Here is a 69,549-nt window from a genome sequence, read left to right as displayed (position 1 = left end):
GATCAGTGAAAACGGAAGGGACTTTAGATATGGAGCATAGCAGTATGATTGGCATCAGATTCGGGCAGTGAGGAAGGAGGGTAGGGACTGACGTGGTTTCTCTAGATTTAGTGAATGTATTTGGCTCAGTAGCACATAATCTCTTATAGAAGGCATTTGGGTTCTTCCAGGTACTGGATAGGATTAAAGATACTGAGTGAAGATATTCAGTTCAGTTTTAATGTAGTAGAGTATGTTTTGTCCTGACCTAAATGCCTGGCACAATGCCTGATTGTACTATTTCACCGTTAGTGTTCATGATGGTGATGGAGGTGATATATAGGGCATCTGAGTGGGTTGTAGTTGGGGAGAGACTTCAGCATGGTACTCTGCTCCCTCCAATCAGAACAAACATGTACCCGCAGTTGCTAGAGAAGATAAATGATAATCTTAGGTGGGCAAGAATGATGGTTGAACCTCATAAGTCTAAACGTCTGTCAACTGTTAAAGGAAAACTTGCACAGGATAGAAGGAGAACTGATAACTTCTGTACTGGAGAAACCAGTTAAGAGTTTAGGTAGATGGAACAATGCAGCGTTAAAGAACAAATGGTGGGTTTGAAGAGGGAGATGACGAAGGTTATTAATAGCACTAAGAAGGGAAACTCAAACTGATGTGAGAAAGAAAGAAAGTTCAGCTCCCACAGTGGCCTTGTAATCTAAATGTAAATAGATGGTTTACATTATAGAGTTAACATTTCCAAACTTTTGAGATAGGTGAGACAAGTAGAGACAAGTGAGACAGGTAGAGATACATGAAACAAGTCGTGATAGGTGCTAGGTGTTTTGTGGTTAAGTTTGCAACATCCATGTTTGTGCCATAAACTAAGCCTAGGAATTATGGGAAGTAGCTGAAAGGGCGAGTCAGTGGTAATGGATGAAGTCTGGATTTTATGGTTTAGGAAGTGAGTTGGGTAAATAAAGGTGATTAACTCAGTGTGTTCTACAGGTGTAGCATGTGAGCACACACTAACAATGTCAGTGGGACTGGGCACGACCTTAGTCAGCAGGGACTTCAATCTGGGTTTACATCTAAAGACGTTTGTAAGCTTGGAGGGGATGGGGCTGGGATGTCAATCCTCACTGTTGAGCCTTCTGGAGGTGTCGTGGGCTTAGTTCACCTAAACACAGATGAAGAGAGGTGCATACCTGATGACCCTGAGAAGACCTGGTCATGTTGCTGGTGTGTAGTGAGTGGACTGGACCCTATGTGACACTCTAATGCTGTGACAGGACACCTGACATCTTATAATGTGTATAATTACAATCCACACTGTTCCTCCATAAGTTCCTCTATACTGTTCCTTCATACTATTTCTCCTTACTGATAAAGAGCTCAGAAAACAAAACAAAACAAAACACTAAACTAAACTAAACAGAAGTATAACTGTCATATTTTAGTATAATTGACTTTAGAAATATTAGAAATAATATTAGAAATAATTGATTTTGACTTCAAGTTAAATATCTGGCATTCTTCCTAAGGAAGGTGTGGTAGGAGAACAACAAACGCTGGTGTAGTTCTGCTTCTCGTGTTCCTGTAGTCCTAATCTCTGTATTCGTATCACTGCACTGTAGATTTGTCTGGCAAACAGGAGTGATTAATGCTGGTAATTTATCTCGTGCTTTATCAGGACTGTTCTTCAACAGTAAAAGTGAATCGCTGAATCCATAAAGGCCTAATTTTTCTACTGCGGTATGAGACATAAAGTCGTTTGCTGTCGAAGTCTACAGCTCCAGACGTGTTGGAGTAAATGTTCTTTGGCATGAGACCCAGTTCTTCTTTGTACCAGTTCACATCTCAGTAAACTTCAGCTCTGATTAACTTCAGGCTGAACACAACACAGCCATTTGCATCTCTTGGTCTTGACGTCTCTTACACTCTGCCTGTACGTACCATTTGGTAGGTGTGACATTTGATCACGTGTATAATGGATCTATATTAATCCTAATCAAGTGTTTTATTACAATCTGTTAGGAGTCAGCCTGAACAAAAGCTGTGTTAAATATATAAAGCTCCATTCATTAAACCATGTTCAGTATGCTCAGTGCACTTGGTTATGGCTCACCTGGTGCGGTATACATTATGACCCCTCATATACATGTCATAGCATTTTCAATAGGAGAACATAAGACAAAATCCTTGTGAGTAAAACTGGAACCACATGTGTTTCAGTGTCCGTGCACTTCCCTCTCAAATATGTTTAACTGGTTGATATTTAGCACATCCAAGCCCTGTGAAGTAAATACGGACTGTGAGCTGAGCACACAGACACAAGATGGAAACATGAATAAGATTTATGCAGGTGCAGAAGCCAGCTGAGAGTTTTTAGGAGTGTGTAAACGTATGACTGGGTCATAAAGCAGGGGACTGAGGATGGCCTCACTGGCCTCACTGTCTTTTCAGGTTATTCAGATGATACACACTCACACACACACAAATACTGGGACTCTGGCCTTGCACAAATGGGGTTTGTCCCTCATGCTTTGAACTATAGGTTGTGTTTTCATATTTTCAACCAGATCTGAAGAGGCTTGTACTAAAGTTCTCCTGAATGGTCTAGCAAGCCAAGCCACCAGAGGAGAGCTCCTTATACCCCAGTAAACCCCCAACCCCATACAGACACGTCTGTGTTGAACATGTCCAATGCAAAGGCAGAGGTTAAGCACGAGCTAAGACACCCGTGTACTGCTTATACTGTAGTGTAAACGGAACTGTCTTCTCTTAATCCTGTTCATCTTTTTTTCAGGATTAAATACACCATTTAGCAACATTTCTGCCTGTTCCCCAAACAAAATATATTGATGACATATGAAAAGCAAAGCAGCTGGTTCCCATCGTTGGAAAAATGGAAGTCGTTAATGGTCCATCTATCCAGCGCCTGCTCAAGGGACTGGGACGAGGAACACGTGGAAGTGAGAATAAGTCCAGAGCAGAGACAACCATCCAGCAGAGTCCAGCACCAGGGCAGATACTGCTCAGAGAACACGTGGTCATTTGTGCAAGAAGGCTGGAGTGATTTAAGACCCCCCCCAGGACCCTGCAAATCTGGCTAAGTGATGTAGGCTTGCCAAGGCTTGCCTCATGAAATACCAGCAGAGTCTGAGTGTGGCTCTGCTGAAACATGGCTGCTGACCCAGTGTGCAGTGCTCATCATTCAAGCATGATTTGTTTTTGCTTTGTGCTTTTTTTTCAGCTCTGATGAGACTTTTGATTTGGGCTGAAACAGGTCTTGGCCATTGACCACTGATAGTTTAACGTATCCAACATAAATCCCATGAATGTGGCAGAAACAGAGATGGCAAGGAAAGGCAGAAAGGGGGAATTTCATGTTCTCAAGAACAGATTACCTTTAACTGACTGTCTAAACAATACCCAGCAACAGATCTGTCATTCATGAGAGCTAAAACAAATGGCCAGCCTATTCAGGCCGGAGCAGTGAGAAGATTTACTGCCTCTGCTAGAGGACAATTGCTGCATGTCAGGTTTTCAGGAGGGTCCTGAAGACATAGACTGTGACTGGAGATGTCATGCATTAAAACATTCTACAGCATGATGGTTTTCAGCAGCACAACCCATTAAAGATGCCCGTGTTTGTTAGGGCTGTCAGTGAGTTTTTGACGAGCACACCCTAATACTTCCACTGGTGAGAAATTTCTCTTTGTACAATTACATTTGCTGAGGCCCAGTTTGAAATCTGAACTGAAAACCACTATGAAACCACAATAAGTCTCATCATTTAAATGCCTGTCATATGTTTTTATTTTCCTTTAGTGAATGTAATTCAGACCATTCAGACCCCTGATTTCTCAGAACTGGAGAGCAAACATTTCCATGTTCTCAATCCAACTATGAGTAGAAGAGATACATGAAACAATGTGCAAGATATCTCTCTCTCTCTCTCTCTCTCTCTCTCTCTCTCTCTCTCTCTCTCTCTCTCTCTCTCTCTCTCTCTCTCCTGCTTCAAACACAATGGTCTAGTGTTTTTCAGAATGAGGGGGAGGGACACCCTAAAACCAAGCATGTCATCATTTAGGGACAAATTCATGATGAAAACACATAAGAATTCAGTTATTTGTCTGAGGTAGGGAGGGGCTAAGACAATGCCACAGAACTCATCCTCCTGCTAATAGCAGCTCAGTATTAACACACACGCAGAACTCATCCTCCTGCTAATAGCAGCTCAGTATTAACACAAACACAGAACTCATCCTCCTGCTAATAGCAGCTCAGTATTAACACAAACGCAGAACTCATCCTCCTGCTAATAGCAGCTCAGTATTAACACAAATGCAGAACTCATCCTCCTGCTAATAGCAGCTCAGTATTAACACACACGCAGAACTCATCCTCCTGCTAATAGCAGCTCAGTATTAACACAAACGCAGAACTCATCCTCCTGCTAATAACAGCTCAGTATTAACACAAACGCAGAACTCATCCTCCTGCTAATAGCAGCTCAGTATTAACACAAACGCAGAACTCATCCTCCTGCTAATAGCAGCTCAGTATTAACACACATGCAGAACTCATCCTCCTGCTAATAGCAGCTCAGTATTAACACAAACGCAGAACTCATCCTCCTGCTAATAGCAACTCAGTATTAACACACATGCAGAACTCATCCTCCTGCTAATAGCAGCTCAGTATTAACACAAACGCAGAACTCATCCTCCTGCTAATAGCAGCTCAGTATTAACACACATGCAGAACTCATCCTCCTGCTAATAGCAGCTCAGTATTAACACAAACGCAGAACTCATCCTCCTGCTAATAGCAGCTCAGTATTAACACACATGCAGAACTCATCCTCCTGCTAATAGCAGCTCAGTATTAACACAAACGCAGAACTCATCCTCCTTCTAATAGCAGCTCAGTATTAACACAAATGCAGAACTCATCCTCCTGCTAATAGCAGGTCAGTATTAACACAAACGCAGAACTCATCCTCCTGCTAATAGCAGCTCAGTATTAACACACATGCAGAACTCATCCTCCTGCTAATAGCAGCTCAGTATTAACACAAACGCAGAACTCATCCTCCTGCGAATAGCAGCTCAGTATTAACACAAACGCAGAACTCATCCTCCTGCTAATAGCAGCTCAGTATTAACACAAACGCAGAACTCATCCTCCTGCTAATAGCAGCTCAGTATTAACACAAACACAGAACTCATCCTCCTGCTAATAGCAGCTCAGTATTAACACAAACGCAGAACTCATCCTCCTGCTAATAGCAGCTCAGTATTAACACAAACGCAGAACTCATCCTCCTGCTAATAGCAGCTCAGTATTAACACAAACGCAGAACTCATCCTCCTGCTAATAGCAGCTCAGTATTAACACAAACGCAGAACTCATCCTCCTGCTAATAGCAGCTCAGTATTAACACAAACGCAGAACTCATCATCCTGCTAATAGCAGCTCAGTATTAACACACATGCAGAACTCATCCTCCTGCTAATAGCAGCTCAGTATTAACACAAACGCAGAACTCATCCTCCTGCTAATAGCAGCTCAGTATTAACACAAACGCAGAACTCATCCTCCTGCTAATAGCAGCTCAGTATTAACACAAACGCAGAACTCATCCTCCTGCTAATAGCCTCCTTGATTGTCTCCATCCTGCTTTTCATTCACATTCTCATTCTTCCCTTCAGCTAAATGGCTTCAGTGGATTTGTCATCTTCCACAGTATCACTATGGTATCTCCACTGAGGTCAGAGGTCACCCTGGGACAACCCTGCACCTCTCCACATATGACCAGTCCTCAGGTTGGGAACATCCTCAGGTCTTAATATCTTGCCATAAACCTGAACACTATCAAACGTGAACCTTTCACCAATTTCCACCCAGAATATGAAATATCGCTCAACGATATTTGGATATATAGACTCTTGGATATATAGACCAGTTTCCATCCAGAGGAAGCAGAAGTGATTCTGTTGTGTTCATGTGTCTATATCTCTCTCCTCTACTTTTGTACTATTTCTTGGTGTGTAATCTGTTTCACTCTCAGAAAATTATGGTTTTTATGTTACTTTTCTTTGTTGTTCAGTGGTAAATATTTACTACTACTGTACAGACGCAGGTGATCTCTAGTGAGCTCAGTGATGTCTCAGGGAGAAGCGTGTGGATGTTTCCTGTGTCCTTACTCTTCTCTGTGTCTACACATGTCTCTCCGCAGTAGTAATACAGTTAAACACGAGTACCCATATGTGGGAGCCTGTTGAACTATGACCTACAGCTGATACAACCTCAGGATATAGGCATTAACAAAAGTTCATATATAAAAATAAATAAATGAAGGACAGAAAGGACAAAGCCAATCCATATACCAGACCACAATACCACAGACAGACATATAATGCCAGTAGTTCCCATTTGCTTCTTTTCCACGCAGACCCTCTAATACCCTGTACTGCCAATGGTCAGACAACTCCATGCTGTACTCCTGCACTAAGAACAGTGCAGATGAAGACTAGGACAGAGGACCCCCCGGCCCACAAACACCCACTCTAGTGGTCTCTACACATGGTCCTGGGTCAGGTCTCGATCACCTCATCCCACCACCGGGACTGTCCTCGAGAAATGACACAGGGGTAACTGCAGGCTGCTGAGTCTCTACACAGTGTCTTCAGAGGCATTTAAATTCCTGCTTCTCCTAAATTACACCAGTTTAAAACCAAGTTTCCTTCTCAGTCTTCACAGGCCTTGGCAAACACCTTACCCCTAGCTGTGAGTCATTCAAGTATTTCCTATAGAAATATATAGTCTGGTTAAAATACACATATACTGCTATAAATAATTATAATGAATATTATTACTTGGAAACTGGCTGTTCGTATTATGAAGATATCTTTTATGCGACAGAAAGAAGTTACATGCACAAGAAAAACAGATGTTGAAATAAGCTGACCTAGTTCTACATTCTGTGCAACACTCAACACATTATGTATGTAAAATGATCTTGCAGTTGTACTTTGTTTAACAGTGTGCTTTGGTCTAGGTTGATTTTTAAAAATGATACAAGGTCTACTATGTGACAACAAGTTATTTTCTCATGGCCAAAAGCATCCCAGTCTATCCATCAAATCTTTGAAAGAAGTACATTTTCCCATGAAAACTTCCTCAATGGGAGGGAGGGGTGAAAACATACATTTTTCAAAATTGACATTTTTATCAGAGAATGTGTTATGTCTACTAGAGTGTGTTGTATCTGCTAGAGTGTGTGTTGTGTCTACCATGGAGAATAAATGGATTAATCAAACTCACACAATTACACCATGTGTTAACACTCAGCTGGCTCAGACCAGCATTCTCAGTGTGAGTGTTTCAGAGAGACAGTAATACGTATATGGAGATAATGGACCAGATTCATTCAACCTAATGGCAAAAACGTGGTAAACGTGGTATGGTATTTAAATCCTATACAATAAGTTACCATGGCAATAATTAGTCAAGCACAATCCCTAAATCACAGCAAAACTGTCTCTCCTCAGTCTGTATTTATTTACAGTTTCTTCCTCTTGAACACCTGAACGTTCATGGCATTCTGAGATCCTGTTCACACAGGTCACCTTCCTGTTCCCTTACATCTACTGTTACAGCATGCTCACTCCAAACACACCAAGCATCAATATTATTATTATTATTATTATTATTATTATTATTATTGTCAATTAGCTAAATTGGTGTGTGAATTTTGTTGATGACTTGTATGTTCTTCTTCCCAGGACATGTGTATCAGACAGGTTCAGGTGGTGTTTTATGGTATTCTAGCCCTAACCCATGTTTATGGGTGGTATTCCATTACGAGTCACTAACGTCATATGCAAATGAGGATAACATGCAGTAGCAGCAGTAAAATACAGCAGAAATCCATTTTATGGAGGGGGAAGTGTTGCCATGGTGTTATTTGCTGTTTAATATCACATTAATTTTGATAGTAGGTTTTATGAATTTGGCCCAGTGTGTTTGTATAGGGCTGTCTGTATACCATAGGCGTGATCACTGATTGGCTGAGCCTGCCCTAACTGCTCTAGGGTTAGGGTTTAGGGTTGAGGTTAAGTGTGTTAACTTTAAGGGTGTTAGTTTGTTTAGGGCTGTCCGTTTACTCTAGGAGTGATCACTGAGGGGCTGATCCTTCACTAACTGCTCTACACTGTCTGATAATAAACCAAACTTGAAACTTGAAACTTGAAACTTCATAGAAACGTAGAGTAGGAATTACCCTGTGCAACATTCTTAAAGCACAGGTTTATGATTTAGAGATAGGGTTAGAGATAGAGGTTAGGGTTAGGGGTTAGGGTTGAGGTTAGGGTTAGGGTTAGTCACCCGGCTACCACGCCTACCCCTAAGACTTGAGAGCAGGCTGATGTGAGGTTAAAGGTCTTCTGGCAAACAGATGAGACATTTGTCCAAACTCAAACAGGTGAGACTTTTGTCCAAACTCACACAGGTGAGACGTCTGTCCATACTCACACAGGTAAGACGTCTGTCCAAACTCACGCAGGTGAGATGTCTGTCCAAACTTAAACTTGTATCTTGGTCCATATCTTTCCCTTTACTACAGCAGCAGAAAACCTGAACAAGGTTCTGAACACTAAATGCTGTCTGAGTGTTTTAGTTCAGCTATGAGGTTGGGAGGGACGATTTGAGCTGTGATAAATAGTGACAGTTACTTTCCCCTAGAGTATGTGTACCCGATACCTTCTCCTCCAGTAAATTGCCTTACAGGGTTTAAATGGCTTTCACTTGGGCGTCACTAAATTTATGTCATCAAATTTGACTATGCTGTGTTTACTACTCAGTATTGCTTTCAGAAACATGATTCATATCAACAGTAAGTGTCATGGATGTTTATCAGCTGCGAAAACAATTGAGGGTGTGAAGCTCATTACAAGAGAATGAGCACCCAGTAGGTGTCTGTTTGCAGAGGTACGATTTCTGGCGACACGCATCAACACACTCATTTAAAACCCCTTTGCCTGATTCCTAAATGAGGTGCAAATGGTTGTGTAAATTGTGTGATTCTCTGAAATGGGACCCACTTCCTAGAGTGTCAGTAACACATGGCTCTTTGAAGCACAAGCTCAGCAGTATGTCTATCCATCTAGTTATTGTGAAGAAGACCAGAGAGCACCATACTGCTGCAACGGTTTTCAAAAACTATGAACTCGTACATCTTTAAGTAGCATGCTTCCATGCCATGTGTCCATGTACCCAGGACTTCACTGGCCAGATATCTGCCAATCTGTCCTCTCTCTAAGAACCAATGGAAAGATTGAGCAGGTCAGTGGGCTTTGTGCAGGAGATACAAAATTCTTTCCGATCCTGTCAAAACCTGGACCGAAACAGTGGCAGGTCATAACTTGTAATCTGACAGTATGCTGCGTATCTTTAGTGCATCTCCATCAGCTCACCGCAGAACGCAGGGCAGGCCAAGCTGTGCATGACAGAAACCTGCAACCGCCTACAAGAAACATAAATGATGGTTTTAATCTGAACCGCTGAGCCTCGGAACAATGGAGGGCTGCACCGGTAAGTAACTGGATATTTGGCTCTTCTTAGATCCCCCATCAGACATCATTGCAAATCTCACACACACACACTACACAGACCATCCCACTCTAGCGGCACACCAGCACGCATGGATCGAGTGTTAAGAGTGAGTGATATCTGACGATAACTGCTGATGATATTTCAAGTTTTCCCAAGGCTCATAACATCAAAATTTAGCATTTGAATAGGACTGTGCATGTGAAAATTTCCAGGGTTACTTCTCAATATTTCTCACGATATTTCTCGCAATACAGACATGCCACCGCACGTCTGGGGCCTTCAAACACATCCATAAATAACCTCTCATTCCTATAACACAGTCAGTGAGGGTGTAACAGACCTCTCAGCCATATAGCACAGTTAGTGAGGGTGTGACTGACCTCTCAACCCTATAGCGCAGTCAGTGAGGGAGTGACTTTATGGACAGTCCTGTAATCCACTTGCCAATAATAATAAGACTAATTTTAGAATAAAACTCAGTATGTGGGTGGTCTCAAAACAGATAAAAATTAATAGAAGATTTTATTGTTTCAGACTGTAACCTTGATGGAGCAGCAAATTAAAATTATGAACATTCAACAAGACATTTTAATGAGGTTTACTGCAATTTGTCTTACAGATGAACAAGCCAATCACATTTAGACCCTGTAAGCAGCATGCCAAGGGCCACATCAGTACCAGAGTGGCAGTAACTCACAGTTGGGGAGTGTTTCTGTGCAAGTTACACTCAGTGGAACAGCGTGGTGTTATTTACAGATCCCTCTGGCATCTCAGGCAGCAGTGACATCAACTCCGATGCACTTTGTTCCTTTGTAATGATATTAAAGTTGGAACATCCAGTATATCAGCTGCTCTCTTACCTCAGCTGCCCTGAGACAGCTCAGCTGGGTGAACGGGGAGAGTTACATCTAACAGCCTGAGAGAGAAAGATGAGCAACAATCACCAACAAAAAACAAACTGTTGTTTACCAGCCTGAACAATATATTGGAGAACTCTGTCATTCAGCTAAACTAAATTTATTTGAAAGAAAAAGAGTCAACAAAATTTAGCAGATGTATTCAGTCATCAGAACACACACATAACACTGTGTTCTTTACCATGGAGATGTGTTCTTTACCATGGAGATGTGTTCTTTAACATGGAGATGTGTTGTTTACCATGGAGATGTGTTCTTTACCATCTCTCCTGTCCTTGTATCCATGCTTGTCAGGTTTATCTTTTCAAAACATTGCCAATATGTAAAATAGCTTTGTTAGAGACATATATGTGTCTTATGCCATTCTGGACACCAAGAGCAGTGTCATGTGGGGTGTTTTTTATTCATAATTATTTTCCTAGCTCCTCATTTGTGTTTTAAATCTTGTTTGGTTCAGTTCTAGCCAGCTTGTTCATTCATTATGAATCATAGACCTGCACATGTTGATTCTGACCACGTCTGAGTTCTGCTATCTGATACAGTCCTGGTTCTTGGATACACCCAGGGAAAACTCATCAGTGCTGATACTAAGCTCAAGGCTACAGAGACGTGGCTCTCAAACGTTTGTGAAAGCACTGAAAGGTTCAATAGCTTAGATCAGAGAGAGGGTACACAGAGAACCAAATCCAGGCCTGCCATTAACTTATGTCTTTTCAGAAAAATGTGTTTTTCTGAAGGATTAAAATTTTCTGCTGCATATATAAAGCACTTATACACAATATAATAAAGAACAATTTAATCAGTTTTATCCAGGATGGTTTGTATATTTACAGAGGCTGGCAGCAATTATGGAGTGTAAAATCGAAAAAATACTTTCTCCCCTGCTTTGGAGAACAATTGTATAAACTTTCCCTCAATAGTCTATTGTTTATAAGATAAAGTAATGTAGTACTTCTTCCAGAAAACTAAGAAATAAGAGTCCAGCCCCAAGACCTAAGATGCATACGAGCAAGTGAGATCGTCAGAACACAGAGTACAAGCCCCAGGGCAGTAGAACACGGAGGACAAGCAGTTAAACACACACCCACTCTCAGAACACAACACTTCCTAAATGGCATAGTAATCATACTATTTCATATTTTCTTAAAACTATGTAAGTAGATGAATCCTACTTATATTAGCAATCACCTGGCTTTACTGTTCACAAGAGTTTCACAAGGTATACAGTTGCCGTGCTCAGACACAACATGTACAGTCACAGTGTTCATTTACAGCATTTAGCTGACACCTTTATTCAAATCAACTTACAGTTATGACTGAGTACAACTTGAGGGTTATGGGTCTTGCTCAGGGGCCCAACAGTGACAACTTGGCAGTGGTGGGGTTTGAGCCAACAACCTTCCGATTAGAAGTTAACTACCTGAACCACTGAGTTACCACTGCCCATGTGTGTTCAGACACAGGGTGTACAGTTGCAGTGTACAGAATGCTCTCTGATATAAACCACACTTTTCTTTCCACTTCAGGACTGCTTTAACTCTGTATTTCATTTCTGATCTTCACTCTGTATCATTCTAGAGTCAGTAAGGGGCTTGTCTCCGCTGGCCAGCACCTCATCTGGTGACTGAAGGAATGAAATAACATGTTATCGTCTCCACTCACAAATGGACACCAGTGCGTCCCCCCTAAAGAGGCCTCAGCTAACACCAGCTCCGCAGGCCAGTACAATTCTCAGACTACTCATACATTCTCTCAATACGTTTATGGGTGTGTCAATGTTAGTTTGGGATAAATTACACAAACTTACCACAGCATTAATTTTATGAAAACAACCAGTACACAATTTAAGTCTTAAAAGACAGAGATACAGTATATAATGAGACAGACACAGGACATAATGAGACAGATACAGTATATGACATCATTGTTGAATTGGTCCGTGTCCTCACTGTGTCAGACAGTGAAGAATTGGGCTTCTTCAGTGTTCCTTGTGAATAATTAATGCATGGCTCATAACAAGTGAAGGATTATACAACCCATTAGGCCTTTTCCAAATGAAACCATGCTACCAGCTTCTGACACTCACTCAGAGGCAGCAGTCTTAACATTTTAGGTGACTTTTATACATCCACTCCACACCAACAGTGAACAAGTGAAGTTTACTGAGTTCATACCAAGTTCAGCATCTGATTGATGTAACAAATGTAATGTGGATAATAGTAAAGCTGATCGGAATGTCGGCACGCAGCTTCAGGGAACTTGGACCTGATCGTCTTCCTGTGAGCTGCTCTGGTGTAATCGCTGTCCTCTGGTGTAACGGTTGTCTTAGATGCAGATCCAAGTGCCTCAAGAAGAGGAAACTGCTACACCAGCTTCCAAGGAGATGCTGGTTATTAATCATAATTATTAATTATTAAGTTGTTAAATTAAATGTGTATTATGATGTGCTAATTTTCTGCAATGTACTGTACACAATACTACTAGTGTATCCAATACCTAAAAAAGGTACTACAGTGTATCTGATACCTAAAAGAGGTACTACAGTGTATTCGATACCTAAAAGAGGTACTACAGTGTATCCAATACCTAAAAGAGTTACTACAGTGTATCTGATACCTAAAAGAGTTACTACAGTGTATCCAATACCTAAATGTTACTACAATGTATGCGATACCTAAAAGAGGTACTAGAGTGTATCTGGTACCTAAAGGTATTATCATTCTCAATATCACTTACATGCCACATAAATCCTAATTTTTAATTATTTATTTACACTATCATTATTTCATTAATCACAGTTAATGAAAATCTTTGTGAAACAACCTTATAATAATAATAATAATAATAATAATAATAATAATAGTTTAATTTATATAGTGCATTTTTCACAGTCAAGCTTGACAATCAGGAAAGTTTTAAACCACTTCAGTTGACTGGAGAGCAGCTGTAGCATATTTCATCAGTGAGCCATGACTTTCTACTTTAGGAATATCTCTTATGATCAGAGTTTCACCGATTGTGTCTGAATTAAACTTATTTCGTTTATTTTTTCTTCAAAAACTTCAAATTGTGTCTGTTATCAGAGTGTACTTTTTCCTTTATGAGATCATTTTTAATATATTCACTAACTGATAAACATATATATCTTTAAAGATTCAAAGGCGGTTGCACTAGCTCCTACATGTAATGTTGGCCCAAGTGCCGCAGGGCACGGAACAGGACACACAGACTCCCTCAATTTAGTGAGATGACATAGAACATTGATGACACTTGCGGCACATAACACATATCAATGAACAGTGTAGACAGGAATAAGGACATATCACGCTAATGATGACTACACACAATAACACTAACACTAACGATAACAATATCAGTAACAGTAACAATGACCAACAATGAGGCACACACAGGCAGGGGTTTAAATAGACAGACAAACACTTAACAACCCCTGCACAGGTGTGTGCCATCACGGAGGGTGTGGGTACAAACTATTGTGAAACCCCCCTGCACGCGGCAGGCCATACAATGTGACTGATGGGGGGGCGTTCCATGACACTACCACCCATGCCTGCACTGCCCATTGCTCTTCCGTCTATTAGCAGCGGAGGTGTAATGGAATTATCTCGTGTAGCTCAACAAGAACAACCTTTAATATTTACAAGCACATCAGCTATAATAATATCAGGGGTCATAGTGTCAAATTCACTGTGATTCACAACAGTTCAATACAGCACTTACTGTCAGATAAGTGCAGAGGTCAAAGGGGGCAATAAGGACTTATGTTACTGAATTTGGCCAGAATTAATTTAGGTATCTTGTCTTGATGGTCATTGCTAGAATATTTTACTTCACCTGGCACTGCAGGAAAAGGTAAAAGATATTTCCCCCTCTCACTTTGAAGAAAGACATACACCCCTTTTGGAGCCAAATGAAACAATATATATCAGAAAACAGATCTTAGACATGAAACGTTTTTGACAGCTTTTGGTATTTAACTTGAAGATCATGATGTCATATTTCAAGTATTCAGACAACTATAGAGAACATGATCACCTTACAAAATTTTTAAGCTGTAAGTGCATATTGGTTTACTGGGAAAATCAGACCATACCAAGTTTCTCTATAATTGTCTGACCACTAGTTTTAACACTGTAAATCACTCTGAAAAGAACTCAGCAGAGTAACTCATAACAGAAGCGTAGGGCATCCTCCAGAGAAAGGTCTGGGTTAGGAATAGTCTGGGTTAGGACCAGTCTGGGTTAGGGACAGTCTGAGTTAGGAACAGATGGGGTCTGTCAGTGTTTACAGTGGCATGCTGAGAAGCAGGTGTTTGTGTGTGTGTGTGTGTGTGTGTGTGTACAGTATGTATGCATGCATTTCCAAGTTTCCACCGTGTATGTCTGTAGAGCTTGATTAGTCTAATAGGTTATTTGGGGTCAGGTGGTGAGTGTGTTTGCACACCCTGCCACAGCGACGCGTGATATGCAGCCTTTCTCTCCAGCAGACAACGGCGGTCCCAGTCTCCAGATCATGGAGCGTTCCTGGCACCAGTACCACACAGATGTTAAATAAGTGGAGCTGAGTTCTGACCTGACCTCTGACTGATCATTCTTCATGACACACTGTAGCAATCCACCAAGATGAAGCTTTTAGTTCCATCAGTTAATAGGCTACAGTGATGTGCTCTGTGAGCACCTTCAAGGTCTTGCCAAGCAACACACACAGGAATCTGAAGAGTCCGTGTGATCTGCCTAGCTTGGGAAAAGATTCAAGGACACCAGCTCCCACACACCCTCCTTCCACAGCTTCTCATTGTGGGTATGGTGTTACCAAAGGAAGTATCACTGCAGAGCTCCTGTGAGGACAGAGCCTGGGCAATGTCCATGTAAACAGTCAATGGAGGCTCTGGAGTCTGGAGGAGTTTATAGCTGTGCTGGGAGCTTGGCTTCTGGCAGCATCCACAGACATAAAGGCAGGAAGTGTTGAGGTGGAGGCTCATAACTAGCATAATATGAAGAGTTTTTGGAATATTGGCTGCCAAAATATCTGCCAGTGGGACTGAGATTCTCAAAATGACATGTAATTGAAAGCAGACATCTGAAAAGTGTTACACTCAAAATAACGATATCTACAAGAAATTAACAACCTTGTATGACTGTACCATGATGTTAAGAGGTCTGTACTCATTAACTACAACATCTCACACATCATGCCTAATCCTGGTACTTAATACATCTCCATTGCAGAAATACCTTTTGTGGGTGGATTTAAACACAGTACCAAACTGGATCTATGCTTGTCTACCTGAGTATATGCTTTAATGCACATTCTTCTGGACAGAAGACAGAGGGCACTTTGTGACATCAGAGGGTATTTAGTGAGCCACCACCCCACACTATGACATCTAAAACAAATGACTCAGCCACAGAAGGGAGATCCCTGTTCACAGGCCGTTTAGCTCACAGGCGATGCAGTTACTTGGCAGAATGAAAGGCCATTACTCTTCGATTCATTACAACCTATCGCTCATCATCAGAGCTTTACTGGCTGTTAGTGTTGTATACAGTGAACACTGACATCACTGCAGGTAATGGGGTGTGTCTGTACCATAAGAGCAGGGATACTGGTGTGAGTCACAATGCTCTAACTCAAAAAAACCTGAGACAAGCGCCGAAGGCTCTGAAACATGTAGCATGGAAGAAAGGTGCAGGAACAACTGAACCCAAGGCTCACCAGCACAGAACATCCAGTGAGTATAATTATGAAGTTCTGGATACACAGTAAAGTGTATGCAGTCCTCGAGACAACGTATGGACCTCTGCACCTCACACGTCTCACCTGCACCTCACATGTCTCATCTGCACCTCACATGTCTCACCTGCACCTCACGTCTCACCTAACATGTCTCACCTGCACCTCATGTCTCACCTGCACCTCACACATCTCATTTGCACCTTGCACATATCAGCTGCACCTCACACATCTCATCTGCACCTCACACGTCTCACCTGTACCTCGCATGTCTCACCTCACACCTCACGTCTCACCTCATACATCTCACTTCACACATCTTACCTGCACCTCACACATCTCATCTACACCTCACACATCTCACCTTCACCTCACACCTCTGGATGTTCAGCAGTGCCTCCATCCACAGGGTTTATATCTGACTGGAGGCTATTCCTATTTCAGCACAGGCCAAGTAATCAATATCAATATTAAGGACAAATTCCAGGTTCAGAGAGTAACTATAATGTCTCCCACTTTTAGGACACCTCACATAAACCATCTCACACTTCAAGATAAAGAAATAGAAGGTACAGATCATAAACACCTGGCTAAATCTTGGATCATAAAACACCTGGCAGTCTTGGAACATAAACACCTGGTGAAGTCTTGGATCATACACACCTGGCAAAGTCTTGGAACATAAACACCTGGCAAAATCTTGGAAAATAAACACTTGGTGAAGTCTTGGAACATACATACCTGGCAAAGACTTGGATCATGTAATTTTTCAACAACCATCAGAATAAACAAATTGTAATACATATGTTACTTTCACCACCCTTCAACAACAGTTAAGTATATAGTAGATTTAACGTTAGAGAATAGAACCCAACTACACTTTATTTAACTCTTCAGATTGGATTGAGTTTTTTGGCTGGTATCTGATTGCTGTTGGCCACTCTCATACAAGGGGAACACATCCTACCACACCACAATCATTTCCTGTGTCAATGCTGCTGTGGGAATGGCCCCACATCCAGTCAGGTCATCTGAGGTCCTGTGGTCAGAAAGTAGCCAGTGCTAAGTAGGGTAGGGTATATACCCCTCTAAGTAGGGTAGAGGGAGGTTGGCTGGCCTGAATTGCTCATGGTGACAGACAACCTCCAGTCATAAAACACACACGAGATGTGTGTTAATAACATGGCCAGTAAGTGTAGATACATGTATGTTCTTCTCTCTCCTCTCCTCCCTTCCTCTCCTTCTGGCCAGTGTGGAAGGGCTGTAGGTCTCAGTGTCACACACCAGTTCTCACCTCTGTTGTCCTCATTGTTTAAAACACATGCCACAGTCATATTAGCAGCCATATTTTACACCATGTGCCCACACATTCAACACCATCCATCAGTCTGACACTTTCAGCCTTATCAAGGAGGACATATCAGTGTCTATAGCTCAGGGCTTTCGGGGAAACAGCTGTTCTGAGATAAAGACACAACACCAATGAATGTAACAAAACCTTAATTTATCAGCTGATGGATGTCTGTGTCAGTGAGAAACAGCAGACCAGCACAGCTACACCATACAGCTGCCATTCCACACGTAAACCACCCTCCCCCCACACACCGTCTGCCATTCCACACGTAAACCACCCTCCCCCACACACCGTCCGCCATTCCACACGTAAACCACCCTCCCCCACACACCGTCCGCCATTCCACACGTAAACCACACTCTCCCCACACACCATCCGCTATTCCACACGTAAACCACCCTGCCCCCACACACCGTCTGCCATTCCACACGTAAACCCAAACACACACAGCCAAACACACAGCCAAGTTCAAGTTCAAGTTTGGTTTATTTGTCACATATATAGTCATACACGGTATAACTCGCAGTGAAATGGTTTGAGTGCTCTGTCCAAACTGAGGAAAAGAAAACAGGGGTGTAAAAGGAAATATATATATATATACACAAAAATATATACATAACAGCCAGACACACATATTAATAAACATATGGGGAATGTGGACCCTATGGACCACATACCCTCACCCTGTGATCTCTTATGAGACCTATGTGATCTCCTTTCACTGGTGACAGAAGAGCCACTGGTCTTTGTGTGTGTGTGCGTGTGTGTGTGCGCGCGTGTGTGTGTGCATGTGTCTGTGTGTGACTGAGTTGTAGCTGCAGACGTTTAACAGTTATAAAGATCCTGGAGAAAAAGAGGTTGCCAGATCATGCCACATGAAATCCCCATCTACCAGCTAAGAGCCCCTTGGTACCTCTCTTTCACTTTCCACAGAGATGTGGTCAGAGAAAATATTTATCCAGTGAAATAAGATATTTAAAATGCTCTTTAGCCGAAATGTGGAGGCCGGTATGTTCTGTTACTGAACGTTCATCTGAAGTAGTTTCTACCTTGGTTTAGGTCCATCTGGATTTACTTTCTAACTTTGGCAAGCAACAGGACTTATGGTGGGTGAAAGTGAGTTTACTGATTAATTATTGGCAGGGTACCAATAACATTCTGAACCAGATGAATTGTCCAATATAACACATTTATGACTCATTTTTAGGGATTTTGTAATTGATCTTGATGGAATCAATATGTTGCCAACTTTTTCTAATATGATTTAAGAAATAAAATAATCAAAAACTAATTGCTAGTAAACATTTTACAAATTAAAAGAATGATTTCTCAAGTTTTGGACCTTTGAAAGCAAAGGAAACATTACACAAGAAGAAAGAGAAAATTTCCACCTTCTGAATCAAACACAACCTTTCATCAACCTTTTATCAATCAAGCACACAGCGACATCTTAGATCAGAAGGATCTGACATCCAGAACATCTAATAACCTTTGACCAGCTAAGTTTGATCCTGCAGTTCAGAGCCTTATTAAAGGTTTTTAGGGTTCACATCAGCATTTACAGAGAGGCTCTGTTCACGCTAATGGAGGCTCTGCTCTAGAGCGCAGGATAATTACCCAGACTACCAGTGAACGTGCGCACAAGAGCTCCGTGCCATGAGGAAACCGAGTGGGACTTATTGTGTTTGACTCGCTTCCAACAGACTGTCTCCGTATGACCTCCCTACTCCTGCTTCTTGGAGCGAAGGCCCTCCAGCATCCCCTACCTGACCAGTACATGAGTTCACTGGTTTTAACTGGCTGGGATTTTCACACTCTGTGACCCACCGACTGATGGATCTGTGTTTGGTGCATCAGGACTTGCACGTATTTGCTGCAAAATTTAACTTTCCCCTAAAATAAATGAATCTCTGTATGATTGATAATCAAAGCTGAGGTTTGTTGAGCTAAGTCTGCTGGCGAACGCCAAAAACCCAGACGCCCGAGACACAGTAGACTCCTGCCAGTCCGACCTCTACAGAATCAACTTTCACTGAATTGCTGTCAGTGGAATTACCTAATGGCAAATCTATGTTGAGCTCTTTGTTAAAGTGAGTAATTAAACGTTAAACAGGAAGTTCTGCCTTCTCCTGGCATCCTGCTGGATCTGGCCCCACTGCAGATCCGCTACATGGAATCCAAAACATGGAAAACTCTGAAATCCCTGAAACACGGAAAACTCTGAAACATGCAGGCTGCCCTGGCCGGGGCCTCCAGGAGCTAAGCCCAGTCCAACAGTATGCTTGTCCATTCCCCAACCCCAGCCGTGCCTCTGGACAGGGGCATACAGGAAACACCCTCTAAACGAGACTGAAGTGTTTAATAAAATAATGACTGGAAGCATTGTGTGTGTGTGTGTGTGTGTGTGTGTGTGTGTGTGTGTGTGTGTGTGTGTGTGTGTGTGTGTGTGTGTGTGTGTGCATGTGTGCGTGCATGCGTGTGTGTGTGTTGAAGGTTATGTGCAGGCCACAGCCACAACAGTCACGTTGAGAAATGGAAAGGGCGGCTCAGTGGTACTTCAGATTGAAGTGGAAAGTTGGTCATTCATTAGCAGAAACCCAAGCGCACAGTTCTGAGCTCCAACTTGATGAACAGCGCTAACTGCACTCTGAAGTTCAGCCTCGCTGCAGTACGCAGCTGCAGCAGCATGTGGACTTTGGCACTTCTGGAAACCTGCCAACATATCATAGCAGAATTAATGTGGGTGACTGAAAGGCACTTTCTTAAAGACATGAGAAGACATGTCTGTGTCCATGAGAAGACATGTCTATGTGTCCATGAGAAGACATGTCTATGTGTCCATGAGAAAATATCTCCATGAGAAAACATGTCCACAACAAATCCTGTCCAATCCAAGACAAAACATGTTCCTGAGAAAGTTTATGCCCCGAGGCTGGGCGTTGGGGGTTGGTAGCCCTGCAGCTGACAAACTCTTCAGTTTTACAATACCTGTACAAACATACAAAATTACAGTCATATAAAAGATTATAAAACTAGAGCAGATTGGTAATAAATTATGAAACAGATATAATTCAGCCTGTGTTCAAAGCCCTTTTGTTGTGTGTGATGTCTGAATTCAGAGTCACACTGCAGCGCAGGAACAGATGCATTTGTTGGCCTTGTTCACACGATTACATCATGATCGACCTCCTGTCTGTCTATTGTTAGTTCTGTCTGTCTACCTGCTCATGTCTCATCATTGTCCTACCACATGTGTGGAGCAGACTGCTTCCACACAGCTGACAGCATCTCTCAATGTGATGTCAACATTCAGTCTAAATTTCTGGCATCTTCCATCACAGACTTTTTTTTCCACAGTCATTTACATTTGTCCATTACAGACCTTGATAGCATAACATGGGTCCTACTCTGAGTGACTAGAAAATGAGTTGATTGGTTACCAAGTGACTTTCAAGGAGTCTGATTTGAACTCTTCACAGCCCGGAATTAATCTGTGCAAATTTTTGCTACATTTATGTAATATTTAAGTTATTGTGTGATTAACTAAAAAGGTTAAATAAAGATATGGATCTTTTTCAAACAATCTGAATGGGAAATATGTCCACCAACTTTAGTGGTACAACCAAAGCCAAAACCTGAATTTGGTAGAGGTTACTTCAGTGTAGAGAGTGAATTATCTGAATTTGTCATAAATTACTTTAGTAGAGAGAGGACTATCTTCAAACGCTATGAGCTCAACTTTTGAACAAACTGTTCCAATCTTATGTTCTCAAACTCTTGCCAGTTGTTCTACCTCTAAATAATGTTGTTCTTGTCCAGCTAGCAGTGAGACGAATTCTCACTCCTCATGGAGCTCTCAGTACTGAATACCTCAGTCTCCATCCAGCTCCATCTGCTTCCCAGAGTGGCCTTAAGGCTACGTGTACAGAGGGATCCTGCTTCCTTAAATACTCAATAATGAAGGCTGTCAAACATGATTTGATTTCTTAAATTTATTTTGTGTTTAGTTGTTATCAGTGTGTGTAACTAGAATTGGTTCAAATATATGCGACAACGCAGTTATATTTTCTAAAGATTTACAATGGTGGTGAAAGATGTTCAGTTTTAATTCATATGGGAGGGAGATTACAAGAATATATTGTTCCTTTCTTTAGCAAAGACAAGCATGGAGACTATTCTCTGTCCTGTCTCCCAGGTGGTGGAATGAACTTCCACTAGCTGTACGGACAGCAGAGTCCCTTGCAGTCTTCAAACGCAGACTGAAGACCTGTCTGTTTGTGGAATATTTAAATGACAACTCAGCCTGCTTCCATATTGACTGACTACATTAGTACTGATTGTAGGGTATTGTTTATTACACTCTTGTTGTTTAACTCTAGTACTTATTGTTTATTACACTTATCATTGTTTGAGAGACCGTATGTATTTTGTACTTCTAGGTATCAGCAGTGATCCCTGTATTTCTACAGTATTCTAGATCATTGGTATATTGGACTCTAATCTACTGTACTGTACTAGGATGTATTCTATGAATAAATGACAAAGCACTTTTGCAAGTCGCTCTGGATAAGAGCGTCTGCTAAATGCCATAAATGTAAATGTAATTTTTTAATTATTCTTCTTCACATTGTGAAACAGCCATTATACTGACACCTAGTGGCCTGGATGTTTCAGATATTAGTGTCTGTTGTGGGTCAGAGGAGGCTGGGCCCACCTTTGAGTCTTGGTTGCTCTCAAGGTTTCTTCCTCGCGCTCTAGGGAGTTTTCCCTTGCCACTGCCGCCCTTGGCTTGCTCACTGGGGCCTTGGACTCAGACATGTGTAAAGCTGCTTTATGACAACAGCTATTGTGAAAGGCACTATATTAATACATTTGCATTTGACTTTGACTTTAGATATTCTGTACTGATATATACAGATATTCTGTATATTCTGTAAGTCTGTCTTAAACAAGACCTGCTCTGTGGAGCATAAACTGGTTCATTTGAGGACTACAGTCTGATTCTTCATCTCAAGTTAGCTGCACTTATTAAAAAAATTAAAAACAATAAGTAATCACTTTCATAAATATCATTTGCTACTTTTTGGTGGTAAAAATGACTCCTTACTCCTTTAAGCCTAATTTGTTGAGAATGTTTTCCTGTTCTTTGGAATAAGGCTTCACGTTTTGCGTCGTGTTTCTCTCCTGCTCTATAGCACAAGGCCCTTAGTCTCCTGTTGGTTCCCAGTGGAACTCACTGTGCAGTATCATTATATTATCTGAACATTTTCCACCCACCACCAAGGGGAGGGAGCCTGACATGTAAGATTAAAACCTTTCTGAGGGCACCATTACCACAGCTACGTAGCATCACTGTACAGACAATATGGAGCTCTGATCAGCAAGGCATGAGTGTTCAGTGGATGGACTCCATCTGTACGTTACGCCTATGTCAGGAATCTGCTAGTTGGCAAAGACCAGCGGGTCTTCAAGTGCAGCCTCAAGATGCCACTCAAAGCAAGTGAGTACAGAATCCACGCTTGTGTCCCGCCAAGGAACGGACTGAGGTCTAGATGACTTAAGAGCATTCTCACTACATTACTCCATGTATGAGAACGTTTCTGTATTGATCTCTTTTTCTGAATAAACAAGTCTTGGAGAACAGGGGCATTTTAACAGGATGACCTCAGCCTTCCCGAGATCAGTAGAGTCTGTTTGACAACAGTAACCTGTGACAGATGTGTGAGCTACAGAACGTCTGAAACTCAACGAGGGAGGAATTACAGGGCTGTGCAGAGTAAGGGCTCTGACTGGATGTGTAAACACATCTGACATCCCTCATTGTGATGTATTGTGGTTCAGGAAATCTGTGCCATGTCAAGATACCGAGAGTGGATGCTATGTTCGGCATGCTAGCACTTCCTAGCGCCTGGTCTGATCTGAGCTTGTTACAGGCGGTGCGGCCAGCGCCCAAATGTGAAGTTTCCTTTCAGGTCACTGATGATGACACCTGTGATTATTTAGGGCTCCTAAATATCCAGATAATAAAAATATAAAAAATTAAATGCCAGTGAAGGATCAGCATGTGCATGTTTCGACCAATCAGAGGTGAGCAATGAGATGCTCGCTGTTTCAGCCAGTCAGGGGTAAGTAAGGAGATGCTCGCTGCTTTAGCCAATCAGAGGCTACTAGGCTGTCCTGTGACAGCAGTGTCCGACTCCCAACAGGCAGCAGGGTGTGTTTATGTACTGCGTAATAAGTCCATGCTGTATTAAACTATGAAGGTGATGTGTACAGTGACCATACGTAGCCTTGCTTAGAAAAGGCCACAATTGCCCTTTTTTGACTTTCCTGTTCCTGTAGTTGTGTGACAGAACGCTGTGTTCTCTTGCCCCCCCCCTTATCACATCCTGCTGTCTGTGAGTGAGAGGGTTGGCTCACAGCGCCTGTCCATCCCCTGGATGTCCTCTGGACGTGGGATTCCTTCTCCAGCCTGTCGGTGGCCCAAACACTAAGGGCTCAAAGATGCCAGTGAGGACCTCATTCTCATGGCTGCTGCTCGAAGGCCTCGAGGATGTGGTTTCTTTAATGGGACAGAGTTTGAGGGGCCCATAATACCAGCTATTCCTGGACCCGACCTGTGGATTCAACCTGTGACCCATGTACTCAATCTGAAACTGCTTAAGAAGTTCTCAAATAAAATCTATTTTACAGTGGCACATTCTTCAGTCACTGTGGTATGGCAGTGCAGATCTACTAGGCCATGTTCCTTAGGTTAGCCACTGGACCTTTAAAAGTGAAGACAGTATCAGCAATCATTCCATTATTTGTACGTTATGTTACAAACACAGACACTATGAACGTGTCGCAAGTCTTGCACATGCCAGTTATCAGGAAGATAACTGCTATTTAGTTTTTCATGTCTCATGTAACCTTTTGTTCATTAGTTCTAATCAGCGTTAACTTCCTTTAAATCCTCAGAGACATCTGCTACACACAGAACTCACTGTGAGAACAGAAGGACCCACATCTAGTAAAGCAGGTTGGAGAAATCTGTAAAAAAAAAAAAAACAAAAAAAAAAAAAAAAAAAAACCCTGCAGTCTCTGCACAGAACAATATGAGTGAAATCATAACAGTTCCCTCTCAGATTGGTGAAGAAACACACAACTCTTTATATCCAGCACCAAATATATCATCAGTGTTAATGAGAGCCAAATGACTCTGAGAACTGCAGCTCATTAAGCTGGGCACTACACAGCCAGAGCAGCGCAGCGTAGCCTCCAACATGCCAGCGTAGCCTCCATCATGCCTTCTAATGTGGCACACAATGGGCAGAGTTTGGATGATAAGCTCTGAACAGCTAGCGAGGGTAGAAGTCATTCGCTTTAGGCTTTGCAGAAATCACAGAAATGATCACGTGAGGAAATGTCTCTGGACAACCAATGCTGCGTTCCTGTCTGAAAGACGCATGACAGTCCCTCAGTAATCCAGAGTCTGGGTCATTTTCCCACATCCCCGGCCCTGTTTTGTTAAGAGCCGATAATGGCCATCAAGAGCAGGGCATGCCAAGGAAAACAGCAGAGAGATCAAACACGCAGCACCCAGCTGCCAAAGGGACGAAGGTCCACGCAGAACACACGAGAGGACAGAGACCTTTAAAAACAGCCTGCAGCTCACGCTGACAGAGATGGCCGCCCTGTTTGTTTCCTGCTGCTGACTGCTGAGGACACACATGAGGACAGACATTACCCTGCTGACTACAGAGGAGACACATGAGGACAGATGTTACCCTGCTGACTATTGAGGAGACACGTGTGGAGAGATGTTACCCAGATGACTACTGAGGACACAGGTGAGGACAGACATTACCCTGCTGAATACTGAGGAGACACATGAGGTCAGACGTTACTCTGCTGACTATTGAGGAGACACGTGAGGACAGACGTTACCCAGCTGACTACTGAGGAGACACGTGAGGACAAACGTTACCCTGCTGACTACTGAGGAGACACGTGAGGACAGACGTTACCCTGCTGACTATTGAGGAGACACGTGTGGAGAGATGTTACCCAGATGACTACTGAGGACACAGGTGAGGACAAACATTACCCTGCTGAATACTGAGGAGACACATGAGGTCAGACGTTACTCTGCTGACTACTGAGGAGACACGTGAAGACAGAACTACCTCTCCTCCACGCCGCAGAAGGAACAGGCCGTGCTGGAATGAAACTAATTTGATCACATTCAGGTTCTAGTGAAATGTGAGAAACTTCTGCCTAAAAACTGCTCAACTCTTCAGTCTCAATAGGTGCCTTGTTGCTTCAATTTGGACTGAAATGACAAAAATGAGATATTCTGAGAAGACTTTGGGATGCACTGCAGAAGGACTGGCTCATTATGTTGGTGATAAAGCCAGTGCATTTAGAGAACAGACTCTACAGGTCCTGTGAGCCAACCTTAACACATGGGACCACACGAGACACATTCCCAGTTGCTTATGATGATGGTCATGGAAACATGAATTCCAAACTCTGGTTAAGAAAAATTAATTAGATACATCAATCTGCAAAATTAGGTTCATAAGTAATAATCTGACAAAAGCTGACCCCTAGTCATATTACTTGCAGTCAGTTAAGTATGTAGGCCTGGTACTTATCAGACTTGGCAGATTAGTCCCTGATACATTTTCTTGGTGCAGTATGTCATTATTTTTAATTTTTCAGTATAAAATAAGGAAGGTTTATCACTGGAGGGCTGGAGGCAAACCCCTGTAGCAGGGTCTGAGAGGGACTGGATGTCATCCTGACAGCTGCTTGTAATGCTGGTCGCTTGTACTGACATTAAACAAGGCCACACATGTGACGTTCCCTTCTGTTTATCTACCACAAGGCTTGTTTGTGTAATGGGAGGTTAACCATCGCATGTGGTTTGACCTTGTCTCTCAGACACCACACAGGTGGGATATTACTGCCCTGCTACCTGCTAGACACCTGCTAGACAGAAATCCTGTACTATTAGTACCATATTATTCCCACTCACATAAACAGCTAATGAGACAGATGTAAAAGCAAAGCAGAAAGGCCATTAAAGCAACTCAACAGGAAAAGGATGAATCACTGCAGTCTGGCAAAACTATTTCCAGGTGGAAATGAAATATCTGTTGTTGAAGAAAACTTTGGCGACACACTTGTCTGCTCTGACAGAACCGCAGAGTGATGCTGTGTCTGCAGGAACACCGGTATGTTTACGTCCCCTTTAGGTCAGCAGGTGTGCACACATCACCATCAGGATGCAGAAAGCCTTCCTTTCACTAGCACCTCGGTTCTGCTCAGCCCTCCGGGAGAGCCAGTCGCTGGCAGGGGCCGAGCTCAGACGTTCAGGAATTCCATTTTTCTCTGTGGGGGAATGGATCAGATGGGATTAGGTCTGGTGCTGCCGTGTTTTCCCAGAAGAACCTTGCCAAGGAAAGCTCAGAGCTGAGGCATCCACGCAGCCCAATCAGGGATACTTCCTCCCGTCTGCGGAATTAACAGCTGACCGAGACAGATTCCAATACTCAAAGGAAAAATGTTTGCGTGAAAACACTCAGCACTCTCAGTGTGCCTGAGTTCATGGATGATGTAGTCTGACTGGAGGGAGGCCGGGTCTCTCTCGTCTGTGCCAGTGGAGATCAGCAGTCTGTCTGTCTGTCTGGACAACATTCACACTTCAACAGATATTACAGACAGGTATCTGCACCAACAGAGGTTATAGGTGCCCCGGAGAAATGTCTCAACCCTGGGGATCAATACATTCCTACTATTCAAATGCATCCCCTGTATGAAAATGCAACAAAAATATCTATAGGATTATTGAAAAAAAAACTTGATAATACCAATCTAAGCATTTTTGCTAAAGTTATTCATCTATTTTACACAAACATTAGGGGCATGCATATTCTGCTAATGTAAGTGAAAACATTTCCATATTTGCTTCACAAAAGAATCTCTTGGTAAGAAGTCATGTGATGCCTTCAACTGTAATTTATGTTTTGGGATTAAAATAAATCCCATAGAGTCTTGCTGAATTCCAATAGTAGCTAGAATTCCCAGAGTGGCTAGAATTGCTCCATCTTCTGATCAGACTCTTCTCTGTCCTGCACATGACACATTACTCTCTCTCTCTCTCTCTCTTATTTTCTCCACTCTTTTATCTCCACTGATTCATTGCCCTCATCATTGACCTGTTATCCATCACCACTGACCTATGAGGTAAAGGCAGAGATGCAGACGTACTGGATTACCAGTAAACCCAGCAGGATGAAGCACCTGGCCAGTCTCGCCATGTGATCTGGGTCCTAAGCTCACCAGTGGTGATTATGTGATAAATCTTGGTGACAGAACAGAAGGGCAACCGTGATGTTGTCCTACACACGTCTTCACAAACAGGAATTTTAGTGCATTGTAAGATGGTGATTTGTAGCATGGGGTCTGTGTTACGTTACTTCTTTACACATAATTGGTTCTCTTAGACACACCAGTATTCCCAGTATTATCAGTATTCCCAGTATTACTAGTATTTTCAGGACGTTCTCCATTCAGAAGTGTTTACATCATATTTTGACCAACAAGGCTGTCCAGTGCTTTGATGTGATTCTCTATTACTATGAATTGAGTAATACACACAGCAACAGCCACTTACAAATTAAATCACTGTTTTCTGAAATTCTGCAGTTTCATCTAACTGAACCCGTCTGAACTGAATATGGAAACCACTTTACATACACCTCTACTGAAAGTACGTCTACCACGTTTGTCACTACAAAACACACACACAGCACTGCACATGTAAGACACGTCTTATCCAGGCCATCCGCTTATCCCCTGTTCCAATAAGAGTTTTCTACTCATAGCAACCAAACCTCAGATCGTAAATGAAAATAAACGGTCTGTGTGAGGTAGCGAACAGTGGCGCACTCTGCAGTAACCTACAATGACCACAAGGAGGCAGATGTGAGTTAGTGTTTGATATGCACGTTTCTGGCATGCTAATCAATTCCGTTGCTTATACTGAGCATTGAAGGTCATGCTGTCAAATTAACAACGTATCTGAAGAAGTTTCCGTTTCGAACCACTTAGGAAGTTATTTATTAACCGCCCCCGCCAATTAAATTAGTACATGAAAATCCAAGCCTGGAACGTCCCACTGTGGTAATTACTTAATGCGCGTGATGAACCGTTTGTATGTTACACCGGCGCACAGACAAGCAGAGAGGCGCAATCGTACATCCCATTATTGAATGACCTTTACTGTCAATAAAAAATACTTCAGGAAAGAATGCAACATGTTCTTTAACGGAGCGGATCGACATGCCCAGCTGTGTTGCGCGCGCCTCCCGTGCCAGCGCCTAGAATAAAGCCTCCACCTCCACGCGCCAAGAATTACAAACGGCTGGAATGCCTGCACTGAACAAGCCTTTCTCGCGCCTTTCCTCGCGGAGAGACCATAAAAGGCCGAGAAGGACCGTTTCAGAGACGCACGCGGCGGGTCTTCAGTGGTAATGCAACAGATGGCTGTAGAGGATCATTCACGCATGTACGCGGAGTGTTAGCACGCAGACTCCACAGTAAACACCACACATGGAGATACCTGCAATCGCTACGTGCTTCTCAAGGGGTGCGGCTCGATTTTGAGATATTGGTGGAAGACGTGGAGATCGGTCTCTATGAAGCATTGTTCGTGTTAGCACTTGACTTAAACAGTGTTCGCTAGAAGTAGTAAGAAGTAAGTTGTTTTTTCTCGGTGTAGAAAATAAAAACATGAATTCTGCAGCACTGAGCGCGATGCTCGAGCGTAAGGGTCCTGGGCGTAGTCCATGTAGACGGCATGATTATGTCTCAACTGATCTGAGCTGCTTCGCTCTCGGTAGCGTTAAGTTCCTTGGCTCACACCGTGGAGAAATTCCTTTATTTCCATCACTTTTTAGGTAATCGACCTTAATGTATAAATCTGTATTTTATACTAAGCTACTATTTCTCCTGTCGTGTCCTACCAAGGTGTTTTATGGTAACTATAGACTGCACACAGTTCACAAGACACACCATTACACAACACTAGTGAGCGCTTGGTGGATTCTTATTGGTCTGCTGTCCCGTTTTACTGAGACGATAGCGCCCCCTGTGTGCGGATGGTTTAATTTTCAGAAATATTTGCAGGGAGATGTTTCACCCTACAAGGGATATTTAAATGAGCCACAGGTTATTCTACAACACACAAGAAGCAGGAGCAGTTTTTCAAATTTGAAGAATCAACGTTCTCATTAGGTGGGTGTAAAGTGTATACACTTATACAGCACTAGTGCCGTGGGTGTAAACAACATACATTAATAATTTGGTAGTAGGACATTTCAGTCCTGGACTGTGTTGACGGACAGATTGTGTGGCAGTAGGACTCCATCTAAGTTAGAAACCTCAAAAAGTTTTTACGCACATCCCACAGAGACTCTGATATCTCTGGAGAAGAGGCGAAGCCTTCTGTTTTGACCATGCTGTCATCAGACAAATCCCAGTGCTGCTGATGGTTTTGGTTTCATGGTCTTGCTATGTCAGAGACAGTGAAACTACCTCCACCTGGGGCTGAAATAGGCGGGGCCACACTGCTGTTGTCTATGGAGAAGCTTGGACGGATGCCTTCCTGTCTGCTGAAGGCTGTACTCGCACATTCGCTGTTTTCAGGGACAAACAAAATGGCAGGATCTGGGGAAATACACTGGAATAAAAGATGACACACACACACTGAACTACCTGACACACACACTGAACTAACTGACACACTGAACTTGCTGACACACACACTGAACTAACTGAGGAGCTGGAGGGGACAGACTTGATTTCATTTGCATATTGTCACACTCCCCATAAGCCCTAATGTTGACCCCTCATATGCCTTGGACTCTTATTTCCCAGCATTCCCCTGTGAACAGGTCATCAATCACCCACCCCGATCCACCAATTGCAGCCATCTTCCCATCCCACTCTCTCCGATTCCTAACTGTACTCTCCTCTTCTCATTTCCTATATAGTCTGTTTGCCTCTGTGTTCTTTGTGAAGTGTTTGTTTAATCTATTCATGCTGTGTTTACCTTGTGTTCTTTGTGAAGTGTTTGTCTAGTCTATGCATGCTGAGTGTTTGCCTGTGTTCTTTGTGAAGTGTTTGTCTAGTCTATGCATTCTGAGTGTTTGCCTGTGTACTTTAAGAAGTGTTTGTCTAGGCTATGCATGCTGAGTGTTTGTTTACCTGTTTGTTTATCTGTGTCTTGATTTCACATTAGTGTTTCTATCCATAACTGGTTTGTTTGATCTCTTGGACTGCCCTGAATGTACTGGTTCTCTGCACTCTTGTTCGACCCTTACCTGGTTACCGACAGCAACCCTGGAACGTCCCACTGTGAATAAACCTAACGTGTTGTAGCATCTATCAGTTGTATTGCACATATTGTTTTTAGTAAAGGAATTTACATTTACATTTATGGCACTTAGCAGAGATTCTTATCCAGAGTGACTTAGTCTTCTACTCAGAAACATGTCCTTAGTACAAATGGCTTAGAGTCCAAGAACAGCTAAGTCACTGCCAGAACAAAGTGTGTTATATAATGCTAGTTATTGTTATTCTCATTAAGTATTTATTTCTGATTTATTAACATTTTAACTCTTCTGTTTGGATTATTGGGAGTGCACCCATTCACACTCCCCAAGCCTCTGACAGATGTTTAGTAGTGTCTCTCTATTATTTAGTTATCAAAACAAAAGCAAAATAAATAAATAGCTACCAAATGTTATTAACAATTGTTTTCTATATATTGGAAATTATTGTGATTTTTTATCAGCCACCATAGTATTACAAAGTGTCTTGAAGCATGTTTGGTTTTAATCTGCCCAAAGTGATTTGACAGTGTCTCAGTATTTATTGGATTTTGCTTGCTCGTTTCTCTAAAGTGACACAGTAAATTCCTGCGTAAGGTTAGCGGGTCGCGGTCCAGCAGCGGTGGGCAGGGTCGTCGTGTTCATTTAGTGTGTGCATCAACCCTGACAATGCAGAGCAGTGGTGTGTAATGACATGACGTTTGGCACCAAGTTACCGCACAGCAAAGCCTGATGAAAAAAACTAATGCATTCACTGTACCAGGCTGAACCGATGCAATGTAAAAATATTCCCTGGACGCAAATAAAATGGACATTCATAATTCCTAAATTCTATAATTTCCTATTACATAAATTATGTGAGTTACTCACTAATCCACATGAGGGCACTGTCGGCTCTCTTTACATAGCAAAAACCTCTAGTAATAATAATAATAATAATAATAATAATAATAATAATAATAATAATAATAATAATAGCTACCATAAATCCCATTAACAAAACAAAGAATTATTATTATTATTTGTTTTGTTCCTAATTTGAATGAATTTTATGTTAGTTTTGCGTCTGTCAGATAGTATTAAAAGAAGTTGATTCTAGTGGAATCAGATTAACGTTCAAATCTTAAATTATTCTTCTTTTTACGTTTTAATCTTCTTCCTAGTTCAATGCAAAACTATTTTCTTATTTTCATTTTGTTGTGGATTCTATCCTGGTGCTGCCCTCTATTGCCCTCTACTGGCTCCTACTGCCCTCTACTGGCCGAAGTGCGCTTGACTCCCTCGCAGTTATTCCTGGCAGTGGAAAATGGCGTCTGGGGTCCTTCTCCGCCTTAGCGGCCTTGCTCGGGCTGACATGTTGACAGGACTTGCTGCCACTTTCATCAGGTCTGAACATTTTATCTGCTGTTATCTTTTTGTGATCGTAGGGGCAGGGCTTTCTTACAGCTAAGCGTTTACACCCCAATGCACAGGTGTTTCAAATGTCTAGCTCGGTTTAAAGGGTAAGTAAATATCTCACTGGTTATTGAAGATACTGAAGCCCAGCGCAGCTCACGGAAAGCATTTAAATGATTACAGTCTCCACCAGACTCGACTGGCCGAAGTCCTTCAGATTTGAATATCTCCATTATATCTGTGTCTTGATATTACCACTGATATTAAGATTCGTGATGTCTACGAGGTGTGAGATCACGTCTCATTTCTGCGAGCATCTTGTGCGCGTTATTGTGCTCCATTACTGATAAATGATATTAATGAATTAATAATATTAGTTAACGGATGATCTTAATTTATTGTGCACGGTTCTAAACTGCGTGTCATGGCTGTTTATCGCACACGCCGTAATCACGCCGCAGCAGTGCGCGTCCACCGGTTCTATTCACATCACTTCAGAGAAACAGGCTGTGCACTGTTCGGAATGCCAGCTTGAGTTTATTTTTCGCAGTTCTATCTTTGATTTGGTCACACTTTAAACAGTACATAAATGAACGTTTGGGTTAGTTACAGTTTTATTTCTAAAGTGTAATATATGTAACGTTCTGTTTCAGGAGCTTTTCAGCGTCTAGTAACAGGAACGGAGAGGACAGCTGGTTTAAATCTCTGTTTGTGCGTAAAGTTGACCCAAGAAAGGATGCCCATTCTCATCTACTTGCCAAGAAAGAGGAGAGTAACCTTTATAAGATCCAGTGTAAGTCACAGTAGCGGCGGTTCTCGGTTCTCTCTCGCACGTTCTCATTTTGTTTAGTGTTCAAGTTGTTAATAACTACAGTTCTCCTTTTATTTCAGTTCATAATGTGAAACCCGAGTGTTTGGATGCTTACAACAAACTCTGGTAAGAATCCACTTATTTACCATTTACATGTTAAGTGTTTTTAGCGATTAACAGTGCACACGCGTCCGTCTTCTCCTGCCCTGTGGGGATTCAGACCTTACCAACATTACGAGATTTCTTCACAGTGATGGGATTTTTAAAAAACGTTATAGAATAGTGTTCATTCGCCACAGGGAGACTTTACTCTAGACTATAAGCTTGGGCGGGCATGACTGGGTGTGGCTGAGCATAGCTGGGTGTGGTTAAGCATGGTTTGGCGTGGCTGGGTGTGGGTGGGCGTGGCTGGGTATGGTTAAGCTTGGGTGGGCGTGGCTGGGCGTAAAGTAACGGGAAAAAGCTGCTGAACACATCAGCTCACTGGCACCACACACGGTGTGTAGTTCTCATTCCCTAAAGACACTCGCACACTGAACATGGAGCCGCTCTTGAAGGGTGGTTATGCTGTTATGTAGTCACCATGCTCTCATACAACTCAGGTTAAAGGAAATAAATAACTACCATTTATCCAGAGACGCACAGCTGAAGGTGTTGATCAGATCTCTGAATCTTCTGCAGTGAGGATGTGCTTCCTTCTATCCACACCAATGAGTACTACCCATGTGAGCTGGTGGGAACATGGAACACCTGGTATGGGGAGCAGGACCAGGCTGGTAGGCCCTCTCCCAGTACACCACCTCATTCCCCCAGTACACCACCTCATTCCCCAAGTACACCACCTCACTCCCCCAGGACACCACCTCATTCTCCCAGTACACCACCTCACTCCCCCAGTACACCACCTCATTCTCCCAGTACACCACCTCATTCCCCCAGTACACCACCTCATTCTCCCAGTACACCACCTCATTCTCCCAGTACACCACCTCACTCCCCCAGTACACCACCTCATTCTCCCAGTACACCACCTCACTCCCCCAGTACACCACCTCATTCTCCCAGTACACCACCTCATTCTCCCAGTACACCACCTCATTCCCCCAGTACACCACCTCATTCCCCCAGTACACCACCTCACTCCCCCAGTACACCACCTCATTCTCCCAGTACACCACCTCATTCTCCCAGTACACCACCTCATTCTCCCAGTACACCACCTCATTCTCCCAGTACACCACCTCATTCCCCCAGTACACCACCTCACTCCCCCAGTACACCACCTCACTCTCCAAGTCGACACATGTCCTTTTCCTCTTGCTCTGTGGGGATTCAGACCTTGGCACATTATCATATTATTACATGATTTCTGCACAGTGATGTTTCCTGAGTGTGATCTTTAAACCTATTGTAGAATAGTGTTCATATTCAGCAGAGAGACTTGCTGAACATTATAGATCAGTGTTCAGGGAGAGAGACCTGCCGAACTGCATTGTAACCAGCATTTGCATCTGTGTTCAGTGCACCTGTGGCGGTACAGAGGTGGGTACCCTGCCCTGACCGAAGTCATGAACAAGCTGAAAAATAATAAGGTATGAGACACCTTGTTTACTTGTGCTCTGCATGTTTCATATGTGCATGTGGAAGCCCAGTGCTGAGATCTGAAATCTAAGCAAAGTGTTCAGTCTGAACCAACTGCTAATATGCTGTGTTCTTACCAGCATAACAGTTACGATGTTGCTGTGTAATGCGGTGAAACCTAAAGTGAACCCTAATCAGTTATCCATTACAGGTAAATGATCTGTGTTAACTTATAAGTTTAGTCCTTATAAGTTTAGTAACTTTCCAAATTGACTTCCTGCAGGTGAGTTACACTGTAACATCACAGTGCGTGTAGAGGTGAGTTACGCTGTAACAGCATGGTGCGTGTGCAGGTGAGTCATGCTGTAACACCACAGTGTGTGTGCCCCATGCAGGAGTTTCTGGAGTACAGGAAGGAGCGTGGGAGGATGTTGTTGTCGCGCCGTAATCAGCTGCTCCTGGAGTTCAGCTTCTGGAACGAGCCTGTTCCTCGAGAGGGACCAAACATCTACGAGCTCAGGTCCTACCAGCTAAGAGTGAGCACACAGTACTTTACACACTTCCCCTCAGTACTGAAGGCAGCTGATCCATAACTGAATAACAGCTCATTTTGTTAATTTGAAGATGGATGTTCAAGATGCATGAATATCAAAGAGAACGTTGTTTAAAATAAAGTACCGAGTGTGTGACCTTGTCTAGCTGTAATGTCCTGAGCGTGTTTCGTGTTTGCATTTGAACACTTAGGATGCTGTATTTTTGTCATGCACTGTTGCCTGATTTAAATGTGATCTCTGTCTCTGCAGCCAGGGACCATGATTGAGTGGGGAAATTACTGGTACGTCGGCCTTCATATAATTAATGACCCTTATTTTTGTTGTTATATAATGATCGTATGTCCTTTATTTTACTTTGTGAAATTGCTGAAATTACAGGAACCAATCACAAACATTGTCAAAGACTTTTGTGCATGTGGGCAAATATCTGTGGTCCTTTTCACAGTTCTGGTGTCATATCACTGATGTGGTTATTATGGGCTGTCCAGTTCTGGTGTCGTATCACTGACGTGGTTATTATGGGCCGTCCAGGGCTCGTGCTATTTCCTATCGGCAGCAGAACCGTGAGGCCGTTGGCGGGTTCTTCTCTCAGATAGGACACCTCTATATGGTCCATCACCTGTGGGGTAAAGGAAGTGTTCTGTGCACACACTGCATGTGTCCTGTCCTCCAGGGAGCTGGAGACTGGACACATGGATTATGTTCCATTTCTTGCAGCTTATAAAAACCTACAGCTGCGCGAGGACACCAGGAACGCTGTCTGGCAGCATGAAGGGTGGAACGAAGTCGTCTACTACACAGGTAAACCCCCCCCCCCCCCCCCGCCGCCACACTCAACACTACACCATGTAGTAACTTCGCTTCATGTAAAGAAAACTGCTCACTGAACCTGTTTTCCTTGTCCAAGTGCCTCTTATTCAGCACATGGACTCCAGGATTATGATTCCAATGAAAACATCACCACTGCAGTAACTTTCGACGGTCCCACACACTGAAGGACAGGGGCCTCTGATGTCTCTCTGCTGTTTTAATGTTCTCATGACTCATCCATTAAAAAAAATCTGTTTTCTGACCATAAAACCACCTTCAAAACCAGGAAACCAAAAAAAAAACAGGTACTCTAGTGATGCGTTTATGTGATGTTGGAAGCCTCACTGGTCAGCATATATAAACATCCCTGACAATCATCACATGCTCTCCAGCACAAATGTGTTTAGCAAATCAGAACAAACCACTGCCGTGTTCCAGTATAGTTCACAGCGGGTCTTGTTCAATCAGACCAGCAGGTAGGAAATGGCAGTTATTGGAGCCATTGACCTTTAACAAGGACACAGGAGCAGGGAAGATGAACCTTCTGCCCTCACTCAGCATGCCTGTCTAGAAGATTCCTTCATTTCTGCATTTATCAGACATAGGCAACACTGAGAAATTAAACATGAACTACACCATGGTTCAGACTCTGAAGACGTTAACACAGGGAACAGCGGCGTGGAAAAGGTGTGGTGGTACCAAATTTGTTCATGCACTTACACACCAGTGCCCACAAATGTCTTTGACTTTGTAGTCCTGAATGTACCTGATGTTACCAGTAGGTTGTTCATTTCTCATTTATTTGTTGTAAATATCCACATTTGTAATGTGACTGGAACATGTTCAGACATATTTCAAATAGTTTTGTGTATTGCTCTACTGTTTACTTAAGTTATGAAAAATTACTTCAGATGATTCTAGATCTATGACTCTGTGTAAAACAAACCTGGCTGATAAACCATTTCATGACCATTTTAACAGGACATTTTTCAGGTTTGATACTGTTGCACACACGAGTGCTGTTCACGTTCGTATGACTTTAATAACCTGAGCTTTGTTTTGTTCTCCCTCAGATGCCCTCTGCTCCATACTGGTTATGCACATGTACTGTTTCTTTATAACATCTCAGTTCAGTTGCATTTGTTTGATTAGCACAGCACAAACTGTACACCAAGATCTGCAAGTGAAGCTGTATAATAAGCCATGTGTTCCACACTGTACATGAGTGTGACATGCTACAAAGACGCATTAAACCTGAATAACTCAATAGATATTTTAATATTTCTACAGTGGGTATGAAAAGCAAAGTGTCAGAGATACCCAAATTGCAAATATTTGATAAAATAGCCTTATAATTGTTTTTAAAAAACCTTTTAATAACTTTAACAAAGATTAGAGCCATATCATTAATGTTAAACCAGAAAGCCACAGATAATGAGTGTGTGGCTTCAGTTCTCTCACATTAGTTACTTTGATCAGTTATTGAATAGCATCCCATCATGTGTGTAAACACTACTTGGATGTCATATGACAATCCTTTAATGCAGTTTGAAAAATGTACAACAAAAATTAGCCCAAAGTGAAACATTTTCCAGGAGTGCACATTCACAAACCACCATGTTCTAAATCTTCTCAAGCTCTTTAAGCAGTTCCCCAAAACTTGTGACGTACCACGAGGAGTTTTCCTTCACTTGCTGCCGGACCACATTGCCACCGAAGCCAATGAAAGCGCTCTGAAAGGAGACGACAATCAAATTAACCTAAAAAAACACCAGACTGTCCCCTCACTCGATGGTATTACAGAACTACTGCTCTGGGATCTTCAGCCAAAAAATACTGATAGTTTCTCCATGCTGGGTGCAGGGCAGCAGAACGGCATATGCACTCACAGCAGGGGGACAGGCCTCGAGGTCAGTGGCACCATCACCAATCATCACAATTTTTTTGAAGCCATACTTCTCCTTCAGCAGATGCATCACTCTGCCTTTGCCTCCAGACTCCACTGTAGGTTGTGTTTCATCAAACCCTGCATACTCTCCTGAGGGCAGGACAAAGCAACATCAGGCACAAACACCTGGCCAACCGCGATGCCAAGCTGGCAAGGCCCTCGCGCACGCTCTTACCGTTGAAGTAAAACTTGAGGCGATTAGCGTACACGTGATCCAGAGGAATGCAGAGCTGTGTGGCCACGTGCTCCACGATACAGCGGAATCCTCCGGAAATGAGGAAGACTTCCACGCCGCGCTGATGCAACCTTTCCACAAGCTCCCTGGAAACAAACGTTTGTGGTCAACACGCTTTCCTTCTGAAATGCACGTGGTGAGCATAGCTGGGTTCCTGGATCAAAGCAGTCATAGAGGTCAACATCAACTTACTTAACTCCCGGAGTCAGCTGAGGAGGGTGGTCCGTTATCAGTTTGTTTACCTGCTCCCTGGAGCACTTTATTATCGACAGGCGCTCTGTCAGGGCCGTCTTAAAGTTCACAGATCCTCCCATGGCCTTGCGAGTCCTGCGAACAACAGACATCACCGCCAGACGAGATCACGGCCGGATCAGTGTCTGATGAAAATGAAGTGGTAAGGAATACTCACATTTCTGTGACAGCATCACCAACGCCGCAGAATTTGGCGAGCTCGTCGATACCTTCCTCCCTGATCACCGTGCTGTCAACATCAAAGCAAACCGCGTCTGCAGAGCGAAACACCGCCCTTGTCTCCGCCGACGTCGGCATTCCGCGCAGTCCTGCGAAGCGTGTTAAAGAAGAGCAGGAAGAGCACGGGTGAAATCAGACACCGAGATAAATGTATCAGAGGCATTAGGTGGTAAATTCAGTGTAAACCAGTCAAGCCGGTTTCCTAAATACCAAGTTACAAGAAAGTAAACAAAGGTCTCGCGACAGGCTCGGACCAACCCAGTCATTCGTCTACCACGGAACACGAGCTATGAAATGTCACCTGCTCCACGAGTCATCGCGCACACAGACCGTCTGTAGCGTTTTGCTGTCGGTTAAAGAGACTTGTGCGGCTGTTAACCTGCAGCCCTATCCTCGAGAAGCGCTCGCGCCACAGGCCCGGTCATTGAGTCACCCTCACGAGGGCAAGAGCAGACCGGTTTTCAGTACGGTTCTAGCTCTGAACAAGCCACGCTAACCCTACAGCGGGAAGACCCCGCAGACTGACCGGTGTAACAGCAACGCTCGCCTTCCGCGCGCCTCTATAGTAGAGTCACAGCGAGAAGAGGTAACAGCCCGGGGTAGTAGAGTCACAGCGAGAAGAGGTAACAGCCCGACCGGGGTAGTCGTCACTGCGATCACGGGGTTATCCGGTCTGACGTCTCGTGAGGTGGAGCGTCCGGAAGTTGGAGGTCCGTAGGAAGCTCGTGGATTAACGAAAGTTCTCGGTTGTCTTAGTTCTGTATGTGTCTGTTTGTATTTGTACGTTGCCGGTTGTCATGGTTGTGCCGTTTCTGATGATAGTAGAATAATTTGGATAGGTAACATTGCTTGGAGGTGTGGATGGTGATGAATTTAGGATTTATACTATTAAATAGTCAAAGTACACACACACACACACACACACACACAGTATACAGTGCCTCGCCAAAAAAAAAGTCACCACATGCATTTAACTAAGCAAATAGGTAAGAGCCTGACATTGGATAATTACTGCATGGGTGATTGTTTCAGCTGGCAACAAGTTATTTAACCCTAACTGATGCAGTAAGTAGCTTCTCATTTGTTAAACAACCATGACACATCCTGTGGTCATGGAAAAGATGTTAATCTGTTTCAGAAGGGTCGAATTATTGGCATGCATCAAGCAGACAAAACATCTAAGGAGATTGCTGAAACTACTAAAATTGGGTTAAGAATGCATTATTAAAAAGTGGAAGGACAGTGGGGAAACATCTTCGAGGTAGGAATGTGGTTGGAAAGAAATCTTGAATGATCATGATCGGCGATCACTTAAACGTGGTGAAATCAAATCGTAGAAAAATAACAGTAGAACTCAGGGATATGTTTAACAGTGAAAGTAAGAGCATTTCCACACGCACAATGCAAAGGCAACTCAAGCTGTGTAGCCTTAAGAAAACCACTTGTCAGTAAGGCTAACCGGCAAAAACGGCTTCAATTTGCTAGGGAGCATAAAGATTGGACTCTGGAGCAATGGAGGGTGGTCATGATGAGTCCAAATTTACCCTGTTCCAGAGTGATGGGCGCATCAGGGCGCATGCCTAGTGCCTACCGTACAAGCCTGTGGGGGCAGTGCTATGATCTGGGGTTGCTGCAGTTGGTCAGGTCTAGGTTCAGCAATGTTATGTGCCCAAAGAATGAGGTCAGCTGACTACTACCTGAATATACTGAATGATCAGGTTATTCCATCAATTAATTTTTTCTTCCCTGATGGTACGGGCATATTCCAAAATGACTAATGCCAAGATTCATCAGGCTCAAATTGTGAAAGAGTGGTTCAGAGAGCATGAGACATCATTTTCACACATGGATTAGCCACCACAGAGTCCAGATCTGAACCCCATTGAGAATCTTTGGGATGTCCTGGAGAAGACTGTGCAGTGGTCCAAATCTCTCATTATCAATACAAGATCTTGGGGAAAGAGTAATGCAACTCTGGACAAAAATAAATGTTTTGACATTGCAGAAGCTTGTGGAAATGATGCAACAGTGAATGCGTGCTGTAAATCAAAGCTAAAGGCAATCCAATAAAATATTAATGTGTGACCTTTTTTTTGGCCAGGCAGTGTATCTTGCTAGTACTTAGTTCATCCCCCTTCTGCCTTCAGAACTGCTTTAATTCTTCATTGCAGATTCAACAAGGTATTGGAAACGTTCCTCAGAGGTTTCAGTCCACGTTGACATGACATCACAGAGTACCTGCAGATTTATTAGCCATGATGTGAATCTCCTGTTCCTCCACCAACTCACAAGGGAGATCTGGTGACTGTGGGGGTCATTTGAGTCCAATGAACACCTCATCATGATCCAGTTTGAGTATATATAATGTGTGTGTGTGTGTATACACACACACACACACACACGTGTGCACACAGAAAAAGAAAGTGTTAGAACTTTCAAATCTATGAAGGAAACACTTGCTGTAGAAACATGTTAATTTAAATTTGGAAATACATTTTAATTTAAATAAAGCCAATCATACAGCAACCAAATATCTGTAACTGAAATATCAAAAAAAAGTCCACAAAATTGCAAATGTAAATGGAATTATTGATTGAATTTTAATTTTATTTTTGAGTTCAAACTTGCATGTTTGAGTGGAATATTTCAGTTCAAGGTTAGGGTTACATTGCCATATTGCACATTATTTTAACTTGGTACTGATATGCTTCCATAAGAACTAAGGTCTCTCTCTTTACTTTGAAATTAATTACAATAAAATTATTGCACATTAAAAATAAATTATAAAAAAAAGAGGTTTTAATGAAGGACTTTAACATACCTACACATGCTATTATAGAAGGGGCAGCTGGCTCCACTACAGTGTCTAGTAAATGCCTGGCTCTCTCTCTCTCTCTCTCTCTCTCTCCCTCCCTCCCTCCCTAGCGTCCTCTACCACGTCCTCTGCGACCCATCGTCAGCCTCAGCGGCGAGTGAGAGTAGAATGGCCTTTGGGCTATTCTCGAACAGTGCAGCTCTGTTCTGCGTCTGGCCCTTCTTCACCCAGTGGCCGTAGATCTTGAAGGCGCAGGCGTCGATCAGCTTGCGGATGGGCTTCACTGCATATGGGTCACTCTTCACTACCTCCTTGGTGACAGGCTTCGCCCGCCGATAGTTGCAGTAAATGCGCATTGCAGCGACAACCGTCACACAGAGCACCTGGGAACCAGTTACTGAAGCTGAAAATCACTCACACACGGACAGATGAGTCTGTTCAGGCAAAAGAACCCCAACATCCTGACTGAAGTTCCCTTCTCTCACACAGTGAATATTCTCTTATCATGGTGGGCAATATTACAGTTTCTTTACCACTGAATGTTTATAAGTGTTGCAGCCAAAAAAACTAGCTGGAAACTATGAATTTTCAACCTTTGAACATGTCTGGCATGGTGCCCCCTGTAGGGTGAGGAAGGTATAGCAGGGACAATGTGCATTCTGCTACCTACCCTTCAGTCATAAACGCTTTGTTTATTTATTTGGTCTGTGTGTACCACAGTGCAGACAGAGTCGTGTGTTTTAATGCACTGTGCAAAATAAATAAACTAGTTCAAATAATGAAGGATGTGGTGTTTGCCCTGGGAGCTGGGGCGTGGTGTTTGGGGTTTATGTGAGTGGACTGCGCCGCACCTTGAACCTCTTGTATGGGCTGAAGTGGCGAACTTCAGCGATGACGTACTGCTGGAAGAACGGATGGTTCAGTGCCTCGACTGCAGTACAGCGATGCTCAGGATTCACCACTAGCATCCTGGAGATCTGAACACAAGAGAAACGGCTTTCACCTGCTTCAAAGAAAACTAGTGAATAAGGTAAATTCTGTGAATGGCCAGTAAAAGTCCATGTTTCCTGTCCAGGTCGTGTGTCTGTACCGGGTCCAGGTCATATATCTGTGCCTGGTCCAGGTCGTGCGTCTGTACCGGGTCCAGGTCGTGCGTCTGTACCGGGTCGTGCATCTGTGCTGGGTCCAGGTCGTGTGTCTGTACCGGCTCGTGCGGCTGTGCCGGGTCCAGGGCGTGTGTCCGTGCCGGGTCCAGGTTGTGCGGCGTACCTGGTCGTGCATCTGCGCCGGGTCCAGGTCGTGTGTCGTACCTGGTCGTGCGTCTGTACCGGGTCCAGGTCGTGCGTCGTACCTGGTCGTGCGTCTGTGCCGGGTCCAGGTCGTGTGTCATACCTGGTCGTGTGTCTGTGCCTGGTCCAGGTCGTGCGTCTGTGCCGGGTCCAGGTCATGCGGCGTACCTGGTTGTGCATCTGAGCCGGGTCCAGGTCATGTGTCATACCTGGTCATGCGCCGTACCGGGTCCAGGTCGTATGTCTGTACTGGGTCCAGGTCGTGTGTCGTACCTGGTCGTGCGTCTGTACCAGGTCCAGGTCGTATGTCTGTACTGGGTCCAGGTCGTGTGTCGTACCTGGTCGTGCGTCTGTACCAGGTCCAGGTCGTGTGGCATACCTGGTCGTGCGTCTGTGCCGGGTCCAGGTCGTGTGGTGTACCTGGTCGTGCGTCTGTGCCGGGTCCAGATCCTGTGTCGTACCTGGTCGTGCGTCTGTGCCGGGTCCAGGTCCTGTGTCGTACCTGGTCGTGCATCATACCTGGTTGTGCATCTGGGCCAGGTCCAGGTCGTGTGTCATACCTGGTCGTGCGTCTGTACCGGGTCCAGGTCGTGTGTCTGTACCGGGTCCAGGTCGTGTGTCTGTACCGGGTCCAGGTCGTGTGTCTGTACCGGGTTGTGTGTCGTACCAGGTCTTTGACGGTGTCGGAGCGGTCATCCCACTCTGGGGACATGAACTGGTAGTTCCCAGCCAGGATCATGCGAAGCATGAGCATTTGTTTTCTGTGCCAGAAGGGAGGAGATCCAGCCAGCAGGGTGTACATGATGACGCCTGCACTCCAGCTGTGGGCCAGCACATCACTTCACACTCACCCACGTACCCAGGCAGCGTCTGTTTGCCAGTCCCTACAGCTTCTCAACATCACACTCTCACAGATGCATGTGAAAGTCTGGGAACCTTTGGCCAAATTAAACATCCTAACACACAGTTACTCTCCTTCATAACAAAAAGTCTACATCAATGTGGCTTGTACAAAAGTTTGGACACCAAAGCAGTACAAGGGGTCAGAGGTCAGGATCAATGTCTCTGAACTTCACAATTGTAAGTTCAGCTGAATCATATTCATGCTTTATAAGTTCTCTGACTCTTCAGACCTTGTGCCAACACTCAGAAGCAGTGGGGCCAAAGTGTTTGGGCCCCACAGTCCCCTGACCTGAGAGACCTCAAACATCACATGCATGCACAATGACCCCAGAATACCTCAGAACTTAGAGACCTTCTGCAAAGAAGACTTTGGGAAATCCAACTACAAGAACAGGAGGACTTATCTGGCTACAAAAGACTTTTGCAAGCTGTGATTTCTGTCACATTTGACTCTGTAAAGTACCCAAACATTTGCACATGCCACATCAAAAACTTATGTTACTGAAATAATAAAATGATTGTTCTTTTATGATTTTGTTTCATATTCTAGTTTGTGTATGATAGCATTACTAAAGTAGCCTGTAATCTCAGTGTAATGGCCTCTGTAGGTTTACCATGGTCTATTCATCCAGCGAGATACTTTTATAATTTAATAACTCCACTAAGGGCATCTGAGGACAAGAAGCCGATTATTCTGGTTTAATCCTGTACTGAGCACAAAGTGATACATAAAATATACTCATCAGTTTAGGGGAGGGCAAATTACATCTTTTTTTAAAAAAGGGAAAATGTCCTCTGAGATACAAATGGTGTCAAACTTCAATTTACACAAAGACTGAATAATTAATATTTTGGATATAATGGTGGTAATTTCAAAGATTGGAGGGACAATTACGCCATCCCTCTGAAACCTGAATAAAAAGTGGACTGTGTGTGTGTAAACCAGTCATTCTTTGGAAAGCCTCAAACGCAGGTTATCTTTAACCTGCACTAAAGAACAGGAGCAGATGTTCTCATCTACTAACTCAAGTCTGTGTCTTTATTTCTTATTGGATTTAAAATTACAATACCAACCAAGAGAGGGATTTACGAACCACAGGACGAAGGAGACTAACTGTCTGTTAGGATCTGAGGTGTTTGATGTCTAATCAGATACAGTAGTAAACAGTGTTTAAACAGTGTTTACTACTTCTCAATAAAATAAATGGTATCCTTTAGCCAAGCCAATGTTCACCTACAGTTCTATGTCCTTTCTAACATGACATGATAACAGTAAGAGTTCTAGGGGACGAAGTGGGGACGGCTTACATGTCCACCGCTGGTCCGTATCCTGAATGATGAGGGTCCATAGAACATTCAATGATCTCTGGGGCCAGATAACCTGGGGTTCCACATACCTCTGCAGAGCAAACAAACAAATAAAGGCTTTAACACAAAGAAGGGACTCTGTTATAAAATACTGCAACTTATTGTTGTTCTCAAACTATTACTTTTATTCACTTTTCTTTTTCCTATGACAGCTAATGATTAAATAAATGATTACTCAATATACAGATGAGGACTTTTTTTCAAATCATCAGGCTTAGAACCTCAGAAACCCTTCTACACACCAAACGGTCAGTTACTGTCCTGCAAGTTTCTCTTGGCTGCAATGGTTCACACTTGAGCAGGTCTTTCTGCAACACTGCTCTGTAGTGTTCAGTTCTTAAAGCACAGGGAAAGAAAAATCCAGCAGAACAGGTTATAACGGAACAAAGGCGGTTTACCATGCAGTTTCTGTCCTGGTGCAATCTGGATTGCAAAGCCAAAATCAGTTAGTTTGATGTTCATGTTGTCGTCTAAGAGGATGTTCTCTGGCTTCAGGTCTCGGTGGAGAATGTTCTGGGAGTGGAGATACCGGACCACTTCCAGAAGAGCACGCATAATCTTCCTGCAAAGGGAACACCAGCGGCAGACGTGAACATACAGGACATCCATCACGATGCCGACGGCTTTGAGCTGATACATATGCATCTCACCTGGTCTCCTTCTCACTTAGCGTAACCTTCTCAGTGAGGTAATCAAAAAGCTCTCCTTTCTTCATCCTGTCACGAGAATAAAATCTAATTTTTCTGTTCTTGTGTATTATGACAATATTCTATAGCATGAAAGGTGATACATTTCCATCCTGTTTGACAGATAATTTACTCACAGGTCAAAGACCAAGAAGAAGAAGGCCTTGGTTTCATAGGAATCCTTCAGCTGGACTGCAGAAACCAGGAGCACATGAGCCATAAAGCAGACGTGAACAATGACAAAGTTAAGACACAAATTTCTGTAAACTTGTAAAAGTCAGAGCTGTGTGAAGACTGGGACATCTTTATGATACAAACACAAAGCTCAAATGAATGGTGCAGACTTAAACACACTACTGAACACACTACTGAACACTGAAACATCACTCACTGATGTTTTCTTGTCCACACACTTTCTTGAGGATATCGATCTCCTTCAAGGTTGCGTTCCTGACCTCTTCTATTTCTTGACTGGTCATTTTGTCGGACGGGGTTATGTCTATGATCTTGACTGCATACTCCTGGGTCGTGCGTTTATTCACACAGCGGCGGACCACGCTGCTCACCCCCCTGCACAGCACAGTAGAACGTAAACCTCACACACTCAGCAGTCCCCAATGTGTAGAAGATATACAACACTGTCAGATTATCATGTGATAAACAGCCTCTCCATAATTCTCATGTTTTCACAATTAAAACCCCTTAGGAGAGGACAGCATGTAAATCACACATCAAATGGGAATAATTAACCCAGTCACATAATTCTCAGCACAAACAAAAAAAATCTATGAGATAATGACTTTCACCTCCACGGGCAAAAGTACACGTGAGCGTTGAAGGGTTTGAGAGAGGAAGGTATCCACAGGGCTCTGGGCCAAATATAGTCAACATGACATTATTATTACTCGTATCGCCCGTCATCACCAAATATAAACTGTCAATGTCAGCGTCACTCATAAGGAACCCGAGAGGTGGGACGTAGTAAATGGAGAATGGAGACATGTTCCCCTGTCCCAGTCCACTGGAGATACCCACTGTGATGAGATTACATAATCTTATTATGTAACCCCAGTGTTGGCTAATTACAGGGCAGGGATGCCATGTGTCACATTAAACATCCACAAGAAATTATGATAGGGCATGGAATTAAACACTCAATAATAATATTTGATTTTTTTTCAAATAAATTTGAGTTAAGAGCATAGACTGTATATACAAGTATATATACACTGTCTGTCTGTGTGTGTGTGTGTGTGTGTGTGTGTGTGTGTGTGTGTGTGTGTGTGTGTGTGTGTTTCAAGTTTGGTTTATTCGTCACATACATAGTCATACACAGTATAACTCGCAGTGAAATGGTGTGTATATATAGTTACGAATAATCAAATCTAGGCAGTGTAGTCTCCTATGCACCTGTCCTTTTGTCCTTATATTTACTGTTAAAAGTGCATTTTTTGTTAAACACATCAGCAGTACCTTCCAAGAACCTCTTTTGGATCATATTTGTCATAGAAGTCCTGAGCTGCTGCCCAGTCAGGAATCTCGTCTTCTTTTGCCATGGCTACTTCACAGATTACCTGAGGAACGTGGGTTACAACCTTGGTGGAAACCAGACACAACAGTGTGTTTGTTCATCATTTCCTCTCAATGACACTGATCGATTGATTGGTTACACCTAAGCAGACGTTTTCCTATAGACATAAGAGTTGCTTCACACTTTTTTTTTTTTATATTCCATCAGTACTGCTCCAACCTCAGCACATATCATTTTACAAACCCATAATTATTTATAACAAACCAAATCTCACCGTACAATTTTACTCTCAGAGTTTGTCTTGGATTTGATCTGTCATTCAGTTTTCTTGCACGGTTACACTGGGAGCATGTAGGGTTAGATAGAGCGCTAGTGTGCCCCCATGTGGACAGTTTGTGCATCGCCTGCCACTATAGGTTTGGGCTAGCCATGTAATAAACACAACCCGTTGTCTTCCGCGAAAATATTGTGAACTCTTAAATTTGATCAGTTCAGTTTTGCATTGATTCTTTATCTGTAAGATAAAGTAAGATTCCCTATAAGAGAATTTTGTAGACTGCAGGATTGTCAAACGTGTGCCAAGATGAACCGAGTACACGAAGAAATTACATCGAAAGCATCGTGGATCGAAAAATAAAATGTAGGTTGCAAAGTAGAGAAATACAGCTACACCACCACACATTGTAGATTACACCTGATTAGCGGTTAACATTCAAAAGTGATGGCAGAAGCTGTCTGCATGGCCGAACGGCCATTTAACAGTTTGCTGTACTCGGCGTAACCGTGGAGCTTGTAGGCCGTATAAACCGGTTCATTTTTTTTTTATTTGCCGGTTGTCGGTTTAGACTTCGATATTGCGGCGTTCGCCCCTACGTGATGTCAACTTACACTGGCGAACTCCGCTAAACCAGCTAGCAATATTAATACAATACTATTATTCATGGTTCACAGACCCAAAGGTATAACGGTACGTTTCTATAAGAAAACAGCACAAACCTTTGAAGCATCTCTAGCTCTGCGTGCAAGTCAGTCCATGAGCTGAGGACCTGAGCTTACCGAAACCCCGGACACACACCACAGGACGGAGAATGTCAGGACCCAAAAATAAAAGCTCCTTTAGAGATCCAGAAGGTTATTACCGCTCCAACAAACCACCGAGATCCAGCCGGATCCAGAAGCTCACTGTAATTAGGACACCACTGACCAGTTCTTTATGTGCTTCAGTCGTATTCATTTTGTTCGGAAAAACACGACATTGAAATGTTGTTACAATTCATTCGATGAATTTAACTCATTACTATATGTCACAGTTAACTATAGATCAAAGTTATAGACAGAATCAGTTTTAATTTACAGCTTCGAAGACCAAGTCAGAAGACTAACTCAGAAGGGTTAGGTCTTTATTGTGGGTTTTGTTACACGCAGACAGTGATACAATATTTGATGAAATCTCAAAATACTACACGTTAATTATGATGACAAAATATGTAACCACAATCTAAACGTCAAGCATAAGATCTGAATGATTATTCAGTGCTTCCATCAGAAAAATGCATGCACATATTAAACAACAAGCCTGTCAGCCAGGTTTTTTTTTAAACATTATAACCACTGTGGACGTAGAATTATTAAGGTCAATCTCCAGTCTCATGGCAACCCTACAAAAAAAAAAGAAAGAAAAAGTTTACACGTACGTGTGTGTGCGCGTGCACACCACCATTCCACATTCAAACCGCCACTGGACTCAGTACAACCTGTTGTTTCTAGCCTGCATGCACTCACCTGACTTCACCTGGTGGTCCTGCCCTTTACAAATGAGGAAAATTAATAAAGACCATCAACAGGGAGGAATGTCACTCTGGTTCTGGATGGAGTGAGGCCAACAACCTTACACTGCAATACTGTCTAAACAACCTGCTTATGAAAAGTGAAATAATCTAGTTGTTTTTTAAGAACTTTTAATGTGCCACACTGCTGCCTTATCATTCATCATGAATATGAATATTTAGAGGTATTTGGACAACTACAGTAGCATGACAGATCCTGAGAGATTCATTTTCAATAAGAACAGTCCACTGTGAAGTTGTCACACCTCACAGCGTCTCACACAGGTTTTATTTCTGATTGCCTTTGTCCTGGACTAGGATGATCTGGACATGGAGCAAAAAGCAATGCTGGATTCCAAAGCCCATGATGCCCAGTACAGCATATGACCTACAGCACACATGATGTCTGAGCTACATAAAGCCTTCAGAAAACATATTAGCTACTAAAGGTTGAACAGCCTTGAAATCTTTATATCACTAACAAGTTACATTTTCAATATGTTCCAATATATTCCATAAAAATCCAAAATTAGTTAAATTAAGACAGTATTCTTTACTGAAGTGAAAGGCAGTTATCTGTGAAATTACAAAACAGTAAGCATGGTATTTTCTGGCAAAGTGCTTCATGTTTTAAAATAAAAGTTTTCCTTGGCTTCCTGAGTCACAATAGACTGTTCAAAATATCATTAGAATATCATATTTTAATATCATATCACTGCACCGTGTAGGTCAACTTTGGCTCTTTCATTTAAAAGAACCCTAAATCCCACACCACAGGCAAGAGAAGCACTGCTGTCACACAAACGTACCGTTGGAGAATTTGCACTCTTTAAGCACTTCACTGAACCCCTCACAGAGCTTGAGGTCACTCTGTGTCTGAGCACACTCCAGGAACTGCCTCAGCTCATAGGCGCAGGCATTCTGTTGCGTTGACCCTTGCTGGTAAACAGGCTGTGACTGGTAGGGCTCCTGGAAGACGGATCACAACTTTTACTTGCATTTACTTCTCACACACAAACATGTGAACAGCAGCAGCTTAGAAAACAGAACTTAACATTTAAATCCATTAATCTCACACAGAACAAAAACAGTCCCACTTGTCCTGTTGACAAGCCTGGCTGTAACACGGCAATTACAACAGTTAGCCCCAAATTGACTTTAAAACGGTTTTCCTGAGATGGATTAAGCCTACACTTAGTCCTTAGCTAAATATTACTGGTATTATATAATGATCTTAAGAATAAGGTGTTAAAGTCCCTTTAAAATCCATTCTGTGTCCAGTTCAGACTCCACATTAAGCCAGCGTGAGACGTGTTTACCTGGTAGGTAACGTCAGGCCTGGCTGCCTCTGAGTGCCCACCACTGAAGCCCCCGGTCATGGCATGGCCTATCGTGTGGCCCACAGCAGAGCCAACCGCCACGCCTGCCGCAGTGCTTGCCATCTGAGCAAACATGCCTGGCTGCTTGGGGGCAGCAGCAGGGGGCGCCACAGCAGACGGAGGCGGATGGGCTGGTGCGTAAGATGGTGCAGGTGCTGCCCTGGACACTGGTGGAGGGGGTGCTGGCCGTGAGGAGTAGCTGGGGTAAAGAAGACCCAAGGGCACGAGTCATGGTTTGCTCATGAACACAATGCTGTTAAGTACCACGTGACCATTGTCACCTGGTCGCACAGTAACCGAGTTAAAACGACAATGCGTTAAACAAACGCTGTACAACGTATAGCTATATCATTACTAGACTGCAACGTTAATGTTAACTAGTTTTCAATATATAGGTTAGTCCTGCTAGCTAGCTAATTATGCATGTCCTTAACTTAATAAGTTCGACCACACATTGCTAACCTGCTTCTTTTACTCATGTTTTATGACCTCACCAAAGGCCGACATTAGCTAACGCATTACATTAGCTACATTACACTGACCCAATTCAGAATGGCCAGGATAAGGAAGCTAACTGAGCTAACCGCTACAGCTAACGTGTGCCGCTTATGAACACAGCGTTAGCTATAGCCTTACCATGCTAGCTAGATTACCTTGGAGGAGCCATCCTCGAAGTTCTACTACGACTTCCTCTCGGCATGTTAAATATGAAGAGTTTTACTCTCGCGTAGAGACTCTTTATTGAGTGTCTTCCAGCGTTAGCCGAGCCGCTTCACCGTTCCCGAGCGTTTCTGCTTGACCTTCGTACTCGCTGCTAACGCAGATCTCAGAACGAATTTGCTATACTGGATAGTAAGATACATCCGGGGAATCTTCTAGTCGCGAGTAACTACGTCACGTCTAGTAGTGTATTACGTCACTCAGCGTTTATTGAATTCGTTCAATCTTTCGGGAGCTAGTTTCACGAAGTTTACCAAAAATTTCTTTGTAATATACAAAATAAAGAAGGCATATGAAACAACACTTCCAATTTATTTTCTGATTATACAAGATTCCAAATCCAACAATAATCAAAATAATTTTTGCTTTCGATGTTTCAGTCAGTATATTAAACTATAATATGAATATACTCATTGTATTTCTAAACACACTGTTACCTAAATTTGCTTATTGGTCAAGATCGTTTCCCCATACAAGTTATGTGACTTGGTGAAGTTCCTCCATCTCAAATCAGAATAAAGACAGGAAAGTGAATACAAAGTGCTAGTAAAGATGTGCAACATGGTTGCAGTGCAATGGGTTTGTCAGGGGGCACCCAGGTTGTTGACTGGAGTTGGGGGGGGGGGGGGGGGGGGGGGGAAGCGTTTTGTAGATGTCATGTTGAGAGTGTGAGGAGTCAGTCATGATCTTTCCTGCTTGCCTCAGTGTTGTAGCAGGTCAGCAGTTTGCAGCCCATCACCCTCTCAGCAGAGCAGATGAGCCACAGTCCACCCTGGTCAGCAGCAGCAGTGTATAACACTGATGGAGGACATGAAGATGGACTGATGTTAGTGGAGAACTGCACCACCATCAGCAGCTTTGGCAGGATAGACTTCAACTGCCACAGGATGTTTGTCCTTTACCATGTCCGGTGACATAGCTGTTCTGCTCCCACTTGAGGTCACTGGTCATGATGGATCCCAGAAAGATTCCAGTGTCAACTAGTGTCTCCCAGAGTGATGGAGGCAGGTAGGGCTGCAAACTTTCTGAATTAAGTCATCAGTCTCCCCTATAAAGGGTCATGCTCCAGGTGGATTTGGTAAAATCATGATACTAGTTCTTCAATCTCCCCCCCACCATTAGGCAGACTCATCCAATCAGAAGTGAGCCCAGTGAAGGTGGTGTTGGTTGGAAAAAACAAATGTAGTGTACAGGGAGAATACATTCTGGTGGGGAGTTTGTGCCGATGGTCCAGGAGTCTGAGACATTTTCTCCCCGATTTATGTGCAGCTACCTGTCAGTTAGGTAGTCTGTGATCCACCAGCGAATGGAGTCAAACACCTGCAGGCGGGAGAACTTGTCCGGCAGCAGGACTGGGATGACCATTACAAACAGACCTGAAGTCCACAGAGAGAATTCTGATGTAGGTTTCTGCAGAGAAGTGGGACAATGATGGTTTTGAAGTATAATAGCATGAGGCACATGAAGCACTTCATGACCACATTGTAACATTTTAGCAGGGACAAGGCAAGAGGCAGAATGCAAACACAGGAACCTGAACAAGGGAGGCAAATAAAACAGGGACATGGGGAACACAAACTAAGCAAATAAATCAAACACCCACAACTCCACACATGATCCAACTTACCAAAATAACTGACCACATGGGAAACCAAACACAGGGCTTTAATAACCAAGACAATCAAGCACTAACCAGACACAGGTGAACATATGAACAGGGAGAACCAAAACAAAAACTGGAATTAAGGAACAGATGAGGGACAGAGAAAATGAAACCAAGAAACGGAACAACCAGGAAGCGAAGGAAAACAGACATGACAGGGAAACCAAGGAAACAGGGATGTCAGGAGAGTGGCCAATTGTTACACACAAAGGTCAGATTGACAGGCCTATAGTCGTTATGCTCTGTGGGCCAGGATCATTGTAGATGTTTGGAAGCACATGACACATCTCCAGTAAGGTGGTATAATGTCTGTAAACACTGCAGACAACTGGCATGGTGCTTCAGAGTGGAGGGAGAAACTCGGTCCCATTGCCTTTCAGGGTTCTGTCTCTTGAATAGCCTGCTTACATCCCTCACTGAAATGAAAAGAGTTGTTATTGTGTTGGTACTGGGGATAATGGGAGTATCAAGGTGGCCAGTTGAGTGGTGGCCCTGCACTCTACTTAGGTGAAAGAGCTGGAGATGGGGTCTGGAGTCAGGGGGATATGTCAGAACTGTCATTTTCTTTATCAAATCGGCAGTAAAACTCATTCAGCTGGTCTGAGATCTTCCGTTATACAGTTCTGGTTCTGGACTGGATTCTTGATACAAAAACAGTACGTCAACATTGTTCGAAGTACTGATATGACAAACACACCTCAGTAATTATACAGTGTCTTAATTTTATACATTAAGTTACTCAGATGTTACCTAACTTCCAAAATAAAAACACCGCAGTATGGAGGTGGGGGTGGGGAATAGGATGATTCTAATCACCTGTGATTTACACCCTAAAAGTATTAGAACATTAGGTTGTTGTTGTGTTTAAATTGGGGTCTCAAAGCCCTGGCAGCACCCCTGGTCAGAACAGCAGAGCACAGGCTGTTATGAGACATTAGTCACAGACAAGTCAACCCAAACAAGCACTGGGTGCAGTCCAGTTAATTAATTTCGAGTTTAGCAAGTATCAAATGTTAACTAGTTTGAAACAACATGTTCTATTACGGGTTTTGCTAAAGAGCATTTTACAAGGATATACAATTAGTTACCTTGGACCTCTTTGTTTGCATAAATCCTACACGGACCAAATTTCCTAGAAGAATCTATCAGGACTGGTGTTCTCAGTTTGGTCCTTATACAATATACTGCAACTATTTTACCTGATTACCCGGGCTAGGAGCAGGAGCCAAGCAAAACCAGATGGGGGGAATTTTGGGGACTAGGTTATGTCAAGGCCCAGGTAAATCCAATATAGAGTACTTTTATTTGCGTCCGGCTCAGGAGAATGTTATGAGGGAAAAAAAGGTTTTTTTAAATCCCTTTACTGCAAATTTCGTGCAACGTTTACATAAAGTTACCAAAGTCTAAGAACTTCAAGAAATGTGCAAAAAAATCGTGAAACTCTGTCAACGAGTAACAAATGAGGTTATATGATAAGGTTACGTGATGTTGTTACGTGATGATATTATATGATGAGGTTACATGAGGCAGCGATTTCAGCCAATGCCTCGGAGTGACTCGAGATCAGTTCCTTCTGTTCAAACTCCCTCCCACTGCGATTTGCGCTGTACAGGCCACAGCTAAGTTAGCCGTTTCAGCTAGCTAGCTATTTTGTTATGGTTAATATAGCTAACCTATTAGTTTAGAATACGATACCGTTGCTTTCTTTGTGTGCTCTGTTTAATGCCATTTTCGAAAACTGGATATTGTAGCTAACACAAAGAGGTACGTGTGATTGTTGATGTTGTCGCTTATAACCATTGCACGCTAACTAGCTATTTATCTGGATATTTATACAGTTAGGTTAGCTAGTTCACTTTACTCATCTTGACGGTCGATAGCTAGCCGCGCTGGATATCATTGTTTATAGCTAGTTAGTTAACACTATCTATAATTTATGAAGTCACTGCCTACATCTTTTCAGTGGAGAAATCAACGGAATTAAGGTAGCTAGACGGAAAGAAACAGTCTATTAGCTAGCTATCTTAGCTAGAGTAGCTAATACTACCATTACTAGCTAGTTTAGCTAATTGCGTGTATTTATAGCGAGCTAGGCTACGTTACCTCTGTTGCTATTATTCAGTTGTTTATTGTCATGCCGATGTTCATTTAGCTAAGCAACATTACAGTAATCAACATGTAATTAACTGCTTAGGTTAGATAGCTAGAGAAATTAATCAGTTGCTTATTGTAACACGCTTGCTAGCACAAGTAACCAGAAATTGACAAGCGTGATAAGATAACGAAGCAATTTAATGAGGATAAGCAATCTTAACAACTGAATATCTAATAAGTTTGTGCGTTTAACTATGCGATTAATGTCAGTTAATGTCGAATAACAAGCTAGCTAGCTACTCAAGTCTCTAACAATAACCTCTTGCAGCGTGTTTAATATTACGGACTTTGACATTAATCGTTCAGTTACAGATATATAAATGCTTTAATGCCCTCTGTATTTTCAGATAACGAGAGGGATGTCGTACTACTCGTCGTCCTCTCGCGGTTCCTCGCGGAACCTGGAGTGTAAGGTCTACGTCGGAGATCTAGGCAACGGAGCAGCTAAGGGCGAACTGGAGAGGGCCTTTGGCTACTACGGTCCGCTGCGCAGTGTCTGGGTGGCAAGAAATCCACCTGGCTTCGCCTTTGTAGAGTACGAGGACGCCCGGGACGCTGAGGATGCCGTGAAAGGAATGGATGGAAAGTACGCGTAATAGTATTTGTAATCTGTAATTGATGTATTGAATATTTTATCACAGAGGACAAGGAATTTAGCACAAAACTCAAATATCAAGTATATGTTTAGAGCTATGCTAGCAGAAGACGTAGGATATTGGACTGTACATGTTCCAATAACACACCTGTTACTCATTCTACTCCACATAACACAATTCTCAGGGTTCTCTGCGGTTCTCGGATTCGTGTGGAGCTCTCCACTGGCATGACTCGGAAGAGCCGATATGGCCGACCTAGCCGTCGTCAGTTTGACCCAAATGACCGATGTTATCAGTGTGGAAACAGGGGCCACTACGCCTACGACTGCTATCGTTTCAGTAAGAGAGGCCGTCGCAGCAGGTACGAAGCTTTCTGCTCAGTAGCGAACCTGCTTTCCTGGGTGAAGCAGTTCCTTGTTTATTAAGGACTAATGGATATGATTGTTTCAAGAGTAACTTTTCCATTCTGTGTGCCTACAAAGGTTTTTCAGTTTGGTGCACCTTAACGCAAGATTATTTAAGTGTAGTGCATTTAAACAGCTAAGGCCCTAGAAGTCCTCCTGCATATTTTAGTATGTATCCACCAAGCTTTTGTGGAGCCTGTAACACTACAAAGCTGTTGTTTGTGCTACAGGTCCCGGTCTCGTTCGCGCTCTCGCTCCAGGTCGAGGAGCAGACGCAGCCGCTCACGCTCTCGAAGCCGCAGCAAAGACCGGTGAGAACGTTTACCACTTCAGAGCATATAAAACAACTTTGTTATATTTAAAAGTTACCATATATGTATAGAGGAATTTCGGTTTAGGGAGATGTGTGTATATATAAACTTCCCGATATAAATATCCAGACTTCAATGTTGAAAAAGCATTGTACTACTACACCGGTGTTGCTATTGTACTCTACTAAATAAAGGTTTTCTTTGTCTGTATTGTTATAGGAGGTACCATTCTCCATCTTATTTGAAACGCAGGAGCAGGTACGTGGTTGGAACAGGGTGGATAATGACTGATTGTATGAGCACTGGCATATAATCTCTTGTACAGAAATGGTTTGAAATTGATGGACTCGATTTTATGCTCACGTATTTGTATTTCGATGTTTACGTACAAAAGGTGATTTAAAAAAATATATATATATATTTTTTTATATCTTAATTATTGTGCTTGACTAAAAGGTTAGGTTAATTTCTAGTTTATGAATAGGCTAGGTAATTAATGGTTTATTAATAGGTTGGATACTAGTTTATTAATACGTTAATTGCTAGTTGGACTTGAGGGCACCTCTAAACAAACACAACCAACAGAACTCAAGGTATAGGTTTAGTCAAAACTATATCTGCATATTGCATTCTATCTGTTGGATAAATTAGGGCTAAGCCTGGCAGTATTTGACTGAAACCAGTAAGTAATATATTTGTCTTCTTCCTTTCAAAATAATGAAGGTCTGGCTCTCAAGCCCGCTCTAGGTCCCGAACTCCCGTACGGAGGTACGATATCTGCCCGTCACAGTCAGTGTCGGTCTGTGGTGGTGATTGGTCCTTTTAATGTACTCTGGGTCCTGTTTGGCTTTTGTTTTCTTACAGTCGCTCTCGATCTCGCTCAAGATCTGCGTCCCGCTCCAGGTCCCGCTCCAGGTCCCGCTCCAGGTCCCGCTCCCACGGTGCTAAGGACAGGTAATTCCTTTGGTCTGAAGTAGTGTGATATCTCCTTTTCTCTAAATGTAATTGTATCTTCTCAATTACTGAATTATGTTAAAGCTTGTTCTTCACTACTGTTTGTTACTCAGTTTAACTTGGTGGATTAGCACATCTCCTAGCCCCCAGTTACTAAGTGACACGTATATGAATTAAGACAGATTAGGTGATGAGGCTGTTCAGAGGATGGACAGTGTGTCCTTGTCTTAATTGAGAATAGCCCACAGTACATCCACGACTTTCCCTGGAAGTGCAGCTTCCTGCAGAGGTAAGCCAGTCCCGTTAGCCTGTCTACACAGCTCCAGCCACGGCTTGACAACCTTTCGACGGAGGTGGACGGAGGAAGCCGAGCAGGGAGGGTAAAGAGTGAGCAGCATCAGATAAAGATTGTCAGCCACTCCAGGAACGAGAGCTGGAGCACTGGCTCAGCCCTCCATATTTAAATTCCTACCAAGTGCCTGAAGTGTCATTTTCCTTTGGCGAGCACCCAGTCTAGAATGACTTGGTCAAGAGATGCTTAGGTACAGCAACAACTCGCATGCATTCCTTATAAACATAGACTCGGAGAGCCAGTACTGTGCTTAAGGCCTGGGCTGTAGAGGTAAGGTAATGGGGTAATACTGGAGGAATCATCTCTCTTCTACCTTAGATCCAGCCTCAGGTTGATTAGCTGCAGTTCATCCATCCAGGGTAGCCAAAACCCCCACTCTTCCCTCCCCCCTCCCCCCCCCCCAAAAAAAGAGAGAAAACAAACATTTTTAAAAATCTGTCATTATCAGACTCCGGTGACCAATTTCTGCAGGCTGTTCTTGTTTTTTTCTAAAGAGTGTGGGAGTCGGCGCTCAAGCAGAGACCAGGGCTCTCATCTTTGCCGTGTTAACCGTCCTCCAGGAGGGTGACTAAAGAGCTTACCTGAGATCAGCCTCTGCCACGCTGGTTTAAAGGGGTCGTCCGACGCACATTCTGACGGGACGCATCCTGCGCGTACACAAACAGTTGTTCCACCCACCCCACCCCACTCCCATCCCAGAACCCCATGCACTACTGCACACCAGAATGCTGGGCTGAGAGTTATGGGCCCCCCCTCCCTCCAAAGCTCCAACTTCTTGTTTAGCTTCTGAGAAGGGTGTGTGAGAGAGAGGAGAGCTGACGCGAGATCAGACTTCAAGACCCTCCGAGTGTGTCTTCAAGTTCTAGCATCCGTCGCTTCTCTGTATGTTGTTTCCGCCACTGTCTTCAAAGGTAACCAAAACCCAAGAGTTGATGTCCTTCTTAATGTGAGCCCTGGTTGTAGTAAACCCACTTGTAAAAAAAATCTTGATATTGAACGTATGCAGAGCATGCGCTAATTAACATCCCTGGAGAGTGACTGAGAGACTGTGAGGAAGACTGCCTGTGAATGTGACATGACATGCTGTGTGTGTGTGAGAGAGAATATATTTACGTGTGTGTGTCTGAGTGCGTTCATGTGTGTCTGAATGTGTCTCTTTCAGTGTTCTAACCCTGGTTAATAGCACTTCTGTTGTCTCACATGAAGGAGATATGAGTACTGTAGTCTTCCTGGTTGTAGTGTTAGATGAGAGTGAATGAATATTTTAGTGTAGGTGGGTCTTGTTCCATCTAGTGCTCTTGGGCTCTGAGCTGGTAGTGTCACTCCTCACCCTCACAGTCTGCAGAGAGAGACCTGCCTAAAACAGGTCTTAGTTGTACAGAATTTCACATTACATTGGTCTATGTTCCTTCTCAGGTCTTCTGTAGTTTTGAAAGATGCTGGTCTTTGTGGTAGACTTCCTTAGAACAGCTAACCATTTTTTTGGTTCTTGGAATCAGTGAGGTTTCACAGCAAAGACTCCACTGTTGTGAAATCAGACTTGTCTTTACACAGGAATGTAACTTGGTAGATAATTGTGAGAACAATATAATGTTCAAACAAGCAAATGTGCAGACGATACGATGCAGTAAATACTACAGTGAAACGTAGACCACACACACCACCACACATTAAGGAAATGACGCCTCAACCCTTCTTGGGCAGGACAAAGTACCAGCGCTTGTCGTGTAGGGCAGGGGCGGAGCTGTGATAGGGTTTGAATGATGAGGCTTTTTGTTTCATTTGTTCTCTCCTCTGAACTTCTCTCTCTATCTGTTCCAGTCATTCCAGGTCCCCCAGCCAGAAAAACAGCTCCACCCCAGCTGAAGACTGACTGGAGAAGAACCCCACACCCCAAATCACTCACTTATCAGCCTGCTTAGTTTGATTAGTTTTCTTCTCTGCCTTCACCACATGAAAGTGTACCTTATGCCATTTGATGTTTCACATTTGTTCAGTGGTATTCCTGTGAATTTTAGTTTACCTAAAAACCTCCACCAGTTATACTTAAAATGATAGTTTAATGGGAGAAACGTTTTTGCTGCTTCTTTATTTTGAATTTTGACCTTTTTCTCCTTACACATTTATTGTAGCAGGTTTAAAAGGGCTGTGGTGAATTTGTTTTCTATCTGTATAGAAGGTTTACACTGGAAATGAACAAGAATGGAATAAAGAATTGTGGCAACAACACACGAGGAATCTGAATTACAAGTGAGATGTCTACTGTGGGATTGGGAAGGGAATTAAACTATTAAAGAGTTGCACATTATCCACGTTTGCGTGAAATAAAACTAGAATGGATGCGTACGGTGAATGATTAAAGTGCGTTCAGGTGGTATTTGGTAGGTGAAGCGTGTTGTATGTCCCATGATTTAGTGTTTTGGTACACGCAGCTGCGTTCACTTAATGGCGGTTGGTATCTAATACAGGCGCGTTATCACCACAAACATGCCAGTAGCATGACAACTTCACTATGGTGAGTTGAGTTCGAGATTGGCATTACAGATCAGCTTCACGTTAAGAGAAAGGGGTTGTGGGTTTATGTATTTCTCTTTTCTTACTTTACACTTCTCAAACTTCGCGTAACCTTAATACTTGCCAAATTAACAGGTTGTTATGAGAAGTACCGTCTGTATTCTGACGTGAACACGTGCATAGTAAAGATGGGGATTTTCAGCATTTCCGAATATTTTCATTATTTTCAATAACTGAAGCAACATACCCAGCGTTGTGATTGGTTGACTCTCCGTCTTGACACCACCAATGGGAGGTGGTAGAGGGCGGGCCCAGGCGTTCTTGTATTTTACGTCCATTTTCATTCGATGTGGAGACCTAACGGACAACATGGCGACGCAGACGGCCCGCTACTACAGCGAGGGAGGCAGGGCGACGAAGCGCCAAAAAACCGAAAACGACGGCGGAATTTCAACTGTAAGAATGTGCCTCAGAGGCATGGTTACGGTTTATACCGTGGTTTTCGTTACTGATCATTTATCTCCCCCAAACCGCTTCTCGAGCGCGCGTGATTTGCTGGCTGGTCTGTAAGCTAGCCGTTAGCAGAGGGATGCTAGGCTAGCGGCTTTGTTTCACTTTAGCGTTGCTGTATCAGATGCGGCATTTTTCAGTTTGTGTTCTCTGAGAATTGCGAAACGTCGCTTCCTAGTCGATTAAAACATGAACACACTGTACTCAAGCTGCGGAAGTTCTCGATATTCGCTTTATTTGGTTAACACGGTGGCTAACGCTATCTTAGCTTCTGTTCCCAGACATTAGACCTGTGAAAGCTAGCTTGGCTGGCTAATGGACGCAAACGAATAAATGTAACTGTTAGCTGACCTAGTTATCCTAGAAAAGCCACACCGCTGTTTTACTGACCCATTTTTGTTTGGTGATTATTCATTAATAGTAAGGCCTTAATATTCTTTTATGACTCACTTCTTCATGTCTGTCGTGCGTCAGATGGACAAGGCTCTGTTGGCTCACGTGAATAGCTGCCTGTCTTACGCGGCGTTCACTGCTTTGCATGATGTGCAACTAATCGTGCCGTTTATGCACCTGGCTGAGCATGGAGGCGTGTTGGAGCTAGAGATCCACATCGCTAACGATGCAACTCCAGCTTGTTACATATTTAATAGCCTAGAAAATGCTAGAAAAAATGTTAGGGCATTATAAAGTCCGTGTCTAAGGTTCTAATGAAGGGACGCCATTGTACTATAGTTAAAAATGTAGATATATGGTGGTAAAAAAATTTCTGGGAATCTTGCGTGGTACACTGAGTGGCGTATACATCTTGTGTACTACATTGCGTTTGTTTAAAATAATTGTATAAAATGATTGTGTTGCAGGAGGGCTATGACGATCCTCACAAACCTCTCCCGTCCCTGGTGGTCCATGTACGGGGACTGGTGGATGGAGTTTTGGAAGCAGACCTTGTAGAAGCACTGCAGGAGTTTGGGACCATCAGGTAACGCAAACCTTGACCTCTGGTAGCTGCCCTGTCGTACCCGATGGTGCATGCCCATTGGCTGCTCCCTTGTTGGTCTTTTGTGATGTGGATTCTCAGCACATGTCTTCTGCAGTTATGTGGTACTGATGCCCAAAAAGCGCCAGGCCCTGGTTGAATATGAGGACATGAGTGGCTCTTGCAACGCCGTGACCTATGCCAACGACAACCAGATCTATATTGCTGGTCATCCTGCGTTTGTGAATTATTCAACCAGTCAGAAGATATCCCGTCCTGGAGATTCTGATGACTCCCGCAGTGTTAATAACGTTTTGCTGTTCACAATCATGAATCCCATCTATCCCATCACAACGGTAATGCCCACCAGCACTCTGTAAAGCACACTCTGCTGACCAGATCGAATGCACATACTGGGGGGGGGGTTTGGATATATGGTTGTTTTTTTTAATCCACACTTTTTTGGGGGGGGCGGGGGTGTTATCCTACAGGATGTGCTGTATACCATTTGCAACAATTGTGGCCCTGTTCAGAGAATTGTCATCTTCAGGAAAAATGGTGTCCAGGCCATGGTGGAATATCCTTTACTGATTGATATTTAAGTCCACATGAAACAAATTTACTGTATAAAAGACCCCCAAGGTGACAGTGATGCTCTAGTACATTATCTGGTGTAGGCATCAACAACCTTTCCACTGAGTATTGAAGCTGGAGAGCGTGGCAGTTAGCGGTTGTGTTTGCTGTGGCGGGTGTAAGGTTGGGCTGTCTGGTAATGAGGGTTTTTGTCCTTAATTATTCCCACGTTCGATTCCGTGCAGAGTGCACAGAGAGCCAAAGCCTCTCTCAATGGTGCTGATATATACTCAGGCTGCTGCACCCTTAAGATCGAATATGCCAAGGTAAGCAATGTTATGTTCATGGGTTGTGTTTGTGTCCATGCACACCTACACCGTCGGTTTTCTACAGGTTATATAGCAATTTGTTTCCCTTCTTATTAGCCGACACGCCTCAATGTGTTCAAGAATGACCAGGACACATGGGACTACACCAATCCAAACCTGAGCAGTCAAGGTAATGTGCGTGCCGGCTGTGTTTGTCCTGACACTACTCAGCACCCTTACTGCCACTGTGGGGAACAGGCTAACGGGTGGGCTGGGCCTTGCACCGACGTGGTGTTCAGGAGCAGTGTTATTGAACTGTGCAGCCTTTACCTACCCACTGTGTGAGGTAACGCTTCAGCCGCCGCGTTGCCCTCATGCTGTGTGCGGCTGCTAGTTGTTTGACACCGTTCATGAAATGCTCTCGGTCTGCGACCCTTTCGATACACGACAAGATCCCTTTCTCAACAAAGCACAGGTGTCCGGAGCAACTGGACCACTGGGTATATGTCACTCATTGAGAGACTCTTCCCAACATTTTATTCATCACAGCTTTTTCTTTGGAAGGCTTATTTGGGTCTGTGTGGTGTGCTACACCTTCTCACTGTGAATTCAGATATTGTAGATTCAGTTTTCTCTTTGACACCTGCTCATGACCAGTTGCTCCTCAGCATCTGTGCTGTACACTGGGGGGAGGGGGGGGGAGAGACCTGCACAGAAACTGCCTCATCTGCTACAACACAACATCTGGACAGTGGAGAGCACTTTAGAACATCACCACCACTACCAGTTGGCCATCACTGGTCCCACACCCGCAGAAGGAACAGCACCTGCTGCCCTCAAACAGGCAGTCTGTAGGGAAACAGTCCATTCTGACACTTCATACAAGAGACACCACTGACTACCCAACATCTCGCACTCATCGTCCTATCCAAACCGGACCCCCACAGCCACGAAGATGCCACTGCTTTACAGTCTGCCACACACGTCTGTTGAGTTAGTCTTGCTTGTGCTCCAAGAACAAGACACACTCCACTGTGACACTGCACATCACCTCACTGCTGACAAAGGAGTCTTCAGGGAGGGAAACAAAGAAACACAACACGATGCAAACAGACAAAGGTCTCCATCTGTTTACACCAAACAGACGACGTCCACAGGCATACAGCAGGTCGAGAAAGCAAACAGGCCGTCTGTAAGCCCCGCCCACGTTGGGTTGTACCGTTTGGTCGACTGGCACAAAAGCATACTTGCACGCCATGTAGAGAACACCAGCACCACCTGCAGCTGCAGCAGCATTGGGCCACCCCACTGACAATCACGTCGTAGCAGATCACTGGAGAAGTCACACACCGCCAGTGATGAGGACAACATGGCAGACACCAAGCACTGACATGCAGACTGACATACCAACCTCCTCCATACCTTATGCCCTGAAGCGTGTCCTGGAATAGAGCCAACCCACGCCCTGTGAGCCCCGTGACCTCTGCTCACGATCCAGCCGACCTACACCTCCCAAACAATTCTGCCTCTCAATGTGTGACTATTTATTCTTTTCTTTTTCACGTTTTAGTCTTATGACTACTCTGTAACACCTTCCAATGTGATGCAGGTTTGGCATTGTCTCTCTAGTGGGGAACAGCAAACTGTCTGAAATGTGCAAAAAGTCCCAACGTGGCAACCCACCGTGATGCAAAGGGAAGTGTATTCAAATAAGAATATGGATCATGCAAGAACTGCGGCGGGACTTTGGTCATGAGCCAGAAGGGTGGAGGCAGGCTGCCTCGCGGGGGAGAGCGGAGCTCTGTTTTAAGTGTGAAGTGGCAGAGATGAAGAGGTCTGTGGCTAATTTACAGCGCTGTCTTCCTGCCTCATCTCCCCTCCTCCGTTGGGTTGAGCTGTAAGTAAATTCCGAGCTTATGTTGTCTTGGAGTGATGCTCTCGTGGGTTTGTTTCAAGAGCTTCTGTGACACAATAACTAACTTGCCTTTTCTCCCCTCCCCCCCCCGCCCCAAGTCTTCTGGTTAAATTGATCCGGTGTGTTCCTCATCTTGCTGTTGCTATGCTGCAGTGTGATGGGGTTCTTTAGCAGTGACGTAATGGAGTCTTTTTTTTTTTTTTTCTCCCCTTTTATTATGTCCAGGACAAATGTTTAGCTCTGCTGTTTTGGAGTCTAACTTTAGTTTGGCCACTCACTTGGCTTTTGTAATCTTTGGGGGAAATGGGTCCTTGCCCTCGCCCTTCATGTTGACTAGAATTCTTGTCGATGTTTTACGTTGAAGTGAATGTTCCGTGTCCAGTAAGATTCATGTTTGCGATGTGTGTACCTGAACAGGTGCAGATGCTGATGGCAACGGGGGTGATCAAGGTGTGTGTGCTTTTGGCCATTTTGCCCTTTTTGTTCTCGCTCAGTCTGTTATGCTCTGCTAAATAATCACGTCACAATCTCAGTGGCTGAATGTTTGTGGGAGAGTGAGCTGTTTAGTAATTACCCCCACTTCTTTCTCTTGTACTTCTGTTTCCCAACAAGTTCTTATGCAGGTGGGGGGGGGGGGGGGTGTATGCTTGATCAGAGTTTAGTGCACCCTTTCTCTGCCTGTTGTGCCCTCATTCTCTTTTCTGTCCATCAGTCCTCAGACTTAAATCAGAGTGTCGAGCTGTGTTTGCTAGTTTCTCAGCAAATTAGACCCCCCTTCCGCCACCCAATTCTCTGTTCTTCCTCTTCTTTCTGTCTCCGACATCTTCCTGTTTGCCTCTCAGATATGAATGCCAACCCCAACAAACGTCAGAGGCAGCCGGCTCTGCTGGGAGATCACCCTCCAGAGTACGGTAAGGCCCACGCCCCTGCCAACAAACACCCAACATATGCGTTTGTGGGGACGGGGGCTTGAGCCGTGCTTGTTAAACCGGTGTACAGATCCACAGTGGCAGCAAGTCGGTACTGTGTAGTCACTTAGAAAATAAATCTTCCAGTCACCGTCAGTGACCGTCTGTCTTCGCATGGGTGGTGTCTTGTTGTTTTTTTGTTTTTTTTGTTTGTTTTTATTTTTATTATTTTTTTCACCCAGGTGGTTACCATGGATACCAGGACGAGGGTTATGGTGGCTACGAAGCGCGACGCATGGGCCCGTCTATGGGTGGCCCACGGCGGGGCGGGGCGGGGCAGCGGTACGGTGGGCAGTACGGTGCACCCCCACCACCTCCGGGGGAGTATAGTGCACACGCAGAGTCTCCTGTCATGATGGTGTACGGCCTGGAGCCATCGAAAATAAACGCTGACAAGGTCTTCAACATCTTCTGCCTCTACGGCAATGTGGAGAGGGTAAACTTTGTTTAGTAAACCTGTTAACGTGAGTGCAAAGTAAATCCAATCCGGGCATGTCCAAAGGGTAAAATGGTGTTTGTTTTGAAATTGCAGGTGAAGTTCATGAAAAGCAAGCCTGGAGCTGCTATGGTGGAGATGGGAGACTGCTACGCTGTGGACCGTGCCATCTGCCATCTCAACAACCACTTCCTCTTTAACCAGAAACTTAACGTCTGGTAGGGGTTCATCTGCCCTCGCACACGCTTGTTACTTTGACAGTTCAACAGCAGGAGTTGAAGTTGTTCAGGAACAGTGTTGATCTCTAATTCCTTTAACTACGTGGTTTTATTTTCTTAATTTCTTGGTCACTAGTAATCAAGCCCTTGAGTGTAATCTCTCCAGGGTGTGTGTGTGTGTGTGTGTGTGTGTGTGTGTGGTTCTGATGAATGTGTGTGTGTGTGTGTGTGTCTTGCAGTGTGTCCAAACAGCAGGCCATCATGCCCGGACAGTCGTACGAGCTAGAGGACGGTAGCAGCAGCTTCAAAGACTTCCACGGCAGCCGTAACAACCGCTTCACTTCCCCAGAGCAGGCAGCCAAGAACCGAATCCAGCACCCAAGCAACGTTCTGCACTTCTTCAACGCTGCTCCTGAAGCGTCTGTGGAGATCTTCTCTGAGGTCAGCCAGCTGAGTCCTACAGGAAGAACTTGTGGGGGGGGGTCAACTGAACGTGTGAGTCTGACTTCTGCCTTCCTTTGTCTTTTCAGATATGTGATGAGCTTGGTGTGAAGAGCCCATCGAATGTAAAACTGTTTGCAGCAAAGGGTGAGTGGGGGTCAGTGTCCTGGGGTGAGTCATGTATACAGCTAGAACTATTGTAACCTGTTAACTGCTGAATGTAAGTGACTACAAAGGCTTTTTCCAAGAGGTTGTAACTTGTCTATAGTCTGTCAACACAGAAGGAACTGGGGTTCCTGTTTCCAGACGTCTTAAGCTACACTTAAGTTTTAGTGCCTACTGTCATCAAATGTTTCCTGGAGTTGTTGGCAATGAAACTTGTTTTTATATTGTGTGCACGCGGGGGTGTGGGGTATGCCGTGTGTCTTGGTAGCGCCTGGGCATTCATGACTCTGTTCTCCCCTCAGGTGGTGCCTCCTCAGAGAAGAGCTCCTCAGGTCTGCTGGAGTGGGAGTCTGTTAATGATGCAATGGAAGCACTAGCCATGATGAACCATTACCAGATGAAGAACCCAAGTATGTGCTTCCCTTTTTAAACAGTGTGGTGCCAAGTCCAGGCCCCTGTTCTCAGCTGGAGTTGTTGTTTTGTTCCAGATGGTCCGTACCCCTACACACTGAAGCTCTGCTTCTCCACTGCCCAGCACGCCAACTGAGACGCGGCTGCCTAGATCCTGCCCTCCCACGTTATTGCCACAGCTTTACTGTCTGTCTCCCCTGCCCTCTGTGCTGTTTTATCAGTCTTATTAGGTCCTATGTGTGTGAGAGAGAGCGCGAGAAAGGGCTGCAGTGTACGCTGAAAGTGAAACTGACGGAACTGTCAAATTTTGTTTTTATTGAAGAACAGGTGAATTGCTTTTGTATGAGTATTTTTTTTCTTCTTTTTTTTTTATTGCTTTTTCATTACTGTTAGCTGTGTGTTCTCACTTTTGGAAACGTCACCCTGTAAAGGACAGGCTGCATCTTTTCTCTTAATTGTAAAATAAAATTACTCCGTGATTAGAACTTTTCTGTCAAGGCTGTTTAATGAAATAGCTTCGAGTCAGAGAGGCAACGAGCTGTCTTCTGTGATATCTGCTTTGGAGATTCATTTTGATTTTGGTGCTTTTTAGATGGTATCTCTAATTTGGTTGCATAGAACACTTTAATTTTGAAGTGCAAGAATACATATGCTTCAGATTAATATGGAACTCTTCATACGTGAAAGTGTCTTGCATATGTTTCAAAAGAAAATCAGTTTGTAAGGGACTAGATGTTTCGGTTCAGGGTCAGGCAAACTCTTCTTTCTCTTTACAGACATTGTGGAAGTGTTCCAGAAAAGCTTTAACAACCAATCCTGAACTCTGAGTAGAATTAAATTTGAATATGTACATGTGTACCAGGTTGTAATTGCGTGCTAGGCAGTATGTATTTTGTGTAAGAAAAGAACCACTTACGCTTCATAAACTTCACATTAAACAAATTTGAAAACACGTTATTAATAACTATTAGCCATTACTGATAGTGGAGAAAGCAAGTATACCATGAAATAAAGCTTTGAATTGCAAGAAAACATTTTGTAATTGCCTGTACATTAATTGTAAGGAAAGATTTACATTCACATACATTTACTACCAAAGGAGCAATAGGAATGTGGGTCTGTGCAGGCTATATGAAATGGAGAAGATATGAAGATTCATAGTGTTCAACTGGTCAAGCCACATGTTTTTAAAAGTAAAATTATAATTAAAATAACATCTTGTTGACATTTGCAGATTTATGCCCAGGAAAACAGCTGAGCAACCTACTTTTAACAGACACACAAAGGACATGAATCTAGGATATGAACATCTCCCTCTGTTTAAAGAACATAAGCAGTAAATAAACTACTGAAAAACAACACCAATGCATAGTTTGTATTTCAACCGAGCGCGAATCCATGGTCCTGTTGTCTATCGTGAAATGCCAACGTGAAGAACATTTAAAAGATTGATTGGCTGAAACGGTACAAAATTTTCTAATCACTTAATAATCTTGTATAATTATTCACCGTAATCAATAATTTGAGTCGCAACGTTAAATTCTCCAGCCGTAGTGTTAGTAACGTTCACGTTTCATCCATCCATCCGATGTTGTGATGTTTAACTCAGCATGTGAGCTTCACATTGTATGTTACTGCAGCAATTAATCTTATTTACACACTACACTAATCTACACTTAATTTAATCTACATTTAACTAATTACACTAAACTAATCTAAACCAACATACACTAATCTACACTACACTAACCTACACTAAACTACACTAAAGTAACCTGCCCTAATCTACATTAAACTAATTACACTAATCTAATCTACACTCATTTAAGATAATATACACTAACCTAATCTAAATTAATCCACACTAATCTACAATAATATACACTAATCTAATATACGATAATCTACACTAATATAAACTAACCTACACTAATCTAATATACACTGCTCTACACTAATCTAATCTACACCAATACACACTAATCTACACTAATGCACACTAAACTCATCTACACCAATCCACACTAGTGGAAATTAATCTACCCTAATAGAATCTAAACTAATCAACACTAATCTACATTTATGCCGAGCCCGGTTTTGGAATGGTCGGGGTTAGATGACAAACCCGCTTTCTGGAATAATCCCCAGATGGCCAGACAGTCGTGTACTCTACAGTAGCGCCTGGCAGGGTTTTCTTCCAGATTTTAGTTCGCCATCTGTCGTAAAGTTGCAGTAGCCAGACATGTTTGTCCCTTCCCATCTCCTGTACGATCAGACGTAAGAATGACGTAATTATAGATACATTTAAAATCAGATTTCTTTAAGAGTCGGTGACCTCGCGTCATAAA

General features: G+C 43.3%; 7 protein-coding genes and 2 long non-coding RNA genes across 17 annotated transcripts in view; 6 read left to right on the top strand and 3 right to left on the bottom strand.

The window, feature by feature from the left end:
• Positions 1–22,940: 22,940 nt before the first annotated feature.
• LOC113584667 lies at positions 22,941–24,323 on the top strand. The gene is made up of 2 exons (XR_003411425.2): positions 22,941–23,128; positions 24,032–24,323. It is a non-coding gene; the product is annotated as an uncharacterized LOC113584667 (long non-coding RNA).
• A 7,959-nt stretch (positions 24,324–32,282) lies between these two features.
• Positions 32,283–37,428, top strand: nipsnap2 (nipsnap homolog 2). Its single transcript, XM_035527937.1, has 10 exons — positions 32,283–32,396; positions 33,059–33,198; positions 33,297–33,342; positions 33,898–33,992; positions 34,738–34,808; positions 35,193–35,333; positions 35,601–35,632; positions 35,883–35,977; positions 36,069–36,152; positions 36,259–37,428. The coding sequence occupies exons 1-10, from the start codon at positions 32,317–32,319 to the stop codon at positions 36,321–36,323; spliced, it is 849 nt and encodes a 282-aa protein (XP_035383830.1). The 5' UTR covers positions 32,283–32,316; the 3' UTR covers positions 36,324–37,428.
• Positions 37,421–39,447, bottom strand: psph (phosphoserine phosphatase). 2 transcript variants are annotated; one of them, XM_027021695.2, is made up of 6 exons: positions 39,342–39,447; positions 38,754–38,904; positions 38,537–38,671; positions 38,285–38,430; positions 38,051–38,199; positions 37,421–37,894 (listed from the first exon to the last, which is right to left on the bottom strand). In XM_027021695.2, exons 2-6 carry the CDS (start codon positions 38,891–38,893, stop codon positions 37,784–37,786), a joined length of 681 nt encoding a protein of 226 aa, XP_026877496.1. In that variant the 5' UTR covers positions 38,894–38,904; positions 39,342–39,447; the 3' UTR covers positions 37,421–37,783. The 2 variants fall into 2 exon arrangements, with proteins under 2 accessions (XP_026877496.1, XP_026877495.1); XM_027021694.2 differs by having other exon boundaries at positions 39,117–39,439.
• An 8-nt stretch (positions 39,448–39,455) lies between these two features.
• LOC113584650 lies at positions 39,456–41,809 on the top strand. Its single transcript, XR_003411423.2, has 3 exons — positions 39,456–39,525; positions 40,987–40,996; positions 41,741–41,809. It is a non-coding gene; the product is annotated as an uncharacterized LOC113584650 (long non-coding RNA).
• phkg1a (phosphorylase kinase, gamma 1a (muscle)) lies at positions 41,741–48,717 on the bottom strand. The gene is made up of 10 exons (XM_027021693.2): positions 48,404–48,717; positions 47,350–47,471; positions 46,268–46,446; positions 46,014–46,068; positions 45,841–45,906; positions 45,589–45,752; positions 45,131–45,221; positions 43,587–43,740; positions 42,482–42,607; positions 41,741–42,013 (listed from the first exon to the last, which is right to left on the bottom strand). Exons 2-10 carry the CDS (start codon positions 47,430–47,432, stop codon positions 41,747–41,749), a joined length of 1,185 nt encoding a protein of 394 aa, XP_026877494.2. The 5' UTR covers positions 47,433–47,471; positions 48,404–48,717; the 3' UTR covers positions 41,741–41,746.
• Positions 48,718–48,793: 76 nt separating this feature from the next.
• chchd2 (coiled-coil-helix-coiled-coil-helix domain containing 2) lies at positions 48,794–51,479 on the bottom strand. Its single transcript, XM_027021696.2, has 4 exons — positions 51,266–51,479; positions 50,553–50,811; positions 50,043–50,202; positions 48,794–49,065 (listed from the first exon to the last, which is right to left on the bottom strand). The coding sequence occupies exons 1-4, from the start codon at positions 51,310–51,312 to the stop codon at positions 49,055–49,057; spliced, it is 477 nt and encodes a 158-aa protein (XP_026877497.1). The 5' UTR covers positions 51,313–51,479; the 3' UTR covers positions 48,794–49,054.
• A 3,067-nt stretch (positions 51,480–54,546) lies between these two features.
• LOC113584660 (serine/arginine-rich splicing factor 7-like) lies at positions 54,547–60,074 on the top strand. Of its 4 annotated transcripts, XR_003411424.2 has the most exons (9): positions 54,547–54,759; positions 55,497–55,735; positions 55,930–56,106; positions 56,380–56,460; positions 56,680–56,718; positions 57,184–57,228; positions 57,325–57,414; positions 58,261–58,677; positions 59,588–60,074. XR_003411424.2 is itself a non-coding variant. In XM_027021722.2 (8 exons), the coding sequence occupies exons 2-8, from the start codon at positions 55,509–55,511 to the stop codon at positions 59,637–59,639; spliced, it is 711 nt and encodes a 236-aa protein (XP_026877523.1). In that variant the 5' UTR covers positions 54,547–54,759; positions 55,497–55,508; the 3' UTR covers positions 59,640–60,074. The 4 variants fall into 4 exon arrangements, 3 of the variants coding, with proteins under 3 accessions (XP_026877523.1, XP_026877522.1, XP_026877525.1); XM_027021722.2 differs by lacking the exon at positions 58,261–58,677; XM_027021721.2 differs by having other exon boundaries at positions 58,261–60,074.
• Positions 60,075–60,622: 548 nt separating this feature from the next.
• On the top strand, positions 60,623–67,686 carry hnrnpl2 (heterogeneous nuclear ribonucleoprotein L2). The gene is made up of 14 exons (XM_027021713.2): positions 60,623–60,736; positions 61,651–61,769; positions 61,885–62,122; positions 62,258–62,343; positions 62,569–62,665; positions 62,765–62,837; positions 64,980–65,012; positions 65,405–65,473; positions 65,713–65,966; positions 66,063–66,184; positions 66,424–66,625; positions 66,715–66,772; positions 67,093–67,200; positions 67,279–67,686. Exons 1-14 carry the CDS (start codon positions 60,650–60,652, stop codon positions 67,335–67,337), a joined length of 1,605 nt encoding a protein of 534 aa, XP_026877514.2. The 5' UTR covers positions 60,623–60,649; the 3' UTR covers positions 67,338–67,686.
• A 1,841-nt stretch (positions 67,687–69,527) lies between these two features.
• ech1 (enoyl CoA hydratase 1, peroxisomal) overlaps positions 69,528–69,549 on the top strand; it is a 4,181-nt gene continuing 4,159 nt past the window's right edge. For 3 of the 5 annotated variants that reach the window (XM_027021720.2, XM_027021718.2, XM_027021719.2), the window contains exon 1: positions 69,529–69,549. This exon is cut by the window's right edge. The gene's annotated coding sequence lies outside the window, so the exon portion shown is untranslated. The other 2 variants (XM_027021716.2, XM_027021717.2) reach the window with 2 other exon arrangements.

This window comes from Electrophorus electricus, chromosome 7 (genome assembly GCF_013358815.1).
Source record: "Electrophorus electricus isolate fEleEle1 chromosome 7, fEleEle1.pri, whole genome shotgun sequence".
NCBI classification, from domain to species: Eukaryota; Metazoa; Chordata; class Actinopteri; order Gymnotiformes; family Gymnotidae; genus Electrophorus; species Electrophorus electricus.
Note: the sequence above shows the minus strand (reverse complement) of the source record. Positions and strands in the feature narration are given on the sequence as shown.

Coding starts and splice junctions, on each gene's coding strand:
- nipsnap2 (XM_035527937.1), top strand. CDS start 32,317: ATGGCGTCTGGGGTCCTTCTCCGCCTTAGCGGCCTTGCTCGGGCTGAC. Junction 33,199..33,296: donor TAACCTTTATAAGATCCAGT/GTAAGTCACAGT, acceptor CTTTTATTTCAG/TTCATAATGTGAAACCCGAG. Junction 35,633..35,882: donor ATTGAGTGGGGAAATTACTG/GTACGTCGGCCT, acceptor TGGGCCGTCCAG/GGCTCGTGCTATTTCCTATC.
- psph (XM_027021694.2), bottom strand. Junction 38,431..38,536: donor CAGCTGACTCCGGGAGTTAA/GTAAGTTGATGT, acceptor GTTTGTTTCCAG/GGAGCTTGTGGAAAGGTTGC. Junction 37,895..38,050: donor TCGAGGCCTGTCCCCCTGCT/GTGAGTGCATAT, acceptor GTCTCCTTTCAG/AGCGCTTTCATTGGCTTCGG.
- phkg1a (XM_027021693.2), bottom strand. CDS start 47,432: ATGGCAAAAGAAGACGAGATTCCTGACTGGGCAGCAGCTCAGGACTTC. Junction 46,447..47,349: donor CCAAAAGAGGTTCTTGGAAG/GTACTGCTGATG, acceptor TGTGCTGTGCAG/GGGGGTGAGCAGCGTGGTCC. Junction 45,222..45,588: donor ACCAGGACAGAAACTGCATG/GTAAACCGCCTT, acceptor TTTGCTCTGCAG/AGGTATGTGGAACCCCAGGT.
- chchd2 (XM_027021696.2), bottom strand. CDS start 51,312: ATGCCGAGAGGAAGTCGTAGTAGAACTTCGAGGATGGCTCCTCCAAG. Junction 50,812..51,265: donor TCGAGGATGGCTCCTCCAAG/GTAATCTAGCTA, acceptor TCTTTACCCCAG/CTACTCCTCACGGCCAGCAC. Junction 50,203..50,552: donor GGCCTGACGTTACCTACCAG/GTAAACACGTCT, acceptor TCCGTCTTCCAG/GAGCCCTACCAGTCACAGCC.
- LOC113584660 (XM_027021721.2), top strand. CDS start 55,509: ATGTCGTACTACTCGTCGTCCTCTCGCGGTTCCTCGCGGAACCTGGAG. Junction 56,107..56,379: donor AAGAGAGGCCGTCGCAGCAG/GTACGAAGCTTT, acceptor TTTGTGCTACAG/GTCCCGGTCTCGTTCGCGCT. Junction 57,415..58,260: donor TCCCACGGTGCTAAGGACAG/GTAATTCCTTTG, acceptor TTTTTTCTAAAG/AGTGTGGGAGTCGGCGCTCA.
- hnrnpl2 (XM_027021713.2), top strand. CDS start 60,650: ATGGCGACGCAGACGGCCCGCTACTACAGCGAGGGAGGCAGGGCGACG. Junction 62,666..62,764: donor TTAAGATCGAATATGCCAAG/GTAAGCAATGTT, acceptor CCTTCTTATTAG/CCGACACGCCTCAATGTGTT. Junction 65,013..65,404: donor TGGCAACGGGGGTGATCAAG/GTGTGTGTGCTT, acceptor TTTGCCTCTCAG/ATATGAATGCCAACCCCAAC.